Source organism: Amblyomma americanum, chromosome 1, assembly GCF_052857255.1.
Source record: "Amblyomma americanum isolate KBUSLIRL-KWMA chromosome 1, ASM5285725v1, whole genome shotgun sequence".
NCBI lineage: Eukaryota > Metazoa > Arthropoda > Arachnida > Ixodida > Ixodidae > Amblyomma > Amblyomma americanum.
This window is the reverse complement of record NC_135497.1, coordinates 507,604,455-507,676,543: the sequence shown is the minus strand read 5'-3', so window position 1 is coordinate 507,676,543 and position 72,089 is coordinate 507,604,455. Positions and strand designations below refer to the sequence as shown.

Genomic DNA, 72,089 nt, shown 5'->3' with positions numbered 1-72,089 from the left:
TCCGTGTAGTAGAAACTCCGTGTTCGAGAAACACAGTGTTCGAGAAACTCCATGTTGGAGAACCTCCGTGTTGGAGAAACTCCGTGTTGGAGAAACTTCGTGTTGCAGAAACTCCTTGTTAGAGAAACTCCGTTTTGGAGAAACTCCGTGTTGGAGAAACTCCATGTTGTAGAAATTCCGTGTTGGAGAAACTTCGTGTTGGAGAAAATCTGTGTTGGAGGAACTCTGTCTTGGAGAAAGTCCATGTTGGAGAAACTCCGCGTTGGAGATACTCCGTGTTGGGGAAAATCCGTGTTGGAGAAAATCCGTGTTAGAGAAACTCCGTGTTGGAGAAATTCCGTGTTGTAGAAACTCCGTGTTGTAGAAACTCCGTGTTGGAGAAACTCCTTCTTGAAGAAACTCCGTGTTGGAGAAACTCCGTGTTCGAGAAACACAGTGTGGGAGAAACTCCGTGTTGGAGAAACTCCGTGTTGGAGACACGGCGTGTTGTAGAAACGGCGTGTTGCAGAAACTCCTTGTTGGAAAAACTCCGTGTTGGAGAAACTTAGTTTTGGGGAACTCCGTTTTGGGAAAACTCCGTGTTGGAGAAACTCCGTGTTGGAGAAACTCTATGTTGGAGAAATTCCGTGTTGGAGAAACTCCGAGTTGTAGAAACTCCGTGTTGGAGAAACTCCTTGTTGGAGATACTGCGTGCTGGAGAAACTCCGTGTTGGCGAAAATCCGCGTTGAAGAAACTCCGTGTTGGAGAAAATTCGTGTTGGAGAAATTTTGTGTTGGAGAAACTCCGTGTTGGAGAAACTCCCTGTTGGAGAAACTCCGTGTTTTAGAAAATCTGTGTTGGAGAAACTCCTTGTTGGAGAAACTCCGTGTTAGAGAAACTCCGTGCTAGAGAAACTAGGTGTTGGAGAAACTCCGTGTTGTAGAAACTCCGTTTTGGAGAAATTCCGTGTTGAAGAAACTCCGTGTAGGAGAAACTCCGTGTTGGAAAAACTCCGTGCTGGAGAAACTCGGTTTTGGAGAAACTCCGTGTTGGAGAAACTCCGTGCTGAAGAAACTCCGTGTTGGAGAAACTCCGTGTTGGAGAAACTCAGTGTTGTAGAAACTTCGTGTTGAAGAAACTTGGTGTTGTAGAAACTCCGTGTTGGAGAAACTCCGTGTTGGAGAAACTCCTTTTTCGGAAGCTCTGTTGGAGAAATTTTAGGTTAGAGAAACTCTTCTGGAGAAGTTCCATGTTGAAGCAACTCCCTGTTGGAGAAACTCCATGTCAGAGACTCTCCCTGTTGGAGAAACTGTATGTTGGAAAACTCCATGTTGAAGAAACTCCCTGCTAGAGAAAATTTATGTTGCAGAAATTCAATGTTAGAGAAAGTCATGTTGGTGAAACTCCCTGTTGGAGAAACTGCATGTTGGAGAAACTCCCTGTTAGAGAAACTCTCTGCTGGGGAAACTCCATCTTGGAGAAACACCCTGTTTGATAAACTCCTAATGGAGAAAATTCCATGCAGGGAGAAACTCCATTTTGGAGAAACTGTTTGAGAAACTCCATGTTGGAGAAACGCTCAGTTAGTGAAACTCCCTGTCGGAGAAAATTCATGTTGGAGAAACTCTCTGTTGGAAATCTCTTTGTTGGAGAAACTTCCTGTTGGAGAAACTCCGTGTTGGAGAAACTCCGTGTTGGAGAAAATCCGTGTTGGAGAAACTCCGTGTTGGAGAAACTCCGTGTTGGAGAAACTCCGTGTTGAAGTAACTCCGTGTTGGAGAAACTCCTTGTTGGAGAAACTCTGTGTTGTAGAAACTCCGTGGTGGAGAAACTGCGTGTTGGAGAAACTGCGTGTTGGAGAAACTATTTTTTTGAGAAACTCCAAGTTGGAGAAACGCTTAGTTATAGAAACTCCCAGTCGGAGAAAATTCCATGTTGGAGAAACAGCCTGTTGGAGATACTCGCTGTTAGAGAAATTCCCTTCTGGAGAAACCCCATGTTGCAAAACTCCATGTTGGAGAAACTCCGTGTTTCAGAAACTCCATTTAGGAAAAACTCTCTGTTGTAGAAACTCCATGTTGAAATAGTCCATGTTAGAAACACTCCCTGTTGGAGAAATTCTATGCTAGAGACACTCCATGTAGAAATTATATGTTGGAGAAACTCCCATTTGGAGAAACTTCCCTTTGGGTAAACGCTTATTTGGAGAAACTCTATGTTGGAGAAACTCTATGTTGGCGAAACTCCCTGTTCGTTGAACTACGTGTTGCGGAAGCTCCATGTTGTTGAAACTCCAAAAAATAGAAACTCTATGTTGGGGAAACTCCCTTTTAGAAAACGTTCTTGTTGGAGAATCTCCGTGTTGTAGAAACGCGCTGTTTGGGAAACTCCATGTTGGAGAAACTCTCTGCTGGTGAAACTCCCTGTTGAAAAAACCCCATGTTAGAACACTTCATGTTGCTGAAATTCTCTTTTGGAGAAGCTCGCTGTTTTAGGGAAACTCCATGTTGCGAAAGCTCCCTGTTTGAAAAACTTCATTTTGGAGAAACGCTGTTGGAGAAACTTCACTTTAGAGAAACTCCCTGTTGGAAAAAAACCCTGTTGGAGAAACTTCATTTTGGAAAAACACCTTGTCTTAGAAACTCCCTGTTTAATAAACTCCCTTTTGCAGAAACTTCATGTTGGAGAAACTCTCTGTTGGAAATCTCTTTGTTGGAGAAACTCCCTGTAGAAGAAACTCCGTGTTGGAGAAACTCCGTGTTGGAGAAAATCCGCGGTGGAGAAACTCCGAGTTGGAGAAACTTCTTGTTGGCGAAACTCCATGTTGGAGAAACTTCGTGTTGGAGAAACTTCGTGTTGGAGAAACTCCGTGTTGGAGAAACTCTGTGTTGGAGAAACACCGTGTTTGAGAAACTCCGTGTTGGAGAAACACCGTGTTGGAGAAACTCCTTGTTGGAGAAACACCGTGTTGTAGAAACTGTGTTGTAGAAACTCTGTGGTGGAGAAATTCCGTGTTGTAGAAACTCCGTGTTGTAGAAACTCCGTGTTGCAGAAACTCCGTGTTGGAGAAACTCCGTGTTGTAAAAACTCCGTGTTCGGAAACTCCGTGTTGGATAAACTCCGTGGTGGAGAAACTCCGTGTTGGAGAAACTGCGTGTTGGAGAAACTACGTGTTGGACAACCTCCGTGTTGGAGAAACTCCGTGGTGGAGAAACTCCGTGTTGTAGAAACTCCGTGTTCGGAAACTCCGTGTTGGAAAAACTCCGTGGTGGAGAAACTCCGTGTTGGAGAAACTGCGTGTTGGAGAAACTGCGTGTTGGAGAAACTCCGCGTTGGAGAAACTCCGTGTTGGAGAAACTCCATGTCGGAGAAACTCCGTGTTGGGGAAACTCTGTGTTGGAGAAACTCTGTGTTGGAGAAACTCCGTGTTGTAGAAACTCCGTGTTGGAGAAACACCGTGTTGGTGAAACTCCTTGTTGGAGAAACTCCGTGTTGTAGAAACTGTGTTGTAGAAACTCCGTGGTGGAGAAATTCTGTGTTGGAGAAACTCCGTGTTGTAGAAACTCCGTGTTGGAGAAACTCCGTGTTGGAGAAACTCCGTGTGGTAGAAACTCCGTGGTGGAGAAACACCGTGTTGTAGAAACTCCGTGTTCGGAAACTCCGTGTTGGAAAAACTCCGTGGTGGAGAAACTCCGTGTTGGAGAAACTGTGTGTTGGAGAAACCGCGTGTTGGAGAACCTCCGTGTTGGAGAAACTCCGTGGTGGAGAAACTCCGTGTTGTAGAAACTCCGTGTTCGGAAACTCCGTGTTGGAAAAACTCCGTGGTGGAGAAACTCCGCATTGGAGAAACTGCGTGTTGGAGAAACTGCGTGTTGGAGAAACTCCGCGTTGGAGAAACTCCGTGTTGTTGAAACTCCATGTCGGAGAAACTCCGTGTTGGGGAAACTCCGTGTTGGAGAAACTCTGTGTTGGAGAAACTCCGTGTTGTAGAAACTCCGTGTTGAAGAAACTCCGTGTTGGAGAAACTAAGGCCCTGTCCGCGAAGGTCCCTGTCAGGTGAAAACTCGCATATCCGACTAAATTGCTTTTTTTTACCCTAATGGATGTTGTTGACAAGAATAGAAAAAAGTCTTGTTTTCACAACTTTTCTCGAGTCGATGATCTTTCTAACATTTATATTGTGTCATTTAACTGCGATGCCTCCTTGCACAGCACTTCAGATATGCAGGGCCTCTGGAACTTGTTTGAAACCATAATCAATAACTAAATTAAGCGCATTTTCTCCATATTACCAAAACAGCAGAACGACAAATACCCTTGGATTGATCGGGTGACGTTGCAAATGAAACGAGGACTAAAACGCATGAAGAATAAAAAACGCTGCAGTTCACTTCCCCTCGGGGAAGAATTTTCTATTTTGAACACTGAGTTAAAAAACAGGATAATTAAGGACAAGAATCGTTCTTACTCACAGTGTTCACCAAATTTTAGTTCCACGTCGCAGGAAATATTTCGGCCAATAATTTCTCCGACTATGAGAACATGAGATGTTTGGACAGTAACAGTGCTCGAATTGTTGAAAAAAGTCTCAAATCTTTTCAATTAAGATTTTTAATCAATTTTCGTGCAAGAAAACGACATCCTTCCAAGTTTAACTAGAGCTTTACGTGCTATTTCTGACAGGGTTATTGAAAACCAGGGTGTATTGAACATGTTTTTGCAACTAGATGTGAAGTCGTGCGGCCCAAATTACATTCCTAATCCTTTTCTCCAGAGATACGCAGAGTGGTTCGCTAAATACTTTTATGTTTGCTCAGATCCCTGAGTGAGAGCTGGAGTCTGAGCGACTTAGGAACCGCCAGATTTAAGCCCCTCTATAAAAGTGGCAAGAGAGATTATGTTCGAAACTTTCATTCAATATCACTGACATCGACGTGTTGCAACCTCCTAGAAATTGTAACTCATAGCTGCATATATAAATTTCTAGAAAAAAAATGATTTTTTCACAAAATGTCATTATGACTTCAGAAAAATTTCTCAACGACGACTGAACTCGTTTAAACGGTGCCTGATTTTTAAACTTCAGTAAATAACAAAAACAAGCACAGTGTCCCCCTTTTCCTCTCTTGTGCAAAAAGAAATAAGTTCATAAACTCTAAAATTTCCCAGATTTTCTAAAAAACGTACAGATACAATATTCATTTATTTCTCAAAAGCATTTTGTAGGTTTCGCATCAATAGTTAATATACATATTCCACAATATAATTATATCCTTAAATATATTAACGTAGTAAATAGATCTCAGCGTATGTTACCAATTCGAATCAATACACAAGCTTTAACGAGCACTGTTCTGATATTGTAACTGCAGGTTTGTGCGTTTTTCAGGCCCCGGTACTTGGTTCTCTCCTTTCCCTGGTTTCATGAGCGCCATTGTCTAGGATCTTCATGTTAAAATCAAACGTTATGCTAATGATTTCGTGGTTTAAATGAGATTCACAGCGCAACTGATTAATGTCTGTTAAAAAAGTCTTCATGATTTTGCCCGTTGGTGTGAATCTTGGCAAACGTCAATGAACTTTGAAAAAAACGTTTCTTGGCAATCACACGTAACAACTATCCTTTGAAATTTTTTTGCATTGTTAACGGTGAAAATTTTTCTGAAGAGACCACTTGCAAATATCTCCAACTGTGTACCACGAGTTACCTCAGCTGGAATAAAAATATCGACTGCGAAACTAATACTGCAAACATCAAGCTGTTCCTGAGGCATCCTCTAAAAATGTCTACCCCCCACAATTTGGCTTCTTGCCTATAAATCAATTTTCCTTCCAGTCCTCGAATATACATCTATTATCTGGGACCCCTACAAATAAACTAACATTAATAAGTTTGGAGAGCCGCAGCGGTGGCTGAGTAGTTATGGCTCTCGGCTGCTGACCCCAAAGACGCAGGCACGATCCAGGCCGCCGGGGTCGAATTTCGACTGACGCGAACTTGTAGAGGCTCGTGTACTGTATGATGTCAGGCACGTTAAAGACCCATGGGTGGTCAAAATTTTCGGAGCCCTTCACTGCAGCGTCCCTCACAGTCTGAGACGCTTTTGGGCGTTAAACCCCAATTAGCCATATACCATAAATTTAGAAATGTACAGAGAAATGGGGGAAGATGTATTTATAACACCATTAAACGTGCATCAGGTAGTGGCTTATTATCAAGAGCTAACCTGCCATCAATTAGTCAAAGGAGCCGTCTGAGCGGCCTTAAGATCTTATTTCAATTTCAATTATAGCAATTTTATTTACAATTTTTAATTAACGGGCACTAATAATCCAACCTTTCCAAAATAATCTTCTTCTCAACTGGACATGCTACAATTCAAAGGCATTTTTAACGAAAACTCTATATCAGCTGCATAACATCTGATATAAGCACTCTTTTTTTTCTCAAGTACAGCGATTGACTGGAACAACCTTGCTTACCATCAACATCAAAGTCAAAGTCAAAGTCAAATTTATTTTTCTCCGAGAGGAAGAAAGGGGGCAACGGAAAAAAGCTGCACATGCGCAGCTTGACGAAGCCCGGCCCCCTTGGGTACAGTTCAGCAGCAATTCAAGAAAAATAAACAAAGGACGCTCAATGACAAGCATTGTACAAGATGTATACATATGGACGACAATGTTAGGGTTTTATACGTGAGATGCAAAAAGTAAGCGGCTGACATAATACAATGCACGTGGTACAGGGCGTAGTTGCAGCAATATGTAAGCAAAAATGTCGTTAGCTGCACGATATAAAGAAAAAAGGAAGGGATATAAAATCATACAGGTGGGCAATAGTGCAGCGGAGGATAAGAAATGAAGCCAGAGACAATGGTGAGGGTATTAACAGAAAGCGGATGCATTACGATCTAATTTTTTGAAAAGTGAGCGTGCAGATTCTGTATTTGTATCAACACCAACGCGACTGAGTGCGTTCAAGAGGACGGCGATGTGGTACGATAAAGATTGATTGCCATATGTTGTGCGGCAGAAACGTTCGACCCATGAATTATTGTGTCTGGTGTTCTGACTATGAGTGACAATAATTAAGTGCAGATAAAAATAAGGCGTTGTACACCATCCTTTTTACTTTTGTAGGTAATATATGCCGATTCCTACTCAATATTCCCGCGATTCTGTTTAATTTGTAGCAAACGTGTTCAATGTGCTTATCCCAGGTTAGGTTTTCTGAGAAAAAGACCCCAAGTGATTTAACGTGCGTTCGTATATCAATTTCATCATTCGCTAGAAATAGCTTTTCTGTGGGAGTGACAGTGGTGTTTCTTGCACGAAAAAGTATTGCTTGAGTCTTTTTTGCATTAATTCTCAGAAAGTTATTTTCGGACCAACGCTTAACAAACTGTAATGCTATATTTGCTGTGTGTATCAAATTGTTTGGGTTATCTCCGGTAATGAAGAGCGCGGTATCATCTGCATATCCAATCCATTGTACCTCGCTTATAGTGGAAAAGATGTCATTTATGTAAAGAACAAATAGGAGGGGACCGAGAATACTGCCTTGAGGGACACCGGAAGTAAGGTTTTTGACGCTGGAATTTTTATTATTATGGCTAACATACTGAGAGCGGTGTTGAAGGTACGATGATAAGAGAGCATTAGAATTTCCCCGTATGCCATAATGCTGAAGTTTCATTATTAACGTTTTGTGACACACGCAATCAAATGCCTTTGAAAAATCTATATATATGCCTAAAACTAGTTTCTTATGCTCTAGAGCGTTAATAATGATTTCTTTTTGCGTTAAAAGAGCTGATTCTGTGGATTTTTGTTTCAGAAAACCGTGTTGGCAAGGTGAAATGAGTGAATGCTTGCCTAAAAATGAATAAAGACGAATGTGCATAATTTTTTCTAAACCTTTAGAGAACACTGGGAGAATTGAAATGGGTCGAAAGTTATTTATATTATTTTTGTCACCTCCTTTGTGTATTACAGTCACCTTGGCTATTTGCATTAGCTCTGGAAATGTATTTAGCTCAAAGGCTAAGTTATACATGCTAGTCTCACTGCTCCCACTGGAGGGGAAAGGCTCGCCCATATCTCTCCAATTAACCCTGTTCTTTGCCAGCTGCGCCCACCCTATGCCTGCTAACTTCCTGATCTCTTCCGCCCACCTAACCTTCTGCCGTGCCCTGCTACGCTTGCGTTCTCGTGAAATCCACTCCGTTACCCTGAAGGACCAGCGGCTATCTTGCCTTCGCATTACATGCCCTCCCCAAGACCATTTCTTCCTCTTGATTTCGACTATAATGTCACTAACACGCGTTCATTGCCTCACCCACTCTGCCCGCTTCCGGTCTCTTAGCGTAACACCCATCATTTTCTTTCAATGGCTCGATGCGTTGTCCTTAAGTTAAGCTGACCTGTTTTCGTTAGCCTCCACGTTTCTTCTCTGTAGGTGAGTACCGGTAAGATACAGCTGTTGTACACTTATCTCTTCAGGGAAATTGGTAACCTGATATTCATGACCTGAGAGAACCTGCCATATGCACTCCACCCCATTCTTATCCTTCTAGTTATTTCCCTCTCATAATCCGGATCAGCTGTCACTACATGCGCTAAGTAGACGTATTCCTCTACCCCTTACAGCACTTCGCTGCCAGTTGGGAACTGCTGACCTTAGTAGTTAATAACCTCAGTATCATTGAAATTGTGCAGCCCTCATTGACATAATTTCCTTCCCTCCGGTAATGTTCTTTGATAGTCATGTTTTCTTTTGTTACTTATTTCACTTCTATCCGTAACTGTTTATTTTTGCTTTGCCATTCTATTGTGTTTTATATTTCTCCCACCACGCTAAAATCCCCGAAATGTAGGGTTGCAGTATGCATAAAGAAATGTTCACATCTGTTATAGCATTGTTGCTTGGAACAATACTAACTCTGTTCATATGTAATCAGAACAACATATTTAAAATCAGGCTATCCGCGTTGCTACCATTACATATTGTTCCGCCACTAGTGGTTCTTTACCTCTTTCAGTACGCATTAGTTGATATAGTTTTCAAATTCTTATTAATAAGTTTATTGGCAGTGCATTGACCCCAGCTAACTCGGTTTGCTGGCAAGAACAATTTTCTCCTCCATAAAGTTCAAACTATTTGTGCTAAAATGACGCCATCATTTGCAGCCGTTACATTTTAAAATTCTTTACCACCCTTTTTAAAATCAGAACCATGTTCGACACCCCTGCATCGTTGTAAAAAACACGAATGAATTTGTTGATTGATCGGAATTTTATGTAGAATTATTTTTATCTGTTCATGCTTATATTTTTTGTAGTTTTTTTAAACTGTAGTTTCACAATTGCGTTGTTTCTCTTTGCCATTATTCGCTGTATTCTCCTCCTAATAGCTTATATTCCTTTCATATAATGTTTAACTGAGAATCCCCGTGCTGTCTGTGACTTCGGGACCCTCGTCTGCGTACAGTCACACCTGTAAACATTTTTGTAACAAATAAGGTTTGATTTGATTTAGCCGTCCCAGGAGCTTAGAAAAACCTGCTCACCAAGGTTACAGCTGCCCCTCTTGTCACCCCAACAGAAGCAGTTTGTCCTGCAGTATTAGCTTCTCCCATGGTTGTATCATGCATTGGTTATCAGTTCAACCACAGCGAGGCTGTTACTTCGTCTAGACCGGACCATTCGAATTCAAGTCAGCTTTACTTCAGGCATGCAGACATAATATGGCTGAGGAGAAAGAAAAAAAAAGCTGCAATATAGTGACTTGACGACGCTCCCTTCACCTAAACTACATTAGCGGCAGGGTAACGAGGAGGTATGCAGCTTCATACAAACCACTTAGCTCACAATTTGAACAAAAAATGAAAAGAAAAAAACAACAAAAACAACCTTATGTACACACAGCTTCTTTTGCAACCGAAACGAGTATAATAAACATACTATGTTTTACATTACACATCAAATAAAATATTCCAACGCAATGACATGCAATCACAAAGAGCAATCAAGGCATCTCAATAGCAAGGCAAGCGGGAACAGAGGAATATTAATGAACACAAATAGAAATAATACATAAGGTGAAAAATGCTGTTATAAAAAATAAAGTTTTATCTGTTGGTAGGAAGGCAAACGAACCGAAGAATGCGGTAGGCCAAGTCGGTTAAGCAAAGTACGCAAAGCGTAGTTTATGGTTCAAAGTCCTTAATTAGTGCGAGGACGCAGAACACGCCACTGCTCATGATGGCGAGTTCGATGGGCGTGCGTATTTTCACGCAAGTTGATATTTTGTTCTAAAAACAGCATTCGACGTTCGGACATTGATTTGTATAGTCGGAGGAGGCGGAAATCATAAAACAGGGAAAGTTTATGAGATATTTTGAGTATAAAGGACCAGAACACGAAATAAGAGGCACATTTGCTATTATTTTTTGCGCTTTTTGCAATCTTAAGAGTTTGTGACAATTGGTGCATGTAGTGCCACCCAAGAATAACTTATTATACCTTGTATTGGATTCGAATAGCGCGAGAGGCAAAAGAAGTTTTGTTCTCTCAGGTAAAATATATCGCAGTATTCTAAGACATCCGCCTGTACAAGAGAGTTTCGCCTGTGGATGTTCAATATGAGCATCCCAGATCATGTATTCATTAAACACCCAGGAACTTTACTCCCTTAGCTACCTGTATTTCAATCGCCCCTAATCTCAGATCATTTTCTAGGTGATAATTCGTGTTTTTGGCTCTGAGAAAAACAACTTTCGTGTCACTTGAGTTACCTAACAGACAATAAATGTAACAGACAATAGACTATAAATATATTTTACCTAAGACTTCATTCCCTTTGGCCACTAAGCCACTTACATCTAGGCCAGTCAAAAAGAAGCTGGAGTCATCTGCGTACATTGCGTACTCAACTTCTTTATCTATGGGTATTAGATCATTAATATATATATATTGAATAGCAGAGGACCCGGCAAGCTTCCCTGGGGAATTCCATGCTCAACAGCCTTGTAAGCAGACTGAAAATTATCAACAGTGACAGGCTATTCGCGGTTACTGAAGTAGCTAGAAATTCAATTAGCAATCTCATTCCTAATACCATACGCTTAAAGTTTTATTCGAAGGGTACTATGGTTTATTCTGTCAAAGGCTTTTGAGAAGTGTACAAATATTTCTAATGTGATCATTTTGTTCTCTATGTTAGAAAAAATGAGTTCTTTTTGTCGGAGCAGTGCCAGTTTGGTAGATAAGTGCTGTCTAAATCCGAACTGTTTCATTGTATTGACATTGTGTTTTTCAAGAAAATCAGACAGGCGTACAAAATTAATCTCTCTAAGCCCTTGCAAAATATTTCCAAAATAGATATGGGCCTATAGTTATTGAGAACCTCTCTAGAACCACCTTTGTGTAAGAAAACCACTTTTCTCTTCTTCATTTCATAAGGAAATACACCTGCCTCTAGAGCTAAGTTTTAAATGTAAGTTAAAATATGGCTAAGAATATCTATAAAATACACAACTTGTTGCATTTTCATTGCAACAAGTTTGCACTTTAAATAATTTTCATGCACCTGAAGGCTGACAGCACTTCCGCGTCATTACACGAAATCAGAAAGGGAGTGTTGGATATATAATTACCTATGTAGTCAAAACACTAGGATCATGCTCAGAATCTAAAAGCGAAGCGAAGTAGTCGTTGAATTTGTTAGCTCGTTCTTCCCCAGTAAATGTCTCGTTATCAATAACTAAATTGCTAGGAACACTTGATCTTCTTGCACAAAAGTGTGCTTAATCGTTTCCAAACGATTTTTTATCTGTGATGCCATTGAAAGGGCAGATGTGGTAGTCATTTTTCGCTTTCTTTAGTAGAGTATTTAGGTTATTCCGATCTCGTTTAAAGACTAGGAAATCTTCTGAGTCGCGACTTTTAGGGAATTACCAAGACTGTTTTTCTTTCAAACCATTTTAAGGATATGGGGCTATTAAATCAAGGTCAAACGAAGAAAACGTGTTTTGACACTCTCAGCGGTCAAAAGTGCAACCGAAAAATGCGAATTTCAAACACAAATAATCAAGAATTCACCTTTTGCTATCTATGTGCTCAATGCAAACTCGCTGGCGCCCGGCTTCACGGCCACTACTTGGGTGAAAGCTGACTTTTTTGGGTCAGTTTTCGACTGACCGAAAACTATGACCACTCACTGAATTCAGAAACAGAGAAATTCGAATATCAAGTTCAATTTGCAAGCTGAAGGCAGGAAAATGCTTAAAAGATTTATTAAGTACCAAGGGTATATGGTTGCCAGGTGACGGTGTTGCCAAATCAAGCTCGCTGTTCCTCGCCAATTTTCGCTATTTTGCGACATATAGCTTTTTTTGTGGGAAAAATTGCAAAGGATGGAAAAAAGCTTCTAGGAAGCCAATAAAGCAATGCAATGATGTATATTTCAGTTTTTCTTTAAAATAGCGAAACAGAAAGGAAAAAATTGGTTCTTAATCCAAAGTTCGGCTTGCACACTGAGGACATCTGTCTAAAGAAAGAAAAAACTAACGTGGTCATCGCCCAGTAACTTTTTAGGTTCCTCCTCTCTCTTTTTTCGAACTAGAAGCAGGGAAAACCTGAAGGAACAACGCAAGGAACATGAGCAAGGACAAGCGGGATGGAATCAATTACAGGATGAAATTACCGGACATTAACTTCAAACAAAGAAAATGAAGAAGAGATCTTGAAAAAAGCAGACAGGCAGCAAGAAAGGAATGAAAGATCACAGGAAGCGAGACAGGAATAAGGATCAAGAAGGTCTAATCCAGGACGTCATGGATTCAGAGATGACCCAGACGCAATTGGAAACAGCAGATCAGGAGTCAATCTCATCACAGCAGGAGAAGAACCATGAAACGCAGAAATCTCTAAAACCGAAGAGTGGAGGACAAAACAGATGAAGAGGACGATACCGCCTGGTTATGGACAATCCCCATTGTGGGTATGCTATTTTGTGACGCAATCATAATCATCATCAAACCCTTCTTACCAAAATTCCGAGGCTGTATAAAATGATCACAACAGATTTGATAAAGGTATCAGCGCTGACAGAAGGAGAGATTGAAGCTGGCGAGCAACTGGGCGTCATTATGACACCAGTCAACAAACTGAACATCATCATTCTAAAGTCCAACCAAGGGCTCCACTACTTCAAGAGCAGGCTAGACTAAACGAAATATCAGCTAGAGGTTAAATGAGAACCGTCCTATGTGGAGGCAATGAAAATCACTAAATCTTAAAAAGGAAAACAAGCAATGGAGTCAAGCGCACTCATTATTCCAGAAAAAGGGGCGAAGAAAGAAGATCCAGTGGGGCTGCTCAAAAAATATAGATCCAGTGGACTTGAACGTGTAAAAGGTTACTGCGTGACTAAAAAAAGGCGTTATCGTAACATAACTGCATGCGGCCCTATTGGATGTCCTGTCAAGACACCTTCTGGAGTCCACAGGACTGGAACACCTCGAAGTTCAAAGTGGTAGAATTCAAAGTGGGTGGAGTCGAAAGGCACATAGAGGTCGAAACTTTTGTAGAGAGTGATCAAACACAATGGGCTTCAGTTAACACCTGAAGATGAGGGAGTGAAAACAAGTTTGCAAGAAAAAAAGTGGAAAAACTATCATAATTGCAGCCAACGAAATGGATTACAACCTGCTGAAATGCAAAATACATCTGACCGTCGGCTGAATAAAGTCCCGAACCTACGACAATGTGAAGAGCTCAAGGTGCACTCCATGCCGAAGCCTGAACCATTGCCCCTACAAATTCCGAGAACCTCCAATGTGCGCACACTGCTCCAGCATATGACATGAAGCCAGGGCGTGCCGAGACGATCCATCATGTCTCCTATGCAAGAATGCGGGAAGGCCGGGTGAAGAGAAGGGACACCCAATGTTGAGATTGGGTTGACCAAGCTAAAAACTGAAATTTCAAGAAGAAAAAAAGATCCCGCAAAAGTTGGCCTAAGTCCAGCGTCATCACTATGGCAGGACAACCAAGGCAACGTGACGTACAGAAGAAAATAGTCGCAAACAACAAGGAGACGAAAGCTTCAAAAATCAACAACACAATAACCATCATACAGGTGAACCCTCTTCAGATCCTACAAAGCAATCCTAACACATCAAGACGAACACCAGCACAGCATATCAGTAATCCAAGAACCATATAACGTAAATAAACAAATAATTACTTTCCATATAAAACAAATCAATGGCAGAAAGCGACAATCCAAAGGTTTCAATCGTCATCCACGATGAAAATATGAAAGTTTTCCTATAGAAGTTAAAATTGCCTCATCATTGTAAATTTCCAAAAGCAGGTAAAACATTAGTAGTAATGAACCTGTACTGTCCTGCAAATGATGTTATTATGGCGCACCTAAATGCAACAGAACAACTACCAGGAAAATATGACTATGAGGCTCATTTAAATAGGGGATTTTATTGCAAATACCATTGGCTCGGGATTATACATACGATAGGTACATCAGAACATTAATATCTAATGTAAATCCGCCAGTAATCTGTGATATAAATCTATAGGCAAATCAAAAATAATGTAATCTGTTAGTAAGGACGATTGGTTTAAAGGGCCAATCAGGCAATCAACACCAACAAAATTAGACGAAAACATAATAGAATTGTACCAAAAGCTTAGAGAAATTGCAATGAAAAACAAAGAAACCGAAACAGAGGAAACACTACTTAAATACCTAACGGTTCATTCAGCTACAAGTAGAAAGGAACAGAGTCAAAGCCATTCGGAAAAGGTATCAAAAAGCAGGATAACGCATACAAACATACAAAGAACAGTGCTGCAAAGAACACACAGTATACAACAATATTCTCACCGGGGCTAAAAAAGAGTTTGGGCAGGCTAGGTGGAAAAGAAAAAAAGAACTTAGAAGGGTGAGGGTTCGGGCTAGTGGATAGCCAACATGCGCTCGTGTTAGCGCTCGTGTTCTGTCCCCTCAATTGTGTGCGCTATGGACCCTCATAAAAAAAGAAACAATTTTCACTTCCGTATAAAATAGCACGGAAACAGCTAAACAACAGCAGTAACAATTCAAAGTGTAACAAAACCAGACGGAGAGCATACCAACAGTTTTAATGAAATAATAAACTATAAATTAGACACTCTTTTCGAAATAAACTGCAGCGGACACATGTCGAGCAACCATCTCCAACACTCCAAAACTAAGAAACACAAAATGACACTCCCACACACGTAAAAATGGCGGATGTCGCGCTAAATTATGAAGCTGTAGTCGATGACACGCCTCTCACGCATCACGAGATCGACAGGGTAGTCAAGATTATCAGAAAGACGTATTACAATGACCCGAAAAATTAACCGAAGATTTGTAAAACATATTTTTGAAACCAACAAAACATACTTCGAAGCTCTCTTCGATGTGTGTCTTTCTTATCGGTATTTCCCCCATGGGGCCGCCGCGGTGGATCAGTGGTTATGGCGCTCGGCTGCTGACCAGAAAGACACGGGTTCGATCCCGGCCACGGTGGCTGAATTTCGATGGAGGCTAAATTCTAGAGGAGCGTATACTGTGCGACGTGAGTGCATGTTAAAGAACCTCACCTGCTCGAAATTTCTGGAGCCCTTCACCGCTAGCTCCTCAAAGAGCCCTGCTAGGCTAGCCTCACTAGATAAAGTTCTAGCGTTAAGCGTTGCCAGGTTAGGATTCCAATGGCGGCCTGTCCGAAGTTGGCTTCGTGGGCAGAAGTGGACTTCGGGAATTCGGCCACAGCTCGCAACTTGGCCGGGTTCGGGGAGAATGCCATCCTTCGACACGACATGTCCGAGAATAGTGAGCTGCCGAGCTCTGAAGGGGCACTTCTTCAAATTGAGTAGAAGGCTGGCGTCGGTCAGGCAGCGAAGAATACTCTGAAGGCGCTGGAGTGGAGACGAAAAGTCCGGAAAAAAGATCTCAGCGTCTTCTAGGTAACAGAAGCATGTTTGTCATTTGAGCCCTCGTAGTATCGTGTCCATCATGCGCTCGAATGTGCCGTGCCCATTGCAGAGGCCGAAGGGCATTACATTAAATTCATAGAGCCCGTCGAGTGTGACGAATGCAGTTTTTGGGCGATCGGCTTCTGCTATCGGCACCTGTCAGTAACCGGAGCGCAAGTCCAATGAAAAGAGCTCACCGCCCTACAGGCAGTTGAGGGCGTTGTCGATACGGGGGATGAGGTAAACGTTCTTGAGTGTAATCTTGTTCAGACTACTGTAGTCGACGCAGAACCGCATGGAACCGTCTTTTTTCTTGACCAGGGCCAGTGGCGATGGCCACGGGGTGTGCGACGGCTGTATCACGTGGCGGTTGAGCATGTCGGTCACCTGCTCGTCAGTGATGCCGCGCTCAGCGGCTGAGATGCGGTACGGATGTTGGCACAAAGGGGAATGGGTGCCAGTGTCAATACAGTGGGTAACGGTGGTGGTGCGGCCCAATAAAGATTGCTGGCAGTCAAAGCCGGAAAAAGGTGCAGAACGGCGACAAGCTGGTCTCGCTGCGTAGACGTCAGGGCGGCATCGATAGAACGGTGAAAAATATCGACATAAGACTAATTGGTGATGAGAACAGGCGTAATGGCGCTGACGTAAAGGCCGGTCGTGATATCTACAAGGGGGTATGCTGAGACGGGATCGAGAAAGGCAACACTACCAAGCTATTGACCACGGAGTAAAGTGGTAGGGCAGGAGAACTGGTTGGACGCATAAATTGCGCTGCAGCCACGAAGAATTGTCAGCACGGCATGAGGCAGCAAAACCGACTTCTGGTCAGCGCATCGTAAGTGACAGTTGCATCTGAGAGAGCATCCCATAAAACCGGCACCAGCACTGAAGAGAAAGGCGGAACGTCTTTGCCCTCTGAGACAACCTCTGTAGCGGCAGCAGCACCGGGTACGTCCAAGGGCGCGTCACTGTAGGGCGACAAGTCAAGCTGAGCAGGGGCGCAGTCAATTACGGCGTGAGGTGAGGAGAGGAAGTCCCAACCAAGGAGAAAGTCCTGAGAGGAGCGGGCGAGGACGATGAACTCGATTGTGTAGGGAACGTTCTCGATAAGCAGACGTGCGGTGCAGGCATCTAACGGTCGAATGTCCTGGGCACTGGCGGTGTGGACAGAAACGGTAGGAAGGGGCGTCGTCACTTTTCTGAGTGCGACAGAGGGTGTGACTGAGAACGGAAGCGGCTGCGCCAGTGTCAACATATTCTCCTTAAAAGAAAACGGTAATGATGTTGGCAGGCAGAGAAATAGGTCTTCAGTGAGTCGCTGATAACGCAGTTCTTGCCTCCGGAAGTGCGGCCGTTAGTTTTCCGCGTGGACGGCGGGTTGGCGGCGGAGCATCGGAGAACAGGAACGGCGGCCAGGAGACGGCGAGCGGTGGGAGCGGAGATGGTAACTTTGAGAAGAATCCGGAGGCGGCTCATGTGACGCTGGCGGGGACGACGGCGGAAGGTCGTACGTCGGCTCACGCCTATAATCGTAGGGACGGTGGCCAAGACTGCGACACAAACGAGCCATGTGGCCAGCGACGCCACAGGCATAGCAAAAAGGGCGGTTGTCTTGTGTGCGCCAGGGGATGAGTGGCTGCGGCTGTTATCAGGGGCGGGCAACCGGACGATAAGGTGGGACGGTCGTGCAGGTCGCTGGTGTTCTAACTGCCGGGTAGGTGGCCTGTAGACAGAGGCAGCAGGTGATGGCCGTGACCGTACCACGGCATCGGCGTACGTCCGAGGAGCCGCGATCAGGGGTGGCTGAGGAAGAGGTGGCAAGACTTCAGCTACTTGCTCCTCGATGACACGCTGTAGGTTGGGAGTGAGCGACGGTGCAGGCGTAGGCGGGCAGGTAGACAAAGATAGCTGGCGTGCGACTTCCTCACGTACAGACGGCTGGATGCTCTGGAGGAGCGACTGTTGGTCCAGAGCGCCGTCCCCTGGGAGAGCCAAGCTGGAAAGTGTGGCCGCCTTAAAGCCCGCACGCCGGGTAGAAAGGCGCTGTTAGCGGAGCTCATCGAAGCTTTGGCAGTAGCCGATGACACCGGAGACAGTCTGGGTATCCTTGGCGACGAGCATCAGGAAGGCATCATCCTCAATGCCTTTAATAATATGTCTAATCTTGTCGGCCTCACTCAAAGATAAGTTGACACGCTTGCACAAACGACGACACCTTCTATATAACTGGTGAAGTTTTCATCGGTTCGCTGGGCCCGACATCGCAATCGTTGCTCGGCGTGAAGCTTACGCACTGCGGGACGGCCAAATACTTGTGTCAGGCTGGTTTTGAAAGCAGCCCAGCTTGAGATGTGAGCCTCGTGGTTTCGAAACCAGAGACTGGCTACGTCGCTCAAATAAAAGATAACGTGGTGAGCTTGACGCTATTGTCCCACTTATTGTATGTGCTTACGCGTTCATAGGAAGCCAACCAATCCTCCACATTCATGTCATCTGCGCCACTGAAGATGGTCGGGTCACGCTGCCGCGCGGCGCCGGAACCGAAGGCAGCCGACTGAAGCGGTGAAGCGGTTCGGGGGACGGTATCATGTTTGGTTGACTGTCAAAAAAATAGAAATAATCCAACGCAACATTCGTCGCTGCTAAACGCTGAGCCAAAGTAAACGTAAATAGCAATTCAACAGAAGATAAAGGGGAAAAGAAAAGAAAGACACCAGTCAAGACGCAATAAATGGAAAGAAAAAGGAGCGAACACCGATAAAAGAGTAAAGGGAGGAAGAAAGATTACCTAGAAAGGCAGCCCATCAATTTTCCCTGTCTTCGTACAAGAAAAAAGAAGCGTAAAGATAATCTTTTCTTACTACAATATCAATGTATTCCATTTTTCACGAGCAATCATACATACAACATGCAAACATCAGGCATAAAAACTCCTTGTGGAAGGAGACTGAACAATTTTCAGTCTTTTTTCACTGTTAAATTCGTACCCTTGAGACAGCGAGAGATTGTTTTTGATTTATAGGAGTTTAACGTCCCAGAGCGACTCAGGCTATGAGGGACGCCGTAGTGAAGGGAAGGGCTCCGGAAATTCTCACCACCTGCGGTTCTTTAGCGTGCACTGACAACTCACAGTACATGGGCCTCTAGAACTTCGCCTGCCTCAAAATTCGACAGCCATGGCCGAGACAGAACCCGCGTTTTTCGGGCCAGCAGCCAAGCGCAACAACCACTGAGCCACCGCAGCGACCAGACAGCAAGTGAAGAAAATATAACGACACAGAGCTTCGAGTCTGATGGCACCCCAAGTATCCTCAGCCCTACTGGTCTCTCTAGCCCACATTCGAAAGATTCGAAGCAGAAGAATCATAACATCAGTCTCCATATCGTTAAAACCACATCAAGCGCCTTCACCCCATCCCCTCCTAATGAGCTTCAACACTTAAGTCTTAACATTTCTGTAATTACGAAAAATAGTTAAAATAGTCTTCATATAATATACCCTCCTGAAATGTTCCCACCAGTGAAGTCAGCGCGTGTATAAGGAAGAACTGGGTTGACTTCGAATAATATTTGTATAATGCAGTTTCCTCTTTCCAGGAAACCCCGCTTACCGGGCACCCCCTCCCCCTCCCCTTCGTAGAGTTAACGCTGATTTTGTTAGATACCTTTTTTCAAAATATTTTATTTGGCTCCGGCCCATTTCTTTTTTTTCAAAACTGGGTAAAGCCTGCAATATTTAGTGGCTCAGGCTGAGGCAAAATTATTTTGATTTTTCTATTTTGCCTCACCACAATTTTTTGTCTCAATCTACTAGCCCGTCGTGCCACCTGGTGGTGTGGGGTGGGCGCATCACTTTTATTTTGTTTCTTTTTTATTGCCCATTCTAACGCATGTCCCTTTCTAGTACCTAGCGAAACCAAAGCCAAGTGAACGAGATTCGCAACATGATCGCAGAAAGAATACTCTTTTGAGCTTGACTTGTCTGATTTAGGGGCGGACGTCAACAGTGGGGTGTCGCGCTACGCACGCCACTGAGTTTATTTATCCCACTCATGCACCCTCCACTTGAAATGGTCTGTAGTAGCGGCTACACGGAGGGCACCGAAAATCACGAGAGATGTGCGGCCCGGCTGGAAGATGCGGCTGATGGCGGCGGCTCCTCACGAAGCCAGTCAGATCGAGCGAGCAGCTAAGCTCCAAAAATCGATCGAAGGCGGCCTAATAGTCAAAGTTTCTCACCGGCATTCATTAGAAGAGTGCTGCGGTACCATTTATGGGCCTTATAATAACCTGCACATCTCAACCAAAAATGTTAACTTTAACCCAACGTTTCGAAGCCGACTCGGCTCCTTCATCAGGGGTGACTGAGGGCAGTAGCTAGCGTCTTTTATGTATGGAGGGGAGGGGGGGTGAAAAGAACGACAGCTGTATCGCGTAAGGCGCGGGGGAGGGGGAGTTTATGTGCAGTTCATTATAAGTCTTCAAACCCAACCAGACAGGTATATCTGTCAAAATGTTTAGTTTTCCATTTATGGGCCGTTCTAGAATGGGCTAGGCAATTCCTGCAATGAATTTCATGCTGGCATCATCTCTCGAAGATGATATATGCTTCCAATATTTTTCTGAGGAGTGAAGTTTTTGTTAGCTACTGCTGGCGTAGGCCTTTCAGACATTCTGCTGGCAATTGCTCCACCATAGCAGCGGCATTTATGTAGAGATTGCAAGAGTGTCGGCAAAGATGTGATTTAGCATTGCTACTGATAAACTCACAAACACACATAATAATCATCGATTGCTTCTGTCTCAATTTCGAGTACAGAGCAGTGTGTTGAAGGAATTTTAGAAGGACAGAAACCTCCTTGGTATATGCTCGATTTTGGCGCGTGCAAATAATGTCTTGAAGGGAGCGGTATGGCCCTCCTGCCCTGTTCAGGGCCGCGTGTAGGTCACCTATTCAGGCTGTAAAATTCCATAGCACATAACGTTAAGATCTAGAACATATGATTGCGTTATTCGTCTTCACACAGGACGGTGACTGACGGTGATTCAGCGCCCTTGAACGAATGAAATTCAGTTTGGTGAACAGAGCGTTCATCGCAAATTTCAAACTGTGTTTGCTGCATTGTGCTTTTTGTAAAATGAAACTCACCCCCAGATGCTGTTCACTCGCTCTCAGGCCTTCAAGCTTAATTTGAACAGGTTTTACAAAACCGTTCCCGCTTCCGACCATTGATGAAGCACCGTTGGCTGCAAAACACACCAACCGCTACCATTGGAAGGAGCAGCTTTAAACAGTTCCTTTAAGCACCGAAATGAAGTGGTGCCTTTCGTCGAGACAATGACCTGTAGCTTTTCTGTTGCGTTGTGATTCTTGTCTACGTCTCTATTGGAAATGGCACACAGCGTTATCTTACAGTTACTGCTTCCTACAAGGACGAGAGTTAAGACTTTGAGGTTCCAACATTGGTTCACTAAGGGGTTTTCAATGTTGTGCTCTATCTCAGTAATTCTGTCAGCAAACGTATTCGGTAAAAGGCCTCTCTTTTTGAAATCTTTTTCCAAGCTGGGAAAAATAAAGCCTGCGACTTACGAATTTGTTACGAATTTCTTACATGGAAGGTTTTGCACACTCTGCAGTTAGATAGGAAATAATCAAGGTTTCTCCCACCTCTTCTTTCCTTATTTGGCATGCTTTTGAAACAATGCTTGCTGTTTTTCGAGTGACGGCTTGACAGCGTCCACTTTGCTGTCACGCATCTTTGTAGTTAATGCACTGTACCTGTCATGATGACAGCATAAGAGGTGTCCTCGCATGTTGTAGTCCATCACACACAGTTTGACGGCATATTAAACACATCACCTAGTGCCACGATTCAGTGATGAAATACGCCTCTTCCCATCGAGGTTGAAAACACTGCTTCTCATCACCTTCGACAGCGATATTTGAACACTGAACTTTCACTGAAAAAATCATATGTTGTTACTGCCACAAGGCCTGTAGAAAATATTGAAGCAGATGTTGCGGGAATGAAACACAAGTTGGAGAAGGCTATCGGCGAGTGAAATTCGGCACAATGACGCGTATATTCATCATCATCAGCCTGACCTTGTCGAGTGCAAGACAAAGGCGTCTCCAATACAAACCTTTCCTGCGGAAGCTCCGGCAACTTCGTTCCCACATACTTTTTATCTCGTCCGCCCACATAACTTTCTGCCGCAACCTGCTACGCTTGCTTTCTCCTGGTATCCAGACAGTTACCGTTAACGACCATCGGTTATCTTGTTTTTGCATTACATGCACTGCCAAAGCCCATTTCTTGTTCTTTATTTTGATTTTAATGTCAATATACCGCGTTTGTTATCTGACAACTCTGCTCCCTTCCTGTATCTTAATATTGCCCCTATTGTTTTCATTTCCGTAGCTCGCTGCGTTGTCGTAAATTTAAGTTGAACCGCCTTCTTTAGCTTCCACGTATGAGCCCATGTGTGAGTATCGGTGAGGAACAACTGTTATGTATTATTCTCTTGAACGATATTGGTAAACTGCCATTCATGATATCAGACACTGCCCAAATGCGCCTCATTTTTGTTCTTGTAGTTACCTCGTTCCCATCATCCCGATCAGCAGTCACTACCTGCCCTATGTAGACGTGTTTTCAAAAAATCTGCATAGCCTGGCTACTAATTGTAAACTGCTGTTTCCTCGCGAAACGGCCGCAGATTGCTTTGGTTTACTACATATATTGTAAACGCACGCTACGCGCTGCCTGTCCTAGTCGTTGTTCATGCTTTGCAGTTCAACCCTTGAGTGACTCAGCAATGTGTTTAATTGCAGATTGCAAATGTATTCACAATTAACTCTTATCCCCAAATGTTCCCAACATAGGCCTCAGAATAGCCCTTGGGACAAGCGTTGACTACCGTTGGCGAGATTGTGTTTACGTGCCTGACAGCCTGTCTTATTGGAATTTTATTGTTCATTTTATGGATGAATGTGGTGTCTGTGCAGCCGTAGTAGATATCTTCCCGTATTTCTGCATAAGCCTCTCCTATACCCTGATTCCCAAATGCCTGTATGACTGCTGAGGTTTCCACTGAGTCGAATGCTTTCCAGTAATCCGTGGTGGCCATATATAGGGGTTGGTTATGTTCTGTGCATTTCTGTATAATCTGATTGATGATGTTAATATTATCTATTTCAAGCATCCTTTACGAAAGCCTGCCTGATCATTTGGTTGACTGTTGTCTATAGGTTGTCCAGAATATTACCAATTACCTTAGTAGATACTTGACAGCGAACGGGCAGAAACCTGACAGTCTCTGATTTTTCATCCTCTTCACGTCGTTATTCTTATGAATTAAGATGAGGTTGGCGTTCTCTCAAGCTTTTGGTACGCTCGAGGTCACAAGGCATTGCATATGCGGTGTGGCTAGTTTTTCTAGCCAACTCTTCCCACCATCTTTGAACAGATCTCGTTACCTGATCCTTATCATCTGCTTTCCCCTTCTGCATTACTCCTAAGGCTTTGGTTACTTACTCTTTCGTTCCTGGCGGGATGCCGCATTGCTGTGCTCGATTGGCTCTCTTATTAATGTCCTGATTACACTGATTACTGAATAGGTAAATTATTCATATCTATATTGGCAACGACATTTTCCTATTCTTCCAACACTTACACCTGATCTTTTCCTATGCCTAGCCTGCTTATCACCGCTTTCAGGCTACCTCCGTTCTGTAGAGCACACTCGATTCTCTCCATATTTAACTTCATTTTATAGACACACCTAATATAGCTTCTCAAATAATCTCACAAAGATTGAAAAAACAGAGAAAATCCACACAAAAAAGGAGATGTATTATGCGGTATGTGAATTTTTACAACCGAAAACGGCAAGTGGCCTATGAGACATGCGACAACTACGGCTGGCTAAGAGAGCAACTCCTGAACCAAAAATGCATACCTTTGTATGAATGCTTGCATGGCAGTGTGATCATAAGTGCTCACTGAATCTGCTTAAGGAATAAAGCTAATGTGGTGCCCAGCTTAACTTTTTTTCCAGTCTTCGTGCCTTGGCGCTGCACTGGAAGAATGCCTTTATCTGCAACTGTTAAAACATCAAATTAAAATTTCCACAAGCTCAACGTGCCGCCCTTTATGATTGTAGCGTGTCTCACCTTGGTTGTCCTGGCATTTCTAGCCTCAATTTTGCTGTTGAAGTACTTAAAATAGTGAGATATACTTGACGGTAAGCGCTGGTTGTTAAGAAAAGTGTGGACAAAGCTGTAGTGGTGCTGATGGCAGTCGCGATGTCCGCGGCTAGGGCGGGAGGAAATAAGTTTTAAAGGGCATCTTTTGTGCTACTTTCAGTAAGGCGGTGGCAACATAAGAGCTTCAGGCATCACTCCCTTCGTCCAGCCCTCCTCCGTGCCCCATTCTACGCCCCCCCCCCAAAAAAAAAGAACGCATGCAGCTTTTCCGGCCTACTCCCATAGGCTTGCTTTGTGTGGACTCCGATGTGTACCCTCAGCGTCTTCGGATCTTTCATTACTTCCCTGCAGTTGGCTGTCTCGTCTTCATAAAGAGATTTCACCCAAGAAACAAAACTGCAATGTTGCAGGAGCGCCCTTGGAGGCCTGTAATGGGTCAAATTACAGATTACATGTGCCATGATTGCTAGGAAGCGCATCGTTCATGCCTGTTATTACCACATCATTAATTTCGCCTAGTGCAAGTTGGAAGTCTGTGACTCACAGTAAGGCATAGAGGCAAAGATAGGCAGTTCATTCATCTTCTATCATGAGCCTAACTGCACCTACTGCAGAGGAAACGCTCTTCAATGTCGCTCCACTTAACCCTGTCCTTTTGCAGCTGCAACCACCGTCCACACCAATATCCACACTAGAGATTTTCTCTTGGATGTGGCAAGTGTCCACTCCCAGAAATCTTTATATGGCTCTGCAGCGAAGGATACGCAGCAAAGGGAAGGAGATGGGCCTTTGTTGCCGTTCCGTGGGGAGTGGGATCGCTGTTCGGTTTACGGGTGCAGAGGGGTGAAAGAGAGAGAGGGTTGTCTGGAGCATCGCTCCTTGTGCGCTCTTGAAGGCAGCTGACGTCCGTCTGAGGTGAAAGTATTGAGCTCGTAAAAAAGGCACGGGCGATAGACTTCCCGGTAGGCACGGCACATGTCATCTGTAAATTGACCCACTACTCTTTTCCCGGGTCGCTCCAGCAGCAATCTTCTTTTGTTCATTCCTTGAAATCGTATTCCGAAAACGAGACGGGCACCAATACCTAACTAATGAAAGATCTGGAGACGCTGAGGGCACACTCTGATTGCACACAAAGCATTCGTTGTGAGTAGGCCAGAAGAGCTGGGAAATTTTTTTATGTTTACTTTGCGAGGGTTTTTTTAGGAGGGGGTGATTTGTTTTGCCTGCAGCCCTTGTTACTTCCTTACTGAAAAGGCGAAGGATGCCCTTTTATCATTTATTTCCGCTCGCTCGGTAAAGCCACAGGCTTCCTACTGCCAGCAGTCCATGAACGCTTTGTCCTTTCTCTTTTCTGAAACCCCGCTATTACGCACACGTATGTTTCCCTCTTTTAGAACTTTAACAGAAAAATTGCGGTATGAAATATCACCAAAAACAAGGCGAGGAAAGATACAGGTATAAATTGCTGGACGTTTAGCTATTGTAAATGATCATCTATTATTTTTAAGAATTGGAGATCAAGGAATTCCAGGTTACAATTAAAGGAAAAAAAAGAATAAATTACTCTGGCCACCGCCTTTGCTGCTCTCCTTCAGCGCTTTAGTTAGCGCCGATAACCGCAGCGCCCTACAAGTGCTCCTACAATGGCATACAGTTTGGGTTGAGGAGTAGCACTTTTATCCAAAAGTAATTGTTACATGCCTGACAGCCCACTTGCCGCTTGGCGACGATGAAATCCTCATACCGCATACTACAGCCGAATTTTCAGGGAGCTTTTTTGCTGTTTTCCTCACCCTTTGTCACAGTATTTGGGTAGCTTTATTAGGCACATAACCGTACGAAAGACACTCGGTGATAGCTTGTTCTAGCTTGAGTTTCACTTCTGTGGCAACTATTTCGATATTTTCTACCGGTCTCGTGGCAGTAAGAATATAGGCTTTTTACAGCCAAAGTTGATATTTGGAGTGTCGCTGTGAAAGGTTGCTATGAAACGAAAAGTTGAAGATGAAAAGTGGTGTTTTCAACTTCGATAACAACAGGAATATTTCCGCACTGAGTCGCGGCACAAGGTGATGTGTTTAATCTATCTTCCTTCAGACTGTGTCTGTGATGAAGGGGTACACCATGCGACGACACCTCCTATGCTGTCGTCGTGACAAATGCAGTGCATGAACTCGAAACATGCCTGACAACAATGTAGCTGACCTGAAGGCGTCGCTCGGAAAACAGCAAGCATTTTCCCCTAAGCATTCCAAAACAGAGGAAGAAACGATAAGACCTAGCTTGTAATTTCTCATGAAATTGCAAAATCTCCAATACGTTTCACGGATCGGTTGTTTGTCAAGAACTGTTACCTTGAAGCCGCAGGCGCTATCTTTCTCAGCAATGAAAAGAGATCGGAAAGATAAGCCTTTCACCCAATCCCAAGCCTTTCACGGGGGCCTTGTACAGCTATCGCTTCAAAGTGCAGATGAAGCGCACCTCCTGTACTACATCTCAGTGGCTTCTTGCAGCACTGCCAAAGCTGCGATGAGAGCAGAAGCGGTGTTGTCACGCTCCAGAACGTAGTGCCAGTAAAAAATCGGAATGTTGAATTTAAGGTTTAAAAAAGCGTGCTTTGCAGTGTACATGTGCCAAGCGCTATTTCAAATCCAGCCATACCGTACGGTAGCGTTACGTACGAAATTTTCTCAGTTTTGCGTGAGTGGCTTTTTGGTACGCTAAAATATAGCTTCCAAAATGGCGCGCCTTTCTAAGCAGGTCTTCATCAGAGATTCTCGGACAACAATGAAAAAAAATTGAAAAATTGTGAGTTATTGTTATGGCACTATTAGAGGGAATGTTCTATTTTTTGGTACATAGCGAAACCATTCTTTTTATGTGTTTCCATCGATCATAACAAACAGTTAAGACTGTTCTAGAAAACCAATGGGTAATGCTTTAGAGGATAGCAAATACACTATTAGAAAAAAAACAAGACTGCCGTCGGATGATTTCGAGATATATTGATTGTTATAGTGAGATCTTACATTACATAAAAAGAGCATTCATAAAAGATTTCCGCTCAAAAATTCTTTTGTCCAGAACTGTTGTGTGCGATCTGGCTTCGGACAAATTTTGTCGTTTTTACTGCCGATTTGAGCACGTTCAGTGGCCATAAATGGGGTACAGGGTTCCGCATCGCCTCATCTCGGCTATAACAAAACGTGTGAGCATAAATTTGCCTGTTTTTTGTATAGAGTTACGGCTCTACCGCTTCTGGACCTAAAGAGGAGAGTCGGTTTTTTGACAAAAATAGTTCCCGTTCTAACAACCAGAGGCGCCACTCGGCTGAGCTTATCGTTGCGTCTCCCTTTGCACCCGCTGCACTAAATGTGCAAATGTGACAAATTGCGTAACGTCGCACAAAACGCTTCATGTGGCGTACGTTAGCGTTCATGCGCATATGGTACGCAGACAGCACTGATTTATAGCATTTTCGATCCATGTCTGTGTACGCCGCGAGCTGACAGCACGCAGACGACGAGGCGCGGAGATACACGTTTAACAAGCTTTCCTGATTGGCTGAGGATGTCTCTACCGTCTATAGTGCTGCTGGGAACTTTGAGATGCAGTATAGAGCAAACATGCTTGAAACGAACTGCAACTGATTGACAAAACACACTCCCTTTTTGTTAGAGTTGACTTAATGAATTATTTCGCGTATTTTATTGTCTTAACAGCGATAATAGGAACCTGACGTGAAACCAGCAGAAAAGCAGTGTCATTTGTCTGGCCTGGCTTCAGTCGTGAGTATTGTCTATTTAACACCCAAGAGCCATCAGTTATATTCAGTGATTTCAAGCTCTTTTCTGCTCTCAGCTTGTGTGTAAATCATGTTTCTTTTCATTGGTTGCAGCTGCATAACTAGATATGGGAATAACTTGAAAAGAAAAAATGTGTTTAGAAACTTCTCCATAATTTGTTCATCGTCCAAGGCTTAACTGTTGTGCTGACCGCGCAGCTCCCAGCGCGCATTCCTTTCTTTGATAAAAAAAACAGCAGCAAAATTTCACTTGTCCAAGATTTCTTCTTTAATGAGAACTAGAGATGTCTGTTTTAATGTTAGGCATAACGGGTTTGATAAAAAAAGAAGCTAACGAATAGTTTTAAACCCTCGCTCCTCAGAACTGTTTTAAGAGCACGTTATACAACGCGCCGTTCTTCTGAAAGGGTAAGAAAACTATAAATCTGCAGTAATAAATCACGCTAAAAATTTTTTAATTCCATTTTAATAATCGACAACTCAATCAGTGCACTGCAAGGAACTATGATAGAATGGCGCAATCGCAAATCACTTTTATTGTGCATAAACAAAATCATAACCAATATTTTCACTGCAACAAATAAATCTTGACTTTCTTCGTCGTGCAATGTGGTAAGATGGCACGTAAGATGGTCTATGGAGAAAAAAAAACATTATTTGCGTGCATGTTATTGTAGTACTGACTTATTTGTTTCCCTCAAACGTGGGAAAATTGCACTGTGTCTGTGAAAGCTCGCGTAAAGTCTTGAAAGGTTAAGTCTTAGCACATGGGTGACATGCTCCATTACTCTCGTACACAATGTCTTGTCCAATATACTGGATATTTTTTAAACTTGACAGATTTCTACTCTTGAATGTGTGAGGAATACGTTGTAGCGGTATGCTGAGCTGGATTGACATCAATGCAGACATTATGTACCTCATATGAATCAGTAATTAAACGATTTAATAACTTAAATTCCCTTGTAAATTTAATATGATGATTTCTGCGGTGAGGTTATATTGTTAAAAAGATGGGCTTCAACATCGGCGGTAAGTCTTGATTTTAAAATTTCTTAATTGATGATGTGGTTTGAAATATTGAACGTCCAAATAAATGCATTTGAAAGTTTCCTGCGCTTGCTTTCCAGCATTACCTGGATATAAATTTGTTTTCCGCGCGTGGTATCGGCGCCGAAATCAAGTTCGCTTCTACATCATCAAATGCAGCCACTGCACTTGTATTTGATGGATAAGGAGTGCGAGAGATGCATTTTTTTTAATATATAATGCGCGAAAACCAACTAAAAAGCTTTCAACCGCATATTTGTGACCTTCGATATTTCGAAACACATTGCCGATTAAGAAAAGTTAAAAACAGTGTTCACATTTCATGTTAACTGGCCTCAATTTCGCAATATTTGCTCCTAAAATTAAAGGCGTATTCATGTAAGTTCACTCTTCGTCTAATTACTGATCCATATGGGATCAATATTTTCCGTCTTGCTGTAGAATCCAACTCAACCGACGGCACTAACTTATCTCTCACACTTTTTAAAATAAAATTCTGTAAAGTTATAAAAACCCTGTAAAGAGAAATAATATGATTTGGAGTAAAAATTGGACGCAGCCGAAAATCATGGCCAAAGCGAAACTGAGCATTGCATATTTCATTTCTTTTTCTACGAAACAATACGTGTTCACCAATACTGTGCGAGTCATCAATCCATCTAGAAACAGCAGTGATCAGTCACACACTCCCACACATGAGTGACCTCTTTCCTTAGTTTATTGTAACGAAGATTACTTGAGCTAGAAGCATTCTTAAAAGGATACTGTGAAGGCAGATGCACACAGTTTGCATTTCTTTCGCCAGCCTTACGTTTTCTTTGTTGTTTTGGTCAGTTCCACCTGCAACTGCAGTCCTCGCCTACGCACAGGCCCCTCACGCCTTCTTTTCCCTTGTGGTCTCTGAGGCACAGGGCCTCGCAGCTCGACCTTTCGCAGTCTGGGGAAAAAAAAGGACGATTTTTTCAGCCTTCAACATTTTAGTAACATAACATTATTCCGAACTTTCCGAGCTTGAATTGCAGTAGTCAAGACCATCGCAAATTATGAGGCCTCTATGAAAGAAACCAGATTCTTGTTTATGGAGGAAGCCTTCAAGCAAGCGAACGTGCGTTGACAACCTGGGCTGCTTAATGCTCCCTATGCGGTGCTGATGATTGGAGGTTTGGAATTCTTAATTCTTAATGATCAAGATTGGAATGGCGAATACAGAAAAAATAACAAGGTGGACGAATTCATTGTTAGCACTAACTGAAAGCTGTTGCTATTTCCTGCTGTATTGCTTCCTCTTGGATTCCCCTCTATCTGTAGTTCACTCAAGTGCGCATAAAATCCTAAAGAGATTTCAGTTAGCACGGTGAGCCTGGTGCCACAGCAATAAGCGTAGTGCTTATTGAGCAGTGTGCTCCCAGTCAGAATCTCTCCGACATCTTGTTTCCCCAGCGATAACTTTGATAGGAACCAAAAAAAAGAAGGCTGTTAGTTGTATCGCCGAACAATGTAAGAAAAGAATGGACCAACCACATAAGCGCGCGACTTGAGCTGTTACAGCGCATGCAACGCTAAATGTGATTTTAGTGCTCATAGACGGGCATTGCGTACAATTGAATACCTACCAACGGAGTGGTGGAAGAAGGGCGAACTGTTGATTTCTAGGGCGTCACATCTAGTCACTGTGATAAAATTTTCAGAGTAGTGCATCCATTTTCTTCGTACAACTGGACATGGAATGTATACGGCTGCCACCACGCAGTGTTCCCGGAAAAGATGGAATGAGCCTTTACAGGCGAATTGCATAGAGCGGCAAGAGTCAGTGGAAGCTTTGCCAGAGTACCGAATTCCTCCTTTGCCCTCCCCAGGATCTGGAGGCCATATGGCAGCCGCTGCCTAGCGTTTCCAGTACAACTATCTGCTGACAGCTTGAAATTCTGTGTTGCTGGCAGAGTCTAATACAAGAATATCGGCAATTCACGCTTACAAGAAGTCGGCAGAGTGCAATTTTTAACCTTGTAGTCAAAAATTCCAGGAAAATTCGTCTTGTCAGACATAAAAGAGAAAAACATTTGCAGTCACTGGCCAAATGAAGAAATGATGAAAGACTTTTCAGTACCCGTATGGGTTCCCGAACCTCTTTGTACGTTTTTGTATCTTACGGAGAGAAGACACCTCTAGGCTTTTACAGGAACTGAATGCGGTAAACTATAGTTTGCAGTTCACAGTAGAAAATGAAAAAGAAGACTGCCTGCCGTTTCTTGATGTCCTCTTGCACCGGAAAGAGAGCGGCCTGTCCTTCACCATATACCGCGAGCCTACACACACAAGCCGCGCTACCTTCATGTTAACTCATATCATCCCGTTGCTCACACTAAGTCGGTCACTTCGTCCGTATTGACACATGCCACGCGGATCTGAACAGAAAAGAGCGCCTGCAATCCGAGCTGAAAGTGTTGCGGCAGGAACTTTCTGAAAATGGCTACCCTGCCCATTTTTCTGCAAGAATTGGAAAGGAAGAATTGGAACCAAGTGCAGCTAATCCACAATAAGTTTTCCACAAGCGCAGGTATATCATATGATAGCGGGATAAGAAAAGATTTGTCCTGTGTGTTTGCCAAGTATGACTTGAGCATTGTGCACGTGCCAACCTGCAAGCTCCGCAACATGCTCGTCAACGTTAAGGAATGGCTATCGGATATGTACTTCCCTGGTGTTGTTTACCGGATTCCTTATGGCGGCTTAAACCGGGTATACATCGGCGACACGGTCAACTTCATACGGCGTATCAAGGCACGCCAGCCCAGCGTGGCGTCAAAAACATAAATATCGCATCAATTGCGCTTATTCATCAAGCACACGAATCAGGACATCAGATTGATTAGGCAACACAGCAGTTTTAGTCAGAGAACGGAACCTGACAACGCTGCTTCATCCAATCGACAACCGTGACCATGAACCGCACTGCAAATAGCATGCCACTAATCTCTTACCAGTCATTACGTCACATATTTTTCGCTTAAAATGCGCCTATTTGCTTTGTCCGCCTAACTGCGAACAATGAACCCGTACGGGCTAAAACCGTCTTTCATCCTTGCTTGATTGGTCAGTGACTGTAAATCTTTTCCAATTTTGAACCTTGTTTAAGATGCACGTTGTCCACTTATTGCCTGTCCTAGAGGACCGTGCTGAGGCGTTGTTATATTTCTGTTAACATTGGGTGGGGGCAGACTTATATCTTCCATGCTGGGCGGCGCGGGGCAACTAAGAACAGAGCCCTTGCAACGCTTCTGAGCTTTCCTCCAGCAAGTGAAAAAGTGCATAATGTGCTCTCTCAACGAGGTTAAAAACATTCTCGTTTCTTGTAAGAGCTCACGATATCGATTATTTGCAATGCAGAGACTACGCAGGCTTTTAATTCTCACCAAAAATCACCAAATTGCGAAGGCCGATACGTACGCCATCGCAAATGTGACTGCTGAACTGCAAACACTAGGCTGCGGCAGCCACACACCTTCCAAGTTCGTAGTGCTCAGATGTGGAATGCGGTACTCTGACGAAGCGTCTAGTGACTCCAATTCGACCATGTGCCGAAGCACTCTTGTGGCAAAGGTGGAGTCGAATTGATTATTAAAGCAAGCTTTTCTAGCGCGAAACGCGCTTGTAACAGGATACGATCTTTGTCTCATCCAGTGACAACACGTACTTTGAAAGCCCGTGTGCTCAATGTCATGCCTCAAGCCAAGAGAATCGAATAACTTTCAGTGCTAGCCCGCTGCTCGCCCTGGCCCATATGTAGCCAAGAGAATCCAACAGTCGTTAAAACGAAGGGAAGCATACGGATATATTTAAGCCTGAAATGCATTTAGCTGCCATTTTCAGAGCGCTGCGGGTGACCTTGGGGAAAGAAATGAGGCATAACATGGAAGCGAACCTTAATGAACTTTGGCAACTCCTTCAATCACCCACCAGTGTATATGTGCTGCGCTGCCATCGAAGGCACGTATGCGTCAACAACAGCATCTCTAGAATGCGCTAGGCAAAGTTAACCTACCATGCGTGGGCACGCAGATCTGCGCAGCGTCGGATTGAAAAAATAAACGCGTCGTACACATCTAACCTTGCTTTCGCAGGCCATAGAAGCTTATACAAAGGAGCCCTTGCTCATATACTAGATAGTCTGCAAGAACTACGACAACAACCCTCGCCCATCATTGATTCCCTGAGGCAATAAATTGTGTTTAAAAAAACTGACGGTAAGTTCACTGGTAGGGAGCGAAGCATGTGGAGAAAACCAAATAACCATAAAAAGGAACCGCGTGCGAAACAATTTTACAGCTTATCAATGAATGCATGCTATGCCATCTGTGCTTCTGGCTTCAGCAGCTTAGAACGTTAATCAATAGCGGAGGTGTAGCCGGAGACGGCATTCTCTGCCTAACTGCGAACGACTATTAGGCGGCCTACCACTGCAGACCCCTTGGTCGCTAATGACAATCGCCTGTCGTTTATTAAATTTCCTTGTATTTGATTATGAGAAAAAGAAAGGCGCATTACGCAGCTATCTCACTGTTTGTAGACACGTCTACCAGGACCTAATAGAAAGAGAGGAACGTGTGCCGCAGAGGAGGAGATGGCGCCTGAACGCCCTACTGCTCGGCTGAAGCGAGGTTCGATATACTGTGTTCCTCAATACGCACCAAAGGAGACCGATCGCGCAGTTCAAGTAACAAAAGCGGCTGATGGCGCACCTGCAGCGGTGGTACAGCGGTTAAGCGATGCGCCACTGCTGTGGCAGGTGGCTGTTCCAGTCGCAGCCACCCGTAGGAATTGTGCAACCATGTTTCCCTTCCCGAGCAACTTCCTGCACAGCTGGCGCGATGCTCCTCCAACTTTCCCCAGCTCCTCCATCCCCCCATTGGCTGTAGCTTGCGCGGTTGCTCTTCCGAACTTACCCGAGCTTACACGTGTTTGAGTAACTCAGGTCAGCTCAAGTAACTGATTATCCACGTTAGTGAACACTTGCGATGGAACCTTTCTGTCTAAGCCACGCATGAGGCAAGTATTGCTTACGAATTAAAGTAACTTTACTGAAAGTAGAAGAAAACACCATGGTCACCGGTGGCATCCGTAACCACGTCTTCGCATGCCACCTGCAGTTTTTTTGCCAGCTGAGCTACCGCGGCGGTCGCGTCACCGTCTACTTTTCGGCGTCTGTTCATCGTAGTCTAACCTTGAGAGTGGCGGCAACCGTGCGATAGCAGCGAATGTTGAAGGTGCTGTGATATTGCGAGACTAAAGTAGAGCGTGGAGTGATGAAAACGCTCTTATGCGACATATGGCATCAAGTCTAAAGGTCGCGCGTTCAATCCCGTCCGCAGTGGCCGTATTTCGATGGAGGTGCAACGGAAAACAACTCTGCACAGTGTTATTCTAGCGCACCTTAAAGAACCCCAGGTAGTCTAATTTCCACCTGAGCGCTCCCCTACGCCGTCCCTCAAGGCCGATTTGCCGCTTCGGGATGTTGTTATGGCATCAAGTTCAGCAAGGTAGAACGTTGGACCAGATGGAACTTCGTATTTCTATCGTCAAACAGCGAACAAAAACGCCAGGACAACGCACTCAGCCACAATGTTTAGAGGAATAATAATTTAGATCGCTACAAACCTGGAGGAGGACAGGGCTTCTTTAAGATAGTAAAGAAGCCTAAGGATATAGGAGCCAAATGAAGGCCTTAGGTCATATGTTATCTTGGCGTTGATAAACTAATCTAGCCCCCAGTTTTCTGTTTAAATATGTTTCTTATTCCACAAGGTGGAGTAGATTTGTAATAAAACAGTGGTAATTACCATCAACCTAAGCGCAGCCATACGGCTAGAAAGCAAAGATATAAACCTTTCACACAAACTTTGTACTTAACTAAAAATTCGTCTACCCGGGACCACCGCCTATCCGAGGCAGTCGTTCTACCAAATAAGATAACCAGGACGGCTAGCAGAACAGATGATGGACGGGACTGAAGCTATCAGCAGCACGAAGTGGGAACACTTTCGGTCACAACGTTTAGGGAAGGCGGAATTTATATTTGTTCAAACCTGAACCAGGACAGGGCTTCTTCAACTACGAAGATTCTGGGAGAGCTGTGTAGCTTTCCTTTTAAGAACTGTGGCTGCGCTTGGGTCTAGTATGCAGAGGAATTACTCCCTCAACACAAATATTTTCCTCCTTGTGGCACTCCCCTAATCATTCTTCTTGTAAGAATAAATGTAATACTAAACATAAGCGTATTACCCTTGTCAGTGAAAGAATTCTCTTCAAATTGTGTCAAGAACCCAGCAAGAAGTCAGCTCACCTCAGATGGCTGCCAGGATTTCAAAGCAGTTTCTCACAGCGTTTGATTCAATGATATTATTTTGAACTGTGCCAAGCATTATTGGTTACATGATTGATTTGAATTGAAGTCGTCGATTTCCGCCGTTTACTTGAGAAGTGTGCCTCTTTCCATAAACGTCTTTTTTGCTGCTTCCCTTGCAACCTCATTATATTTGTGGAACAGCTGCTTCCCGTTGTAGACCTCCGGAATGCATTTTTGATGCCATAACTTTTTATATTCTTTTTCTTATGGAATTAAAATTTCCGTGGAATGCCGAGTAACGCGCCAGGATTCTACAACGCGCATAACGGATTAAGTAAAGATAACATGCTGCCCGCATTTAATGTTCAAGATTTGGAATTGGCCGTGGCTTGTAGACATTAATTGCAATAAAAAGAAGATATCGCAGATGACTTATTTTTTTACATCACAAGCCTCAGAGACGAAAATATAAGACGACTAATAGTAAAAAGCAGTCAGAAATTTCTCGCGTATTTTGTTAAAACTGATAAGGTATTATCTGAACTCTAGCATCTCTTTGACCACAACCTTGTTTGCCATATGTGTCAACCTTAGTATAAACGTTTACTCAGTCGCGGTCTTGAAATTTCTTCAGTTTCTGTGATTGCTTAGTTTAAACCCTTTATCCTCATCGTTTTCCAGCTTTGCCGGGAATAGGTATTTACCTAGGCGTGCTGTTCTAGTTTTAGTATGTCACATATATTAAGAAGCCTAAATTAAATTTTAAAGGAAAAAGGTGTGAAGACGACGACGCGTGTTAGCCGAAGAATAAAGAGGAAGAAGCATTCGGTGTGGTGGAGGGAGATGATTGGTGGAGAAGCATTCGGTGAGGTGGAGAGAGATGATTGGTGGAGAAGAGAAGGAAGACGACGACAAGGTTTACGTGGACTAACACCGAGGCTATAAAAGGGCGAGTGAGAGCGAGGTACAAGGGGGAACAGCAGAGAAACGGAGGCTCCGGCGGGTCAGGGACACTTTGGCTGGAAGACAGCGACGACGGTTACTGCTCCGGTGAGCTCGAGTTCTACGACTCCGCATCGTGGAGTTCCTGCCATGCCTGAGCCCGTTCCGGGGAGTCGACAGAGGACGCTACCACCTGCTACGGCCAGGGGTGACTCCAGCGCTGTTGCCACCCATCCGGGTGGTGCGCCCAAAGCCAACAACACTGGCATCACCTCCACGGGCGCTTGGACCTGGAGCTTGTACGACGCAGCCAGCGACGCCAGCCAAAGCGCGTCGAAGGCCGCCAGCGACGCCAGCTCAAGCACGGCGAACGCCGCCTCGACGCCGCCTACTGGATTCATACAACACCGCAGACACACCGAACCAACCGTGAGCACGAACGCGGATCGCTAATAGTAGAACACTAGTAGTAGATGCTAGTAGCAGTGTGCCCGGGTCGTGTGTATTTATAGTCTTTGTGCTTTGTGTTAGTTTTGTGAGTTTTGTGTTCTAGTGTGTGTGCCACGTAGGGTGTATTAAATGTGCGTTTGTGTGGGTACACCCGTCGCTTAGTCCATTCTTTTAGTCCGAGTGTTCTCCGGAGAGATCCGTGACAAAGATAAGTGGCGAGCCTGTGCCAGGATACATATCCTTTTTCTTTTTGCTTTGTCTCGGATTTTTCCGATCTCTCGACGGCAGAAAGGATGGATTTGGCAAGAACGTTAGAACTGGCGCTCAAGCTAGGGTTAAGCAAGGAAGAGGCGATGCATCTCTATGAGGAGAAGGGAAAGAGGCAGAGAGAGGAAAGGGCGCAAGCACGCGCAGACGCTCGTGAAGCAGAAGAACGCGAGGCGAAAAGAGCTCGTTAGGCAGAAGAGCGAGAAGAGAAAAGAGGTCGTGAAGCAGAAGAGCGTGAGGCGAAAAGAGCTCGCGAGGCTGAGAGAAGAGCTCGCGAGGCGGAAGAGCGAGAAGAGAAAAGAGCTCGCGAGGCAGAACAGGAGAAAAGAAGGATAGCACAGGAGAAGGAGTTTATTTTGTGGAAACAGGCGCATGTCGTTGGAGGATATGAGGATATCACGGACAATGATCAGCGTTCCTTAGCGGGCACAGAATCTCCTAGACCGGCCAGGGTTTGTCCAAGGAAGCTGATGGCTCCTTTCGACGACAAAAGAGATGATCTCGACGCATATCTGCAACGATTCCAGCGGATAGCTTTGGGGCAAGGCTGGGAGCGCAGTGAATGGGTCATGGCATTGAGCATGTGTTTAGTCGGAGAGGCGCTGAATGTGTTTGGAAGGATGCCCGCTGCTGATTCCATGGACTACGAGAAAGTCAAGAAGGCACTCCTCGAAAGATTCAGGCTTACGGCAGAGGGTTTTGTGAGAGATTTCGAACCGCGAAACCTGATGATTCGGAAACCGCGAAGCAGTTTTCCTGCAGGCTGACCAACTATTTTGATAGGTGCCTTGATATGTCAAACACAGAAAAGAGTTTTGAAGGTGTGCGTGACAAGCTGGTCACAGAGCAATTTTTAGCGTGTTGCAGCTCCAAGCTGGCGCTATTCCTGAAGGAAGGAAAGTTGTGTTCGTTGCAAGAGTTCGCCGACACTGCTGGCCCATTCCTCGAGGCTCAAGGGTTAAGGAATTTGAGTTAGGCAAAAGAGGAAAGCCATAAGATCCTAGAGACAGATGCGCCAAAACCAAGAGCATATGGCAGTGCACCTAAGGCGCCAGTAAGGTGTTTTCTCTGCGGCAAGGTGGGACACCGTGCAGCTCACTGTCGGACTAGTAGCGCTGCACAAAAAACACAGATTGTGTGTCAAGGTTGTAAGAGGATGGGTCATACTCTGGATGAGTGCCGATACAGAATGCAGGACCGAGCTGCATGCGTTGTCGACTCAAGGGTAGAACTTGTCATGCCACCCGAAGTTCCACAGCTGAAAGGAGAGCAAACGCCGCTGGAAAATGAGGCAGTGAGTGGAACACCCAAGTCGAAAGCAGCAATGCCAGTGGTGGTTTGGGCAAATAGGGGACTGTCCTATATTGGTGCTTAGAGACAGCGCAGCTAACACAGTCTTGGTTCGTAGAAGCCTGGTGAAGGACGAGGATCTTACAGGGGAAGCGTCGGCCGTCACTCTGGTAGACAGCACAGTAAGGTACCTTCATGAAGCTAGGATTCTTGTGTCCACGCCATATTATACTCGGCAGGTAGTGGAAAAATCCGTAGACCAGCCCATCTACGATATCATCCTGGGAAACATTACGGGCGCAAGAAGTGTCGAGCCCCCATCCCGAGTGGAGGATGCTCGATGTTGAAGAACATCCAAAGGAGGAAAGCCCTGCTACAGCTCAGACGGGTGCAGTCAGTTTCGCGTCGGCAGTGCAGACAAGAGCTCAAGCGACAGCCCGAGCAACGCAGCGTCCGCTCTCCACTCCTGTTACGATGTGTTTGAGCGTAACACCGGGCGAAATTGCAATTAGGCAAAAAGAAGACCCGAGCCTGAGGACTTGCTTCGAAAGAGTCGGGGAAAAAGTGAAAAGAAAGAAGAGTCGTACGTCCTTCGAATATCAATTGGTAAATGGTCTTCTGCACAGGGAATGCATATTTAGTTAAGGAAGGCGGGTCCAACAGCTGATGTTACCGAGAGATATGCGAGAGATCGTGCTGCGCTTAGGACATGACGCCATTATAGCCGGACACCAAGGTGTTCAAAAAACGGTGTCTAGGATCACCGAGGAGTTCTTTTGGCCGAGTGTTAAGAGTGACGTTAAGCGCTTTTCTCGCTCATGTGACGTGTGCCAGCGCAAAGTTCCGAAGGGAAGAGTTGGTCCAGTACCTCTGGGCAAGAGGCCAGCCATTGACCTACCATTTCAAAGAGTGCCTATTGGCACTAGATAAAGAATTTGTTCTCACTGAAGTACCAGACAGAGTATTAGGAACCGTACTTTTGCAAGAGAATCAAACAGGTCTAGCTATCTCTGGTATGTATCTTTTGGTATTGCTGTTGATTGGTTGTTGTTGCGGTGTTAATGTATCTCTGGGATTTATCTTATTGTTGTTGTTTGTGTTGGTGGTGTTATATGATTATACGAGGGCGTGTGTTGTGGACACGAATATGTTTATTAAGGACTCTGTACGGACAAGGGCAGTGGCGTCATAGTGTTCTGAAAACGCAATTTGGTGTGCTGTTTTAGTGGTGTGCTTTTGATGTGTGCTGGATATCTGCGGTGTGGTGTGTGCTGGGTCCAGAATCGTCACAAAAGATAGTCGGTTGGCTGGATGGCTTGGAGATGAGGGTGACATGAGCAGTTTTTCATAGAAAAACTCTTGAGAGAGGGGGCCCTTGTCACATATATTAAGGAGCCTAAATTAAATTTTAAAAGAAAAAGGTGTGAAGACGACGACGCGTGATAACCGAAGAATAAAGAAGAGGAAGAAGAAGCATTGGGTGTGGTGGAGGGAGATGATAGGTGGAGAAGCATTCGGTGAGGTGGAGAGAGATGATTGGTGGAGAAGAGAAGACGACGACAAGGCTTACGTGGACTAACACCGAGGCTATAAAAGGGCGAGTGAGAGCGAGGTACAGGGGGGAACAGCAGAGAAGCGGAGACTCCGGCGGGTCAGGGACACTTTGGCTGGAAGAGAGCGACAACGGCCACTGCTCCGGTGAGCTCGCGTTCTATGACTCCGCATCGTGGACTACCTGCCGTGCCTGAGTCCGTTCCGGGGAGTCGACAGAGGTCGCTACCACGTGCTACGGCCAGGGGTGTCTCCAGCGCTGTTGCCACCCATCCTGGTTGTGCCCCCAAAGCTAACAACACCGGCATCACCTCCACGGGCGCTTGGACCTGGAGCTTGTACGACGCAGCCAGCGACGCTAGCCCAAGCGCGTGAAACGCCGCCAGCGACGCCAGCTCAAGCACGGCAAACGCCGCCTCGACGCCGCCTACTGGATCCATACAACGCCGCAGCCACACCGAACCATCCGTGAGCACGAACGCCGACCGCTAATAGTAAAACACTAGTAGTAGACGCTAGTAGCAGTGTGCCCGGGTCGTGTGTATTTATAGTCTTTGTGCTTTGTGTTCGTTTTGTTAGTTTTGTGTTCTAGTGTGTGTGCCTCGTAGGGTGTATTAAATGTGCGTTTGTGTGGGTGCACCCGTCGCCTAGTCCATTCTTTCGGCCCGAGTGTTTTCCGGAGAGATGCGTGACATAGTACTTTTAATTCGGTCCTTTTAGAGGGGCTGCATTCTTGCACCAGGCTACTTGCCGGTGCTCGAACACGTTTTACCCGGTATTGCCTTCACCTCCTTCTTGTGATAGTGAGCATTCTATAAACTGTACGCGTCACTGGCAACCGCTTTTGTCTTATGCACAACAGAGTAGAGGATCAAGTTCCGTCATAAAGCTGTGTGTTGATTGGAGATATACGTAATGGGCAACCCATTCGGGCTCTTAGGGCCCATCAAGTCCCCTGATAGGGATGGGGTAGTGGAATAATGCGACTAATCTGCAGACGTAAGGGCTTCGCTTGCTTTTTCCATCTGCTGCTCGCGGAATGTACCGCTTTATATTTGTTCCTGTTCACCGACATATCCTGGCTTTCCTAGGTGTCAGCGATAACTTGCCACTTTCCCACATTAAAAATCAGTACACTATAAACCTGTCAATTATTAAGGTGTAAGTTTTTTGTGGCCACGTTGCTATTTTATCTGGCTATTAAGTTAATTCAGTGCACTAATATAGTCATGCAAAAATTTAAATAATTCTGTTGTGTACATGACAGCAGTTTGGTCCTCATATGATGGGGATGATAAACTTTAATTAATCAAGGGCTTGCTTTTGCCAAGAAGACATGGGAGACAATGCTTTTGCCTTCGAAAGTTGGCGTTAAAGACCCATTTTTAGCATTTCACCCACATTAGCCGAGAACAAGGCCAAGTGAAAATATGTTCCCATCAGGTACATCCGATGGCTCTGGGGATCAAGCGTAGCACTTGCAGCATGCGAGGCGCCTGATGAAACCACTATGCCACCATCGCGGTGGTTTCATATTGTACTTTCAAAGATAGTTGTTTACTGGCGGTGGCTTATGGTATAATTCCATCACAAAAATGCATAAATCAATTTCGCAATATTTTAGTGCTTATGAAATTGGTGCTTCTGTATCGAAGCTCCTGCTCAGCAGCCCTCACTAGCTGGAACACAGGGACCTATGCGAACAGCTCATTTCCACGCTACAGCGAACATTAAAGGCTAAGAAGAATTTCAATTTTGTGTCTTACTGCTGCAAAGTACACTTCACACCTAGCATTTCTTTACTTGATTGTGGTATGACCTTCACAGACGGCAGAAAAAGGCAAAGGCAGTGTTTGTTGAGAGCGAGTGTGTCAGTCTCCCTTTGAGGCCCAAATAGGCCGCGTCCCTTTAAAGGCTTACTGTGAAAAACGCACACACTGTGCCTGAACTGTCCACGATCAAGCCCAGCTGTCTCGCGCAAAATGTTTTAAAATTGGAATATTGTGAGACGCTGTCATGGAAATAATGAAAGTAATGGTCCAGTATTCTCATATGTAGCAAAATCTTTCTTTTAAATTGTTTCCAGCAATCGGATCAAACAGTTAAGACTGCCATAGAAAACCAATAAGGAACGCTTTAGACGATAGCAAAAACCTGAATAGAAAAAATACAGGACTGCCATCTGGTAATTTGCGGATATATTGATTGTTATTGTGAAATTCTACTTTATATGAAAAAACCCTATTCATAAACAGTTTCCCGCTCAAAAATGCTATTGTACAGAATTGCTGGGTACGGCCTGTTCTGAAGCTAGCGTATTTGCGAAAAGTTGAACAGCGGCCGTTGCTGTTCAGATACTTAGCAGACCCATAACTCAGCCCTGCGAAGATGTTCTTACAAATGCATGCCTTTATCATCCTTAGCAGTGAAGGGTGAGATTTCTCTATAGAAATAGGTAAGAGATCAGAAAAAGCTGAAACTGCGACATAATCCCTCTGATCATATTCATGTTTTCATCTTTCCGGTTGAGGTCTCCGCACTCACGGTTGTCCCACTTGCAGAAGCATTCGTGCCGGATACAGTTCGCCTTGAGGTTCAGCTTGCCCCGCTTCGTTCTCAGACAGTTCTCGTAGCACGGCATCTGTCTGCACGCTGCGGGGGCGAAAAATGAAGTGCAAAACTTGGTAAGCAACAACCTGTTTTGTCCTCCATTACCATCCGCACATCTTTTGTCCCGGAGTCACTCTCATCAGAATATTGTCATTACATCATTCCTTATTCTACTACGATTCCTCTGTTTGCTCAAAGTTGCAATGCGCACCAATTGTAAACGGTCTGCGGGACATCTGTAAAGGACTATTCTACAAAATATTCATGTCCTCTTACTGCGTGCCTTAGATTGCTTTGCCCACCATTCGCTAAGTATAACAACGCAGTCTTGTATACACAAAATCGCGCTTGCCTGCAAAGCGCACATTGTAAATGGCCTCTGAGTCCAAAACATGGCTACCGCTAAGGGCAAGCTTAGGTTCTGGCTCCAAAAATTACAGCATAGTCACCAGTAATGCAAAAATTGCGCGATGGGCTAGAAAGTAACCCGAACTCTGGCAAAAGCAATCACCTCTCCTTGTTCTGGCCGGCGGTCGCTACTATATATTTTGTTCTTATTCACGGGTAAACTGGCTCACCTGCGAAACAGACAGGTTTTACGAAATTCAGCAGGACCATGCTTGAACACGGCCCACGAAGTAAATGTGCAATGAGCGGAGATTTCCAAGATGTAAAAGCACCCTTACGTTCACGGTACTCGCAGTTGCAACCGTCACCGTCGCAACGGCCCGTCACGTCGAGCTTATTGGCTCCATAGTGCTCCTCGCAGATCTGCTGGCATCGGTCCAGGCTGCAGTCTGCATGCGTGTGATACAGAGCCGAACAATGTATAGGAATTGTGTGTCCTGTGACGGCTCATCGCGGCTTTCTAGTTTAGTTGTAAAAAATAAATTTGACGGTTACGAGCGTCTAACGTAAATATATGATCGTCAGCTGTTGTTCGACAGATAGCAAAGTATTTTCACTGACGTGTTCCGCTTTTTTTTTCCTCACAGACAGACAGGTGAACGTGAATGTGGACTTGCTCGGGATTTTTGGGTAATATGAAGTGAAGTTTTTTTCGAAAGATAGCTGACAGAATTGGCAGTTAACCTGTACGTCTGTGTAGACAAGCTGGTAAGAAAGTACGAACTTGAACTTCAACCTCAGTGTGATCATTGGACGCTCCGCCTTTGCATGATGAAGTGTTGAAAACTACGTTTGCCCCCGAACAGGCGCAGCGGGGTTCTCGGAGCCTCTCCAAAGCGCAAACACCTAAGAAAGCCGGACACCGCGCTGGGGGACGATTGTACCGTCTCTAGTCCGGAGCTTGGTCTGGAATCAACCACCTCCCGTAGCAGAGGAGGACGCCCAAGACACTCGGCCTCTTTTCTCTCTCCCACTTCCTGTCTTCATCCTCTTTTAGAAAAATGCAATGAGTATTGCTGCCTCTCCACTTTGCCACCTGCAAACCGAGGCAGGTGGCACTGCGGATGCCAAGGATGATGACTGCGCGGAAGTGAAGAACAAGCTAGTAAGAGCTAACGTTGTAAAAGGAACAGCCAGAGTGGTTTCGGTGAATGACCGTTAATAATACGGGAGTGCCCCTGGCAGAAGTAGCGAAAAGCTGGCGGAGCTTTCTCTATATTAATCTCCAGCTCGATGGTTGCAAGAGCGCAAACTATAAGGGACTCAAAACGTCACTAAGAGGAAGATTGGCAAGAACAAAATTTAGCAAAGCGCAGCCGTTCGCTCTTCTATAACACGTTGTTACAATGTATTCATTACTGATATGCGTGGGTTCGATTCCGGCCCCAGCTCAAATTTCGATGGAGACGAAATTCTAGAGATCCGTGTACTCTGCGATGTTAGTGCACGTTTAACAGCCTCAGGTGGTCGAAATTTTCGGAGCCCTTCATAACGGCGTCCCTCATAGCCTGAGTCGTTCTGGGACGTTAAGCCCCCATAAACCAAGCCAAATCATTATAATAATTTGCGCGGTGTGCAGTATAACTCATTAACAGTGAAGTATATTGCGTTTAAGTGCAAGACTGGTCTCTAGGCGTTTGCTTCTACATGTTTAGCTCTTCTCCTAAAGGCTGAGCCAAGCGAGAACAGCCAGTAAAGATCGAGAGGGAAGCCTCAGTCAAATCAGCAGTGTCGTACTTTGCGGGGATTATATAAACCCTCACTGTGGCCGCGTCAGAATGCGTCGTGCATGCTGCTAAAAGGTCGGAAACGCTGAAACAAAAGAACACGGAAAAGTGCAAGCGTTGCTACCGACCTCCATGGACCCAGAAAATTTCTGCAGACTTCTTCGCAGTAGACATCTTGTGTGGAATGTTTTCAACAGCAATATGACCATAAGAAGTTCCTTTTTTTTAAGCGCTAACTTTTCGGACAACCTGAACGCGCTTCCTTCATTTTTCCGGGGTAAACCTTGAATTGTTCGAATTCAATCATTCTTTAATTCAGCAGCACGTTTCTAAGATGCAATATATTATTGGCGCTTGGTATCTCCCAGTACTTGATTTAGAAGATACGCTTAGTATTATTCCGTTTGAATCTTCAATACTGACAAGTATCTGCTGCGAGTATGAGGACTTGGAACGTGCCTGTCTGAGTGCAACTGTTGATGGAATTACTTCAATTTAAACTTTAAACTTACTCTCACCTAAACTCTTTAATTTATTTATGCTACAGAGACAACCTTCTCGTGACATCAGAACAGCGATTCCAGGCGCCTCGGTCATTATTTTCTTCTTGCAATTTGTTTAATACTGGCGTTAAAGTCCCTTATCACTCCCACAATGCCGAAGTAAACTTCCTTCACTCAGTGAATCTTTTGGAAAACGCGAGGTTAAAACCTCACAAACCAACGTACAGAGAGCAACGCATTTCTCTAGGCATCAGTGAATAGAAAGTAAGCGAGGTATTTGTGTGTTGGGCAACATGCTTCAGCTAAGACAATGTGAAGCATCTCCACGAAATAAAAACATAGTTAGCAAAAGCTACCATTCCAGCCATCAGAGCGTGGCTTGTAAGTGGACAAAGCTAAAATGAAATTACCTTATAAGCGACCAATCACGGTGACCGGTCCCTTCCCTCAAGACAGAACCTTATAAATACCTAGAAAAATAAAGAATTTTGTGCAAATGACATTTTGGACTATGCAGGCATAGACAGTTAAAACAAAGCTTCTTGAACCACGCAAGCTACATGTAGATGTGACATCGAACCTCAGGATGATTCCGGTACACGCTGAGCTCTGTAGCACACGTTTGTTGACTAGAAGCTCCCGCTGTTGGTCTAGCTGTAAGACCTGCAAGCATTTTCTGATCGGCGGTACAGTTAAAGCAAGGCCAGTAACAACATTTAAGTTGGGGCTATATACAATGTCTTCGAGCTTCAGTGCTCCTTCAGTCATAGCCAAATGAAGGGAGATACAAATCAACCAACTATATAGCACCAAAGTGGCTATGCATTATTTATGCGACGTGTTTATTATGTATGAACTTAACAGCACGCTAGACAACTACGCTTCCAACCACCAGAGTGGAAAATTCGAAGAGGCAGTGCTTAGTAATACATCTGAGGCTCTAAAACCGGCGAGGACCGACACCTTCATAGGAATATTCTTGCAGGGAAGTTAGTGCCTAGTTTCTTCTGATACAAGGCCAGGGTGGCAGGGAACACAGCTCCAAAGTCTCCTCTTTTGTTTCTGTTGTCACTGTAACTCTCTAAAGGGAACCATGAACTATTTTTTGAGGCAAGCACGATTCGTTTTTAAGTTATGGCTATTGGCAAGAGCATAATTCACTGGACTAGCTTTCTCTATGCTTCAGCCTAGCTCGCTTCTTTTTATTTGCTTCCTTTGTTTTCTTCGCCTTTCCACTTTGCTGCCGATTCTCATTTGAAATTCATTTCGAGATTAACACCGCCCTTCACAGCTCCTCACACTCTCCTATCAGCAGTCGCAGCCTTCTCATTCCATTGCATCCTCCTCCAACCTCTGAACCGCCGCGTTGGCTTAGTGGTTATGGCGCTCGGCTGCTGACCCGAAAGACGCTGGTTTGATCGCGGCAGCGGTGGTTGAATTTCGATGGAGGCGAACTTCTAGAGGCCCATGTACTGTGCGATGTCAGTGCACGGTAAAGAACCCGAGGTGGCCGAAATTTCCGGAGGCCTTCACTACGGCGTCCTTCATTGCCTCAGTCGCTTTGGGACGTTAAACCTCTATAAACCCATCCTTCTACCTTTTTTGAGCCAAGCCTTCATCCTCGCGCCTTCGAAGGCGAAGATCTTGTGACATTTTCACTGACCTTTCTCTTGATTAAACTGACACCTTGAGAACCGCTTTTTTACAGAGGCAAAATCCCACAACTTGCCACAAAAACGTTACTCGGATGTGTGCGACGCCAGTAACTGAACTTCTCCGGACGATGGTGCTCGAAACTGCTGAATGAAAGAAAAATCAATCTTTCAAGCTTTCTTCTTATGTAATGTAACTACAACTGCGGCTGGTTCGAATCAGTGCATGATGGTGAACTTTGTACAGCGTGAAGCACTGAAAGGGCGCTTAAGATGTAAACACAGAATAGCGCCGTCTCGAAACTCGTGTTTAGTAGCGGTTTATAAAACGCACAACGAATCACTTTGTAAACCACATCCAGTTAGACTGATCCAGGTAAAGTAGCTTATATTTCTGAAAGCTTACAAGAATGATACCGAAATTAAATCATTATCCTTATTTCATTAACCGCAAACGAAGGATAGCTGTTGAATTTGGCAGAGAACGGGGCTAACAGCGTCAGCCATCCTTCAGCTCTTCTTCTGAAGAAATACTTTTACCTCATTGGTTTTGACTTTATTCAAGTATAAATTTTACTTTGAAACTGCTGCTCTTGTTCTTTGCTTGCGCTTATCACGGTACCTTCATTAATTAATCCACACGGGTAGCCCATGAGCTTTCACCGCGTGGTTTTTGTGTTTTCTAAACGCCATTGAATGTCATTTGAATGGCAACAACTGTTCTGTGCATTTGGGTGTGTACGTGTGTGTGACTGAATCATTGTTCGATGTTTGCCGTTTTGCGAACCTGATGAACTGCCTTGGCCTTTCTTAGCTTCCAGCCGGGACTAACTGGATTTCAGACTCACCAGACACAGCTGCCATATGCCATGTTCTTGTAATTGGGGGCAGCTTGATCTGTTGTTGCTGCTGTTGTTGTCCACCACTGCATTGGCAGAAATAAAAAGCATGATGTACCCGACGACGACGAGCTTAACGTTTGCACCCCTCTGTTATGTCCATGCGAAATTTCTGACCTATTAATCTCCTCTATTTAATTAAAAGGTTTTTGTCTCATTTAAGCAAAAGCACATTATTGTTTGTCACAAAATTTTCAATCCTTTAGCTCCGCAAGTCTTCGGCTGCAGAATGAATAATTCATAAAAGAACAATGTATATTGCAACTCAGTACATTTTAGCTGTATTTGTTGTCCTAGGAAAAGCTGTTTATGAATTGTGTAACAAATATTGTCAAAGATACTTTGAACAAATATAGGTAAACACACTCTCGGAAAATCTCCCGACGAAAGCCTGTTGCACCTACACCAAATTTGTTTCAAATGATTGAATTGCAGCCCGTTGCAACTTCAAGTTACATTCCATGAACTCTAAAGCAAAATGTACACAATGTATCATCTAAGGAGGCATGCAGAAGTTTTCGTTGGTGACAATTCCTGCACTGCATCCTGAAAGTGCACAGTTTGTACAACTTCTCAGCTAATATGGCATTGAATGGCATATCCGCCTAGTTTTTGTGCGGCTACAGAGGTCACTAGTAGCTCGAACCGTACCTAAAAATAATGAATTGCGCAAATATGTAGCTCGGTCTCAGCTAGAATTCTACGAAGAACTTGGGTTCGGAGAAAATGTCACGACAATTTGCGCGAACGGACATTTGCGCTGCTAAAGTTGGAAGTCTTGGCAGCTCAGCAGGCATTTGTGTGAAAAAAATGCCGTGAAACAAATTACTCGTCTTGTTTAGATACCGTGGACATGCTGATTACCAAACTTTAGGAGAAAAATGCTGCACATTAAGAAATGTGGTAAAAAATCAATGAATACAATGAGTTTGTGGTGCTGTGAAGCAAACATATTCAGAAGCCATCTGCATGCTTCATACTACGATTCGCTTCATCAAATAAGTGACTGCGCGTTCATTTCGATACGGTGAAGTAGGGCGACCAATTGTTTGGTGCGCCAGAAGTTCTTCCAGGTGTATTTCGCTGGGAGATGAATAGTCACTGTAAATGCTCAACGGAAATTTCTGTTAGCTGCCTTGTGCCTTCCTATTTGCTTCATTTTGTTCCCAAAATTTGCGGAAGTAACCCGTCAGGCTATAAGGTGTTACACGTTCCAGAACGCCAGGCTTCTTCTACCTTAATGATACTTCCAGAAAAAGTCAAAAGTGAAGATCATGAATGTAGTTAGACTCAAACAGTCTTTTAGCGCCAGTAATAATCTAGATGCAGGCTATCGTATGCGAATAAAATACTCCCTCTCGGCCGTAAGCTCTTTGCGTTTCGCGTATGACAGTTTGAGCCGTATATAATTTTTTCAAGCAAGAAATAATTATCACCATCGCAAAGTTTTGAAACGAGTTTTAATATTCACAGAAGGATGTTATGCAACCACAGGGCTTTCACACGAATGAAACTGAGTTTTTATTTTTCGTTGTAATGAAGTAAAAAGGTATAGATCGATACAGTGCTCTTTGTGGGCATCCGATCGTATTATTAGGTTGATTTCTGAGTGTCCTGCTAATTTGGATTCATGTAAGTATGCTTTAGACAGGGGCAGATTAGAAAATCTCGTTCTCGCCGCTGTGAAAGCTTGCTTCCGGCAGTTGTCCTCATACTTGGTGCCTGCCTTCGATTTTTAATTTATTTAGTTATTTCAAGCTCCCTCATGGCCCATGCACAGGGCATTAGAGAGGCGAAGGAGCAGTTGCAAAGGTGTACGTAAGAACATTGCTGAACAGGTTTTTCCAGTAATAATGAACGCGCGCAGAATAAAATATTGCGGCTTCAGTATACAGTATTACGGGGCAAAGAAGATGTATGTTACATAATGCTATAAATATATTTGTTGTACAATGAAGATATTATCTTAACGAACAAATCGATGCCAGACGTGGTATTACAAGGTGTAAGTTGATTAGAAACAGCCGCATTAGCAGCAATCAGCAAGAATGCAATTGGCAAGAACAGTGTATAATGGTTTCAAGAACAATTAAAAAACCTTAAAGGGGCTCTAAGGGGCTCTAATAAACTTGCGGTATGCCTGGGATGTGAAAGCACGCCACTTCATGAATATTGCACAGGAAAATTTTTTTAATGCGCTTTGTAGAAACAGAGTTGTCTGTAGTCAGAATTTCAATTCCAGCGTCTTCGCGCGTTTCCCTCTCCTCTCGTCACTTTTTGCACGCTGAAAGGTCGGCGCTTCTCCGCCGGTCCCACCTCTGCGGGAGAGCTTCCTGACCCGCTGGAGCTACGCGGCTTATTGGCCGCGGCCACGGTAGCTGCCAGACGTCTGAACGACTCCAACCATTAGCCATTTCTCAACATGTATACGTAGATGTGAGCGACGGAGGCATGAAAAAGTCGCCGGCAAGGGCTCGCCCGTAATTGTGGGTCCTCTGCTGCTTGTAGAAGTGTATTATTTGGCTTAGGTTTCATGACAACACAATGCAGTGATTGAGCAAGTTGATGTCCTCTCCTCAGAATGTGTTTCAGAACCCCTTTAAAGATGAATAATCGGCTCCATCGCTATGTAGGATTACAGTCTGAAGAAAAACACAAAGTATCTAATCAACATCAAAGTGTTCTCTTAGATTATGGGAGTGTTATTTCTCGCAGAACCACTTCGTTATAAATTATAGTGTGACGTGGAAAGCAGCCTGCACGTTTTGTGCTGTCAAGACGTTTTTTGCTTCTTTCCTGAAGTTGTCAGCAGCTAGCTCTCGCTATCATATGTGCGATAATTTCGCTGAACCGCGCTCCAGCACGCGGAAAATACTGCGCAGTATGAAGATAACAAGATCACACCAGTTGGCTGCTGTTTTCACAAGAGATTACATTCGCAATGATGTTACAACCTTAAGGCCTCTGCTGCGAGTTTTTCACGGTTCGCTGCTCTAAGGTCAGCAGCCCATGAGCAGGTCAAATTATGGCGTTCCAGAAATATAACAATATTGAGAGCCTTCCCTGGATCATCTTTTTTTGCTTGTAGACACCATCATCATCCCAGGGCTCCGCCTGTGGCACGCGCCTCGGGTTCACCTTTCGAATGAGCGCCAGACACGGCCGTCTTGCCCTCTCGGCCTAGCCTGGCTTCACAATATTAATATATGTCGCACAAGGCCGAGCAGGGGAAGTACAATATGGAAATGATCATAAACGTATTAGCCTGCAAATGAGTGCCTTGATGAAAAGAGTAATGCATAAAGCGCAAAAAGGAAACCCAAAATTAAACGCCGAACAAACAACGGTATTAGCAGCAGGCGTTCAGGAAGGAATAGGGAATCACACAATGGAAAAGTGCGATTATGATAACTACTCCTTCGAACGAAAATGAAACAAGTGGAAAACTGCTGGAAAGAAGCGAGGAAGCCATGAAGATTGTCGAATAACGAAATTAAGGAGGTCATTGAGCAACGACGGGTTCCTTCAAGACAACACAGAGAGGCAAAGAAGGCGCAGTTTTCTCAAGATTGCATAGGCCCAAAATGGGAATCTTATCGGTGCAGTTCCTCGTGCAGGGTAAGTAAAATAAACCAGTCCACTGATCGCTGCCTCAAGTTCACGATGTAACCAAAGGTGGGCCAAAAAAATTCTGGTACCATCTAAGGTACGTGGTTAACAGGAATCAAAGAACGGAGGAACAAATTCAAGATGCTAACGGACAACTTTTTTAGGGAGACGGCGCTGTGAAATACATTACGTCAATTATAGCGGAATCATTTACGAGCGATGATAGGGCAGCCTCCTCGCATGAAGAAGCGGCAAAGGACAGCATAGTTTGAAAGGAGGTTTGAACTGACCAGTAATATTTCAAAAAGGGGAGGAAAATATTTCTAAATGCACATCCGCAGGAATAGACGAAATTCCAATGAAGCTGAATAATGAACTTGGCCCAAGCAAGGAAATATCGCTGAAAGCATTGCAAAACTAAGCAAACTCCCGACGGCTGGTGACAAAATAAAATGAATTTTATTTACCGACGAAAAGTAGCCAGGACAAACATAAAATATTTCAGACCGATTACGATATCATCTATTATATACACGCTGAGAATATAGGTGGTGAAATTAAAAATGCGGACATGGGTAGATGTAATAAGATACTCAATAAACTTCAGAAGGGGTCCAGAAGGGATTCAGAAGGGGCAATCGCTTAGATGATAACCTGTTCGTGATTCTCTTTTCTCCGTTTGCGCTTTAAACGCCTCATCTCTCTTCGTAACCTCACTAAGCCCTACCACAACCCGTTCAATGTCCGCTAGTTACTAGAATAGCCATGCTAGACTAGACTCACTGGAGAAGGTTCTAGCGTGAAACGCTACTAGGTTCAGTTTCCAATGGCGGACTGTCAGGAGCCAGATATTCTTACCACTTTCCCCTGCTTCACATGTCTGAGCGCCGCCTTGTTCAGTTGCTCTGCAGCCGCTAGAGACTAAGGACCCAGGGTTAATTGGTTTATTAAGAAATTTGTGTGGATAAGTTGCCCGCGGCTGGCAGCGGACAGAGTTATGTGGGCAGAAATGGGAGGGGCGTTTGCCCTGCAATGGGCGTAGAAGGATGGACTCGATCTTAGCTAGTTGGTTCATATTGCAATAAACAGCAGCCAACGAGGGACAGCACACAGTAAAGGGACAGGACAGCCTCGTGTCGTTTCTCTTTGCTGTGGCCTGTCCGTCGTTACCTGCTGTTTGCAATTGGCGTAGCAAAGGTGATGATGATGACGGCGATAATATTGCCGCATGCAAAAAGACGCCAAAGATGAAGACTTGGTCTACGAACGCGAGGCAAGAAGAAGCTGAAGTGCGGAGGGACTTTTTCTGGTTAACCAGTAAACCGTTTTACCTTCAGCTTTCCTCGGGGTTCTACCGATTCCTGACACTGGTGGAAGTGCTGGGTATGCACAGGACTCTTTCCGGCAGTCCACAGCGAGTCCCGGACATCGACACGCCTGTCCATCGCGCTAGCCGCCGACGTCTAGGCCTTTCCCCGGAGTACAACCATCTACCGGGCGACTCTTCAAACGTCAAAGTTCGCCGGTTCTTCCAAGTCATGGCACCTCCCATCCCTACGTCGGTGACTCTTCACAACACCAAGGTACCGGAGTGCTTCCGCGGGAACGCGTTTGAAGATATGGAAGACTGGCTCGACCAGTTTGAACGAGTGGCCAAGTTCAACCAGTGGAGCGTGGACCAGAAGCTTTGCAATGTTTATTTTGCACTTCAGGATACTGCTAGAACTTGGTATGAAAACCACGAGGCCAGCTTGTCCACATGGAATGTCTTCCGCCGCCAGCTGGTGGACACTTTTGCCACTACTGATCGACGAGAGAATGCGCTGCGCCTGCTTGAAGTGCGCGTCCAGAAGCCAAATGAAAGTGTAGCTATGTTTGCGGAAGACATGGCTCGACTTTTTCGCCGTGCCGACCCCGATATGACTGAGCAAAGGAAGCTACGACATCTCATGCATGGCGTCAAGGAGCAGGTGTTTGCCGGCTTGGTGCGCAACCCACATCAAACCGTCACTGAGTTCGTCACGGACGCTACAGCTATAAAGCGAGCCCTCCAAGAACAATGCCGCAAGTACGACCGACCCTTCACCGGTGTTCCACCGACTACGGCGGCACTCACTGCAACCGATGGGAATACTCTTCGAGACCTCATTCAAGGAATTGTCCTTGAGGAGCTGCAGCGAATTACTGCTACGAGCGTTCAGTCACCAGACGCCGTCTCGGCAGCCGTTAGGAAAGAGCTCCGGCATGCTCTGTCACCGTCTGCACCATACCACGAGTCTCATCCAGTTGACAGCGCGGCAGCCGTTTGCGAACCATACCACGTGCCCCAACCCAACAGCAACACGGCCGTCAACACGGCGCCTTACTATGAGCCGGAGCCGCAAACCGCGAGCTATGCAGAAGTCCTTCGTCGTCCGCCGCCAGACCACGCCCCACCGAGCTCAGCGAGCCGTCAGCAGACGCGGTTCTTCCAGGAGCCTCAGTGGGCACATCCCGGCCGCCCTCAGCCGCGCCGAACTGACCTGCGGCGCTCTTATGACAGCCGACCACTCTGCTTCTTCTGCGGACAACCTGGCTATGTGTATCGGTACTGCCGCTACCGCCAAGAGGGGCTTTCCGCCTGGTTCTGCTCGACGCCATTTCGACGTTGGCCGTGCCCAACTCGAGGACCCGCCGCTAAGCACGGATGCCGACTCACCGCCCTCCGCCGCCGCTCCCCATCTCCACGGCAATATTCATCACCGACGCGTCGTAGCGATGCTGACGTTAGCGGACGGCAGACCCCGCGTGCTCGCCGGGGAAACTAACCGCCGCAACCTCGCGAGTGGAGGTTGCAACCAGTCGAAAAGTTTCAAAGCCCTCACTACCGCCGCAACTGCCGACCGCAACCCATGACTGTGACGCCCCTGTTCACATTGACGCTGCCGCACTACCACCGAAAATGCCGCCTACATTAGCGCCGAACATGACGAACCAGATAAGCAGCCCCGACGACAAAAATAACAGCACCGACCTTACCGCACTTCCGCCGCAAATGCCGAGAGAGACGAGCAACCCAGACGACGTTGTTAGCACTGAGCTCGCCGTTTGCATTGATGGGCTGGAGGTACATGCTCTGGTGGATACCGGGGAGGATTTTTAAATCATTAGTAAAAAACAGGCTGACAAGCTGCGCAAAGTAAAAACCGAATGGACTGTGCCAGTAATAAGAACTGCTAGGGGTCAGCTACTGGCACAGACTGGGAAGTGCACTGACCGCATAGGAATTGGAAACTCAGTGTTCGTTGGCAGCTTCGTTATCCTCTCAGACTGTTGCAAAGACCTCATCTTGGGAATGGACTTTCTGCGCCTTCATGGGGCTGTGATCAGCTTTCGGGACAACGTCGTTGCCTTCACCAAAAATCATGGAGACCTTGGTTATGCGCAAGTACCACTGATGCCCTTACGAGTTGCCAATGAGGGGGTGACATTACCTCCGCGATCGTGCTCTCTTGTTGAAGTGAAGTGCGACGTGGCGCATACCGGCGATAGCGTCGCCGAATGAGCCGTCACCCTGATACTCAGCCGAGGTGTTTCTAAAGCTCGAGGACTAGTCAGTTTGGCCAATGGGCACGCCTAAGTGATGTTGACAAACTCCAGCGACGAGCGTCGGCAAATTCCGAAAGGCACAACTGTGGCCTTCTTCGATAGCGTCCCAAGTGACCAGGACTATTTCGCGCTGCAACTGGAAGGATCAGTGAGCAAGGCGCCCGCACCCATTGTCGATGTGAGCCCAAATCTGTCGTCTTCAGAACGGGAACGTCTTTTGGATCTCATAGATCACTTTCGAGACTCTTTTGCTTCAGAATCGCGGGTCGGCCAAACACCTTTGACCAAACATCGCATTATCACGGATGACGCGATTCGCCCGATTCGACTAAATCCTTACCGTGTGGCTCCGAAAGAGCGTGAGGCTATTCACCGTCAGGTGGCCGAAATGCTTCGAGACGACGTTATCCAGCCGTCACAGAGTCCCTTGGCTTCCCCCGTGGTACTTGTTAAAAAAAAGGACGGCAGCTTACCATTTTGCATTAACTACCACAAGCTCAATCAAGTGACCAAAAAAGACGTGTACCCCCTCCCTCGCATCGATGATTCGATTGATCGGCTACGAAATGCACGTTACTTCTCTTCAATAGATTTGAAAAGTGGATATTGGCAAATTGAAGTAGATGAGAGGGATCGGGAGAAGACAGCATTCATCACTCCTGACGGATTGTATGAGTTTAAGGTTCTTCCATTCGGTTTAGGCTCGGCACCAGCAACATTTCAGAGGCTGATGGACACTGTGCTCTCAGAACTCAAGTGGCAAACATGCCTGGTGTATCTTGACGACGTGATCGTGTTTTCGGCAACCTTCGAGGAGCATCTACGCCGTTTGGTAGCTGTTTTTTAGGCCATACTATCTGCGCGCCTCACACTAAAACCCGAGAAGTGCCACTTTGGTTACGAGGAGCTGCAATTCTTAGGACACATTGTTAGCCAAGAAGGTGTCCGGCCTGATCCCGAAAAAGCTCTCCGTAGTCGCCAAGTTTCCAACACCTACGGACAAAAAGACGCTTAGGCTCTTCCTGGGGCTTTGCGCCTATTAACTTCGATTTATTGCTGGCTTCTCACGAAAAGCCTGGCCATTAATTTCACTGACACGCGACAACGCTGTCTTTCGCTGGGGTGAAGAAGAGCACCAAGCTTTTAATAAACTCCGGAGACGCTTGCAGACGCCACCTGTCCTGGCGCACTTTGATGACGACGCCCCCACTCTGCTTCATACCGATGCAAGCAATGTCGGTTTAGGTGCTGTATTGGTGCTGCGCCAGGATGGTGTGGGAAAAGTGGTTGCTTATGCCAGCAGGACTCTGTCTAAAGCTGAAGCGAACTACTCGGCAACAGAAAAAGAATGCCTTCCAGTTGTATGCGTGGTTATGAAATTCCGCCCTTACTTGTACGCTCGCCCCTTTCAAGTCGTTAGCAACCATCACTCTCTCTGTTGGCTGACGAACTTAAAGGACCCTTCAGGGAGACTCGCGCGTTGGAGCCTTCGGTTACAAGAGTCCGACATGACGGTTATTTACAAATCCGGAAAGAAGCATGCGGATGCTGACTGCCTTTCGCGAGCACCAGTCGGACCCTCCACAATTACCGATGAAGACACTGCTTTTTTAGGAGTCATAGATGATGCAACTCTTGCCCAACAGCAGAGAGAGGACCAGGAATTGCTCCCTCTTATTGGTTTCTTGGCGAAGCGAACTACGGATGTGCCTAAGATTTTCGCCCGCAGCCTCTCGTCATTCTTCCTTTGCAACGACGTAAGTTACAAGAACTTCCGTCCTGGGGGGAACAGTCATCTACTCGTCGTCCCAACAGCTGTTCGCACGGAAATCTGGCAAGCGTGTCACGACGAGCCAACCGCCGGCCACCTAGGCTACACCCGCACGTTGGCTAGAGTACAGCGCGGATACTACTGGCCGAAACTACCGGCGACAGTGAAGCACTATGTACGGATGTGCGTAGACTGCCAACGTCGTAAATCACCCCCTTAAAAACCACCCGGTCTACTCCACCCTCTTCAAGTGCCAAAGAAATCTTTCAAGCAAATTGGCATGGACCTCCTGGGACCATTTCCGACGTCTACTGCCGGGAATAAATGGATAATTGTCGCCACCTATTATCTAACTCGCTACGCGGAGACAAAGGCTCTGCCCAGGGGTACCGCCGCCGAAGCAGCTCGGTTCTTCGTTGAGAACATTGTCCTCAGGCATGGCGCTCCAGCACTCATTATAACTGACCGAAGAACTGCCTTTACGGCCGAGCTTTTGGAAACCGTTCTACGCCTCAGAGGTACCAGTCATCGTAAAGCGACGGCCTATCACCGACAAACCAATGGATTGACGGAACGCCTCAATAAGACAATCGTAGACATGCTCTGTATGTACGTGGACGTAGACCACAGGAATTGGGACGAAATTCTTCCCTACGTCACGTTCGCCTACAATACGGCACAACAAGACACCACTCGCATGACGCCTTTCAGCCTTCTTCATAGCCGACCAGTGACAACTATGCTAGATGCCATGCTGCTCCCGAATGTCGTCGGCGACGATGTCGATCAGGAAGCCGAGGAATTCGCACAGCGCGCAGAGGAAGCCCGCCAACTAGCGCGTGTGCGCATCAGAACTCAGCAGGAGGCTGACGCACGACGCTACAATGTTCGCCACAGACATGTCATGTATGAACCTGGCGACAAAGTGTGGGTCTGGACGCCTATTCGCCGTCGTGGACTCTCCGAAAAATTAGTACGGCGGTACTTCGGGCCCTATGTTGTGCTGCGACGTTTAACCGACGTCACGTATGAGGTGGTGCCGGATGGGTTATCGACATCCAAGCGACGCCAGCAACAAGTCGACGTCGTCCATGTTGTAGGTATGAAGCCGTACTACTCGGACCGATCTTGACCTCCTACTTCCTTTTGTTACCATCGAGACGATGCTTCCTGAGGAGGGGGCAAATGCCGCATGCAAGAAGACGCCAAAGATGAAGACTTGGTCTACGAGCGCGAGGCAAGAAGAAGAAGCTGAAGTGCGCAGGGACTTTTTCTGGTTAACCAGTAGACCGTTTTACTTTAAGCTCTCCTCGGAGTTCTACCGAGTCCTGACAATATTTTAGCTGTTATGCGCAGAGTCCACTTACTACAAACGTCGTTTATAACGAAGGAAACCCTCGAGACCGTCAGGTTCGTTATAAATGGGCTCGGCTGTATATATAAACTGGCCAAGGGAGATAAAGAACGGACAGTTCTACGATAACTCACCGGCAGTGCCCTGCTCTTTGAAGCTAGATCTACGCGTCTTAGAGCGCGAAGCTGCAAAAAGAAGTTTAACCATGAATATGACACATGCTCAGTGTGTGTAAATTCCTAGAAATAATTGAACATCTTATAGTAGAACGTGACGGTTCCACCCTTGGATTCAGAGATAACGATGGTCAGGTCGGTGAGTCGGCGTTAGAAATTAATTAAATCAGTTTCAGAATTGGTGGCTCAAAATCAGACAGGCGACTGAAGGTTAAAAGCGCTTTATTAAAAGTTATAATCAAGGAAAACGGCTAATTTACAGACCGATTTATTGCGCCCATGGAAGCGTTAATGAAATATGTATTTATTTATTTATTTATTTATTTATTTATTTCATAATACTGCAGGCCACTGCTTGGCCCAAGCAGGAGTGAACATATAATGATACATAACCAAAAGAATAAAGTTATTCAATATTAGCAGCACACGGAGACCAAAAGAATAAAACCAAAAGAATAAATTTATACAATGTTAGCAGCGCACGGATACCAAAAGAATAAACCAGACAATAAACTTATACAATATCAGCAGCACACGTATACAAAACATACATATAATCAATATTAGCAGGTAAATAGACGATTTAACGCATCAGAAAAATTTTGCGAGGAAAACAGAGATTCCGGTAGCGAATTCGAATCTTGCACTGTTCTAGGGAAAAACCTGTATTTAAAACTGTTAGTTTTGGCGAAAAGGGGAGTAAGTGAATGTTCAAGACCGTTCCGAGTCCTTCTCACTAGAGGACGCTTAATGCACTCCGGTAGCTTCAATTTATTTTTACTTGTTAAACTATTAAACAAGAATACCAATCTATTAATCTTTCGGCGGACTTCTAGCGTAGGAATTTCATTTGACATCATTAACTGTGATGGAGAGTCTTCCCTTTTGCATTTTCCGTATATAAACCTAACCGCTTTCCTATTTACTTTTTCAAGGACCATTATGTCCTTTTTCGTGTACGGGTCCCAAACGACTGAGGCATATTCGAGTAAAGACCGCACACAAGTTTCGTAAGCCAATTTTTTCATGTGTGCTGGGGCAGTTTTTAGCTTTCTACGTAAAACCCATAGCTTTCTCAATGCGGCTGTAGAAATATTACTAATGTGTGACGACCATTTTAACTTACTGTCAACTGTTATACCTAAATATTTATATTGCTCAACTTCCAAAATCCTATTACCGCGAATAAGGTAGGGCAGCAAACTTGGAGACTTTTTTCTAGTTATACGTAAGACGACAGTTTTTGCAATATTAAGTTTCATATCCCATTTAAGACACCATTTTTCAATGGCAAAAACTGCTTTTTGTACAGAGCTGTGGTCATATTCGGACGAAATTTGTTTAAACACAACACAGTCGTCTGCGAATAACTTAACAGAAACATCTTCAGGTACGACCGCAACTAAATCATTAGCATATATTAAAAACAACAATGGCCCAAGCACACTTCCTTGGGGGACTCCTGATTGAACATTAACAACACTTGAAACGGTCTTATTAATTTCTACATATTGCCGTCTGTCTGTAGGTATGCTTGAACCCACCGAATGATAAAAAAAGGCACACCCATACATTCCATCTTATAGAGAAGTTTACCATGTGGCACCTTATCAAAGGCCTTGCTAAAATCAAAGAAAACCACGTCCGTTTGCCCGGACATATCAAGCACCCGCGCAAAGTCGTGCACAGCCAGAACAGTCTGAGTAACTGTAGATAAACCCTGCCTAAACCCGTGTTGACAATCAGACAGAAGATTATGATTGCTCAGAAACTTTCGCAGGTAGCCGGCTACAATGTGCTCCAACATCTTACAGCAACTGCATGTTATGAAAACAGGCCGATAATTTGAAACTGACAGACGATCACCTTTTTTATACACAGGAAACACACGTGCTATTTTCCAATCTGAAGGACGTTTTCCGCATGCTAATGATAGTTTAAAAATGTCTGCCAGGCAACCTGATATTTGTTCTGCGTATCGCCTCAAAAATGCATTGGGAAGACCATCGGGTCCAGCGGATTTTTAGTGTCCAGTTTTAAGAGCATCGCCAGGACACCCTCACGAGTCACTTCAATGCCCTCCTCTGGTGCAGCCGCTGCTTTTATTTCATATTCAACTAATTCTGAGAACACCTCGTAGAAATACTGGTTAAAATTCTCAGCTATTTCGGCAGCGTCCGTGATAATCTTGTCTCTTTTATTTTGGTAAGTGCATCTTTGGGTCTTCTCAAGTGCCGCCAAAATTTCTGCGGATCAGACTTTAGAAACTCTGCTAAAGTGTGCGAAAAATATTTAGTCCTGGCGCTGCTCACTTTTGATAACCGGTCATGTTTGATGTCTTTAAACAGCGGCGTTGACGTCCCATGCTTTTTACGATATCTCTTAAGTCTACGCTTAATGTGTATAATTTCACGAGTAATCCATGGATGTTTCCGCTTTTTAAATGTTTTTCTGTCTGGAACGTAATCTTTAATACAATGCCTAAGCACATTAGCAAACCGTTGCCAAGAGCTTTCCTCATCACATGTAATCACAAGATTTTCTTCAATATAGTCAATAATCGCCACATCGTCAGCTCGACTAAATGAAAAAAATTGTAGGATTTTGACGTAGTTTAACTGAGTAGACCTTTTAAGCCCATTTGGCTCATGGTTTTGCTTTGTTGGGTCGTCGGAGCGCCTGAAGACAATATGAGGCTCATGTTAGGCCCTGGTCGAGGTTACTAATGTTATTTCATCTGCAAACAGAACCCTTGGCTATCTGAAGCGCCATTTGCGTCACGCCACAAAAGAGGTCAAATTACTCGCTTACACATCATTGGTAAGACCAAAACTAGAATACGCATCCCCCATTTGGAGCCCCCATCAAGCATATCAAAATCGATGCACTTGAAGCCGTGTAAAATCGCGCCGCCCGTTTCATTCACTCCCAATATTCATACGAGGTCAGTGTGACATCCCTGAAATCACTGTCCAACTTACGAAGTCTTTCTTGCCGTCGTCGCGTCGCAACCCTATCTCTTTTTCATAAATTTTATTACAGCTCACTCGGCCATGAACCATACATCTGCGCACCTCCGCCGCGCATATCACATCGCACTGGTCACCCCCTTCAAGTTACTCGTCCACGTGCCCGTACTGTAACCTTCTCCACCTCTTTCTTTCCACGAGCAGCGTCAGACTGGAACGGCCTCTCCCACTCCGCTGCTGCTATCACCTGCCCGTCACTCTTCAACGCCAATATTGAACTTCATATGTCATCGTGAAAAAATGTACCAATTTTTGATTACCCCACCCCTTATGTAATACCCCGAAAGGGGCCTTTAAGGTAAATAAATGAAATGAAATGAAATGAAAGATATGTTCGCGCCGCAGATGGAAGTTGACGAAGATGTTGATGTTACATATACAGCTCTAGAGTGCGTTGAACTTTAACGCGAGGCGTGATCGGCTATGGCATGGTGCTTTCTTGCAGTGGCCAGTGAAGCTGATCGCTCCACGGCGGGCTCGAATCGCAGTCGCGGCAATAGTTACTTTATTTATTTATTTATTTATTTATTTATTTATTTACACGGTCTTCACCGGCAGCCCGGCTTTTGCAGCTTTTGTTGTGAAGTAGACCGTTCGCTTTAAAAAACGAGCATGGCGAGTCCTCCTTCTAGAGATATTAAAGGGGACGCTCGTACCTTGCATCCATCCATGCATCCGTCCGTCCGTCCCACCCATTCAGCCATTCACCCACCCCATGCGGGAATTTCGAATGCTCATACATCTAATATATTCCCTTAGGCAATCTGAAATAATTGCTATGAGCGATGGAAACATTTTATTGATGAAATTTTGCAGCAAGCAGAAATAATCGGTCATGATGATCACCATCTCTCGCGACTCTTCAGGTTTCTCTAAATTACAAATTTAAACCATCGTCATGGAAGTGTTGGCTACTGGCGGCCACTAGATGTTACTGATGTCCAGGGACCATATCGAAAAACGTGAGGTGTTTTTCTCTCGTCATAGAACATTTTCCTCTACTATTTTGAGACCTGCTAACAAAAATTCATGTAGTAACAACACGATTTTCTGTAGTATTGAGCAGTCTCTTGAAACGACCGAGCCAGTTCTGTCGCATCAACAGACAACTTCGCATTAATACAGAAAACTCTGTTCTAACGAAAGGTCGAAAGAAATTTCTGTTGTATTTTGGGATCGGCGCTGTTGTATTTTTCGACTGGGAAAGCTGGGTATGGGTAGCAGAGCTGTATAGCCTTAAAGGTTCGCTCAAGTTTCATGAGATGCGCACTCTATTCAAGAAAAGTCGGCAGCGCTAAAGCCAATATAATCTTCTTTTCTATGTCCTTTTCTTCACTGCAGACTAACCAAGCCTCCATGCGTCGAAAAGAGACTTTTGGCAGCACTCAGTAATTGCTCTTCTGCCAAACCTTGCCGAAATTTAGGCACAAGCTTTACACACTTGAAGCGGATGAAGGGGTACACAGGCTTTTCCTCCTCTAAGGCAGAGATGTAAAATAGTGCAAAATGTCCTCTCGTACAGCCGTGTCCTTCACTGTGGCTCATAAAAGAGCCGCGATAAATGGTTCTGTGCTTAACATCCTGAATACTTTGCACATCATGCATTGTAAGCATAACAAGCACAAGTGCCGCAGTGAATGATAGCGCAGCCGGAGAGCGGCATAGTCAAATTGGAGTCTAGGGCCGGCCATGTGGACGCTTTTGCTCGGAAACTGGATGAGTAGAGCATCTCGTTTGCCTGCGCCCTACTACACATCACTATTGACGAATAGACAGGCGATGAAACAGAGAAGTAAAAACGAGGCATACCTCGTTTCTACTTTTCTGTTTCTTCTGTCTCGGTGCGTAGCAGCGAGCAGTAAACCAAGACTGAGCATTATTAGCACGAAGACAAGGAGTACATTGTTTCGACGTTGGGATGATGAGAAAGGGAGACGAAAAACTACTTGCTATACCCTAGGCTGTCTCTCAAAACTGCGATGTACTTATTTGTCAACGGAAAACGTAATGTGTTCTACCAGGAGCTTTTGTCTGACACTAAAAGGCGGAAATATTTTCATTCAAGATATCTGGTGTTCATTAGTCAAGTTACTGAGGCACCCCGCACTGCATCTGTGATCTCTGCCCTAATTTGGGAAACACTGAAGTAAAACCAAGTCTCCTCAGAGAGAAGAAAGGGACAACCAATGGCACATTGATAGTCTTTTAGAAGCTAACTTTTATAACGACCATTTTGCTATCAGAGAGCAGAACGAAGTGCCCTTCACGGTAGCTAGTGCTTATTATGGCTTACATTTGATTTTGAAGCTCACAACGTCACTGTCAAGCTCATATTACCATTTAACATAAGGCACGGTCAATTAGGTGCCAGAAAGCCGCTATATGTACCGGCCGTAATCTCTCATCGCCTGTTGCCAGAAGAGTATAAACCGATGCTTATTTTTATTTTTTTGCTTTTGCGTGCCTTTCAACTTCAAATTCTTCTCATTATGTGAGTGTTGGCAGCTGCACATTGGAGCACGCGGCTCTTATAAAATATAGCACCACATGTCAGAAGCCGAAGTTTAAATGGCACCTAACACGTGCACTTTCCTCTTTTTTCGCTGTTTTATTCTTGATTCCTTCATGACATGTACATATCGCGCTCCCATGAGGCATATTGATATTTAGAAGAATGTGACGTCGTGGGTGCCATCTCTCATAAGCTACTCAAAAGATTTAATATGATTGGAGTTGCTCCTTCTCTTCAACTCCTCAGAGCTTAGTAATTAAGAAGTCAGTCCAGTACCCCAAAAGAGCTCATGGTGAACTTAAGCACTCTCCATTTGGAGCACAGCAAGGGCACTATTTCGTGCCAAGTCTACTGGCTAAGTGTCGTGGCTTGTTGCATAAGTCGTTTTTACAGTAGCCAATTCGTTGTTGACGCACGCAAATAGATCGGCTATCACACCGCGAAAGAAGCTGCCATTGACACGGGTGGACACTTGGTAAACAGGGCTCGAAATCTTACCGTACAGGATTTCAGTAAAGGCTTCTCCAGAGCTAGTAATTAGCTGAACTCTAAAAGCAACGTGATCCGCAAGATTTCATAGCTTCGTTGGAGCAGTAAACCAATCACCAGGGTATTTTGTTAGCCACGCGCTGTGTTGCAGAGACCGAAGCTCACCTACCCAAGCACACGTACGTACCCGCTGCTCCTGTGGTGGTTGTAGTGGCCGCCAGCCAAGACGAGTGTAGTGAAAGACAGGGCGAGAAAGACGCGAACGAAACCTGCTCTCGCTGCCGGCTCCATGCTTGCCTTAGAGAAGTGGGTGCTTGTTAAGGGTACCGTGGTTCTATTGCACTCTTGCGCATATATATGTCGGCCATCGCCCCTTTTCTCGCCCTCTCGCAGTGGCGCAACTCGGGGAAAGCATCGCTTTTGTTCGAGCGCAGTGGTGCAAGCACCAGAAAGCATGAGACATAGCAAGGGGGAGACGTATTGCTGCGACTTGTTCAGCCCGTCTGACTATGCATATACAGCACTCACGCAGAGAGGACACAAGAGCCAGTATTGGTTTCTCGTTCTCGCTCTTGCTGCTTTCTATGCCTTAGCTTTTTTTTCGAGTTTTCTTAAGAACCCACTTTAAGAAAACTTCCTGCTTCTGGACTTCCGTAAATGATTGATGAGGCCTGCTGCGCGGAAATTTTGGAGCTTCATTGTTCTGCTCAGTTTTTTCACCCTGCCACTGGCGTCGTTCGCTTCAAGCGTGCTCCTCTCACTTTGTTCTCTTCTGCACGATGTCCGCCGTTGACAAGTGGAGCGTATCAATGGAAACGCAAAAGCAAGTGCGCTTCACTGGTGGCAGTCAGCATAAATCACTATCGAAATACGACCGGGAGCCTGAATGGGACAGTTCGTCGAGCCAGTATTGTTTCCGGACGGGGATGCGAGTTGCTCCACCTGGCTGATTCATAGTTCAAATCTTCCGCCAGTTTGTCCCTGTGGCAGTAAGAGAGAGAGCGGCACCGACAGGAACAATTTTGAATACCGTCGGCGGCGAATTCAAAATGCGCAGCTGCTCGCCTCAAGCAGCTCTCTTGTACCCCCGCCACCCCAATTTTTTTAAGGGCTATCCTTACCTTTTCTATGGCCGTTGTTTAGTTTTTTTTCACCTGTTCGCGCTACATTCGCCGAGAGCACAGTGTGTGCCGCTGAAACTGGCGACAAAACCTGTAGTCGCATAACCGTCACTTCACCCTCACTCCAAAAAGTTTTCAAAGAAACTCTTCTCTGTTTCTGCTTAGTTTAGCTCTCATAATAGGAAGAAGCTGATAAATAAAAGCATTGCCTTCTGCAACGAAGTCTCATGGCAGTTTTCTAAGTGACGATCAATATCCAAACCGCTAGGGCGAGACGCTTCAAACTTTTGACACATGGTGACCCAAAGCGTCTGGCCCTTAGCGCCTTATTCCGGGAACGAGCTGGAACAGCTAGGCTCTCGCTCAGGGCGAGCATTCTTTTGGTCCTCTCAATATAGGATCTCGCGAAATGGTAGTGCTTGCGTGAAAGAGTTTACAGTTATTGCTTCACGCGATGAGTTCTTTAAGCAGTTTCTACATGCAATATGTATCAATCGTTCAGGTGTACATGGCTCGAGTCCTGAGCGTCACGCAACCAGGAGTGAGATTTTTGCCATGTTCTTTTTCTAGGCAAGCCCCTTGCTGGCATTTTGCTCCTAGAAAAATAAAATTACAGGACGCAATGATTAAAAAACACTTCCCTTACCCCCGGTTCATGTTCAGTCAACGTTGTTTCTTTCACACGAGCCTTTTTGTAGAATAACGGAAAAGTTAGATGCAAAATTGGCAGAAAAAAAACCGCTTGGTGAATGGTTTGACAGCACAAATGACAACCAGTTTTACACATTAAAATTCGAACCCCTATATGAAATAACGAAAGGAAAAGCAAAACGGCAATGAAATCGACTTCAATTTTTTTTCTTAAGCGCTTATCAATAAAGTGAAAATACGATTTGCACATTTTATCATCCATCAATAGAGCCGCTATGGCTAATCCAGGTTTTAAGAAATAAAATATGTAATCCGCTTTCGAGGTACTTCTTATTCCTGCTGATAGTGCTTTGCGATGCTGACAGATGTACGCAAGGAATCAGTTCACTTTTAAACAGAGTCGTCACAGAGAAGGAAATAAGTGGGTATCGAGTCAATGATCAAAGTTGAGATAGAAATTGCGCTTGAAACCTTCACAGGTTCCTTGGCGCCAAATCAAATCAAATCTTTATTTTCTCTCTCAAGGAGAAAGAGGGGGTGGCAGGTAAAAGCCGCATGATTGAAGCTTGACGAAGCCCGGCCCCCTCATGTAAATTAGGCAGCAGTTTGAAAAAAAAAACATATTTAGCTTCAAGAAGTTAGTTAGAAACAGATTTCGTTAAATACACTTCAGCCTAAACAAAATGCCTATAAAAGAACGTTTCAACACCATTCAGAAAAAGAATCTGCAGCAGTACAGAACACTTCATGGCAGTCAAAAACACAGGATACAATAAAATAAGCAACAAGTAACAAACATCAAGAACACCAAAAAGTACAAACACAAGCATACAAAAATTATCAGGCGTTACCTGTAAGAAAATGTGCATAAACTGCTCGTTTGGACATCTTTACCGGGCAGACATCTGCAGGCAGTCCAATGCTAGTCACTATATACACTCTAAAAATATGTGTAAAATTCAAACATTTGAAAAAAATATTTTTGGTAGCCCCACAGAAATTATCAGAAAGAAACCCAGGACAGAAATTTGTTCAAGAATAAAAGAGATCTTTTCTTTTCATGCAGCAAATTCGGTCAAAGTACCAGTCATGTGGCCCATCGTTTTATAAAAAAATGGTCGAAAAATGCATGCCGCTCAATATAAATCAGTTTGTACATTTCTAATGTAAAATAGCGAACATAAGAAATCTTCCGCACGGATTAATATGCAACTGTCGTGCTCGCTTCAAGATCATCGCCGTCGTACTAGCCGAAAAGCACGTGCGTTTTCAGCAAGGTTTAACCAACCAGCCTATTCGGGAAAGAAGGCAAGCGGTGCCAGTTCTGTTCAGCATTGATATGTGCTACACTTCTTTTTTAATGCTGACTTTTTGCCAGGTGGTGCTGTTATTGTGAAGAGGGCGCGCGATCCTGCCCTACTGAATAATTGCCGTCGCCGGACAGGACACAGAACAGCACTTAATGCATGCGTACACGCTGGTCGTTGTGATCCTTAACTTTATCAGATTATTCTTGCGGCGTGCATGCCTGCACTCGATGACGACTCTATTTAGAAAGGCACCAGCCTGCGAGAGCTTGCATTAAAGCCCATCAAAGTAGGTAGGCGTTCTTGTAACAGGTGTGAGATACGTGCTCCATGAGTTGAAACATAAACGTTTGTGGCACTGCAAGCCGTCCGCTTGCCTTTGGCCGCTCAAGAACGGAGACAAGAGCTTTCGCTAGTTTTCGTTGTCTACTCGAAAATGCGGGACGGCAGTGCACTCCAAAGGGCTCGATAAAAACGCACTGTCGTTTGTGGAATGAACAACCAGAGTTTACGAAATCTGGGGGATTCCTGTCATGTTTGCGAACACTGCGGGACCGACCCCTACTGCCACACTTTCGCGAGTAGTCTTTCATATTCCTCATATTCTAACAGATAGCACTCAATCTGACGTGCTCTAGTTAATGATATAGGCCTTCATTGGAGCTTTTTACATGCATTTTTAAAAATCTCGCTATTTGATACCTAATCTTGGTACCGCGAGTTCGACCCGGCCGCGGCGGTCGCATTTGAATGGTCGCGATACGCTAGATATCTATGTACTGGGCGATGTTTGTGCACGGTAATTACCCCCAGGTACTTTAAATTACCCTAACCCCCAATACGGCGCTCCTTATAGCCTGAGTCACAATGATACGTGATTCATGCTTTATTTCAAGAGCCGCCTACGACTGAGCTGGGACTATGGGGCTTTGAAGTACTTACTGTCATTATTGTGTTTTATATTTTTTTTATATTTATTTCTAGTAGGTCAATCTTAATCAGGTCTTTTCATCAAGCAGAGCAACGTGCAACAACTGCTGTCCCTATTGCCATAGCGCCGGCAGTTGCAAATCCAACTTGCGGTGTTGCAACTGTGGGGATGGTCATGCAACGAGCACCTGCACTGGGCAGCACGATATTTGGGCAGCCGAACCAAGGAGGAGCTTTCAAAGTACCAACACGGTTGGGCACCACGAGCACCTGCGCTAATAATTTGACTTCAAAGCTTTATGTTGTCAACATTCCTTTGGTTGTGTTCTTCAAACATTTTTTCGCACAAACCCCCAGGTATCCCAATGCATGTTTAACGGACATAAGATTTGGCAGTTTTGATGTTGCAGGTTGATTAAGAGGGTTGTCGCACAGCTTCCGCCCTCCCTGTTCGATCACGTTTCACGTGGAACTCGCAGTAGCACAGGATGTACTGCGTCCACCGCTATAGATGAGGGTACCGCTGGTTATATATACCCCCGAAAGCAGAAAATTGGACAGACATCGCCGTAGCTCAGTTCATAGAGCCCCGGACGCAAAATTCCGAGGTCGGGGGTTCGGAACCCACCGGTGGCATGAGGCTGTTTTTTCTTCTGCTTTCTAAGTAATTATTTTTAAATATATACCTATTAACCTGAAGTGAAGTGAGGAGGACAGGTGAGGCGTATACAATACTAAAGGACGGACACGTACTGTGCTATTGCAGATTAGCAGATAGATGAGAACAAGGTGTGGGATTTTTCATTAATCAGGATATAGCTGGCAACGCAGAGGAGTTCTATAGCATTAACGAGAGGGCAGCAGCTATTGTAATTAGGCTCAAAAGGAGGTGCAAGCTGAAAGTGGTGCAGGCCTACGCGCCTACATCTAGTCATGATGACCAGACTTTTGAAAGCTTCTATGAAGACGTGGAATCGGCAATGAATAAAGTAAAATCCCAGTACACTGTACTAATGGGCGATTTCAATGCGAATTTGGGCAAGAAGGAGGCTGGCGTCCACGCGGTAGGCGACTATGCGATAGGTTCTAGAAATAGCAGGGGAGAGTTATTAGTCGAATTCGCAGATATAAATAAATTAAGGATCATGAATACCTTCTCCCGCAAACGAGAGAACAGGAAGTGGACCTGTAAGAGCCCCATTGATGAGACTATAAACGAAATTGACTTCATAATATGCGATCAACCTGGCATCGTTCAGGATGTGGCCGTCCTCAAAACGTGTGCTGTAGCGACCACCGAATGGTAAGGTCTCGATCTAGCTTAGACTTGAAGAGGGAACGGAAGAAGCTAGTCAAGAGGAAGTCCATTAACAAGTTAGCGCTAAGAAGAAAAGTACAGGAATTCATGATATCGCTGCAAAAGAGAAATTCGGCTTTAAATGAGAAAGACGATCTTGATATTCTTACAATGAACGATAATCTCAGGGTCATCATTACGGAATGCGCAGTAGAAATAGGCGGTAGGACAGTTTGACAGGATACCGGAATGTTATCTCAGGTGGCGAAATATCTGAATAAGAAACGCCAAAGCATGAAGGCGTCTAAGTCTAGCGACAGAATAGAACTGACCGAGGTATCAAACTTAATAAATAAGCGCAAGGTAGCCGACACAAGGAAGTTTAATATGAAGAGAGTCGAGCATGCTCTAAAGAACAGAGGTAGCCTAAAAGCGTTGAAGAGGAAACTTTGCATATGTAAAAACCAGATGAATGCGTTAAGAGACAAGTAGGGCAATGTCATTAGCAATATTGTAGCGAAGAGAAAGTTCAAGCGGGATTGCCGCGAGCCAACGACGACGCTGCTGCTGCTGACAGACCTGCCTGGTCTCGTGTTCTTGTGCTCCTGCTCTCACCACCTGTGCTCGCCGCCGGCCTCTACGTCAAGCAAGCCGCGACAATTAGTGCAGGTGCTGGGTGACGCATCTCATCCAACGCACCCCGCCTCGCAGTTCGAGTCCGGTACTAAGTCCTGGCCGTCGGGTTTTCTTGGAGCCCTCGGGGGAAACAGATACTCGCGCTAGCCGACGTCAGCAAGGCCAAGCGCCGGAATTCGGACTCTTGCCGCAGGGATCGAGGACATCTAGGACCAACGCCACCATGTCGTCTCAGTCACAACGAACCGACCCCGCGATTGCGCCGAGGATCGTCTACGTGACTGTCACCCCAAGATCTGTCGCCCCGTTCCGTGGCGATGGACTTGATCTTGAAGTCTGTGTCCAGCACTGTGAACGGGTAGATCGACATAATGGGTGGACACCCGACTAATGTCTGCAGAACCTGTACTTCTCCTTAGATGCCAAAGCGAAATACTGGTTCGAGAATCACGAGGCTTCGCTAATATCATGGGAGACATGCAAGAGCGAACTGGTACGCACATTCGCAAACCGGCACCGGCAACATCATGCTAAAGATCTGCTCCACGCTCGTATCCTGGCTCCCACCGAGAGCCTGAGATGTTTCATCGAAGACGTGCGGCGTCTGAGTTCCCGCGCTGACCTTTGGGCTACTGAAGAGAAGAAGGTGCGGGCCTTGATGAGGGGTTTCCGGAATGACATCTTTGGGGGACTCAGCCGCAATCCTCCTACCAAAGTGGCCGAATTCGTCGCCGAAGCTACCAACATCGAGCACGCATTGGCGACAAGAACCAGTCATTCTCAGCGACTCAGCGCCCTTCCTGTCGTCTCAAGTCTTGCTTCGTCTTACCTGAGCGGTGTTGGTGTCACCGATGTTCCCGAAATTATCCGCGACGTCATCCGAGTGGAGCTGAAAAGTCTGTTCCCTGCTCCTGAACAGGCTGCATCTGTCTCCATCGCGACGGCTGTTCGGGACGAACTGTGACACGCGCTGGCGTCCGAAGACGTGCCCATTGTAGCTGCAGCCAACCAACCATCTCTGAGCTACGCCGCCACCGTCCACCGTCCACCTCCCGTATGCCGATTACGGCTCTCAACGCCACGAGTTCATGCCCCCGTCTGATGCACGCCTGAAACCGCTGAGCCGCAGGAAAACCGACATCTGGAGGACTGCAGACCGGAGGCCACTGTGTTTCCACTGCTGTGAGCCTGACCACATGTACCGCTACTGTCCGTACCGCAAACTCGGCCTTCGAGGTTTCAACCGGGCTGATCCGCGCCCCCGCCATGTGAACAGCCCCGCCAGATACAGGACTATCTTCGACGCTCTCCATCGCCAGTGTCAGCTCCATCTCGCGCCTCCCGGTCGCCGCCCCCTCTCCGATCATCACCTCCTTCTCGCGGATCTCGCCGTGAGAGCCTTTCGCCACTTCGGGAAAACTAAGTACGGCGACACCTGGAGGTGGCGTTGCCGGTGTTGCACGCAGTAAAGAACCTCCGCCTACGCTGGAGTGTCCCCGCTCGACTGAGGGCACCCTTGGAAGCGAAGACTGTTCTGTGGCCTCTAGCAATGTACACGTTTTAACCGACGGTCGTGATGTAACGGCGCATGTCGACACCGGTGCCGATTACTCGGTCTTCAGCGACAAGGTTACCACCCACTAGGACGGCCCGCCCATACGTACCGCGGGAGGTCAGCTCGTAAACCCTGTTGGTAAGTGCACTGCCCACGTTGAGATTCTCGGTGAGACATGCCCAGCCATATTCGTGATCTTGGAGAATTGCTCCAAAGATGTTATTCTTGGCATGGACTTTCTCCGTGAGAATGGCGCTGTAATCGAAATAGGGAGGAACAAGTTGACCCTGCGCGCACGTTCTTCATCGCCAATACCTCCCCGGGCCCCTCGCGCTGCGATGAA

The 72,089-nt window shown here is 45.3% G+C and overlaps 1 protein-coding gene across 3 annotated transcripts; it reads right to left on the bottom strand.

Moving 5' to 3' along the window:
- Positions 1 to 28,532: 28,532 nt before the first annotated feature.
- Positions 28,533 to 64,597, bottom strand: LOC144106664 (uncharacterized). Of its 3 annotated transcripts, XM_077639512.1 has the most exons (6): positions 64,419 to 64,597; positions 47,671 to 47,747; positions 43,219 to 43,329; positions 42,467 to 42,574; positions 29,891 to 30,016; positions 28,533 to 28,663 (listed from the first exon to the last, which is right to left on the bottom strand). In XM_077639512.1, the coding sequence occupies exons 1-5, from the start codon at positions 64,538 to 64,540 to the stop codon at positions 29,910 to 29,912; spliced, it is 525 nt and encodes a 174-aa protein (XP_077495638.1). In that variant the 5' UTR covers positions 64,541 to 64,597; the 3' UTR covers positions 28,533 to 28,663; positions 29,891 to 29,909. The 3 variants fall into 3 exon arrangements, with proteins under 3 accessions (XP_077495638.1, XP_077495631.1, XP_077495645.1); XM_077639505.1 differs by lacking the exon at positions 28,533 to 28,663 and having other exon boundaries at positions 29,776 to 30,016; XM_077639519.1 differs by lacking the exon at positions 28,533 to 28,663 and having other exon boundaries at positions 29,776 to 30,016; positions 64,437 to 64,596.
- Positions 64,598 to 72,089: the final 7,492 nt, after the last annotated feature.

Coding starts and splice junctions, on each gene's coding strand:
- LOC144106664 (XM_077639512.1), bottom strand. CDS start 64,540: ATGGAGCCGGCAGCGAGAGCAGGTTTCGTTCGCGTCTTTCTCGCCCTG. Junction 47,748..64,418: donor GGGTACGTACGTGTGCTTGG/GTAGGTGAGCTT, acceptor CTGCCAATGCAG/TGGTGGACAACAACAGCAGC. Junction 30,017..42,466: donor CTTCTGCAAGTGGGACAACC/GTGAGTGCGGAG, acceptor TTTTTTCCCCAG/ACTGCGAAAGGTCGAGCTGC.